Source organism: Bos indicus, chromosome 13 (genome assembly GCF_029378745.1).
Source record: "Bos indicus isolate NIAB-ARS_2022 breed Sahiwal x Tharparkar chromosome 13, NIAB-ARS_B.indTharparkar_mat_pri_1.0, whole genome shotgun sequence".
Taxonomy (NCBI): domain Eukaryota; kingdom Metazoa; phylum Chordata; class Mammalia; order Artiodactyla; family Bovidae; genus Bos; species Bos indicus.
The window spans coordinates 48,820,672-48,892,760 of NC_091772.1; positions in this window are offsets into that span (position 1 = coordinate 48,820,672).

Sequence of the window (72,089 nt, forward strand, 5' to 3'; positions counted from 1 at the left end):
TCAAAAAACAGCTCCTTGTTTCATTGATTTTTTTTCTAGTATTTTATGGATCTTTAATTTATTTTCTCTTTGATCTTTATTTTTTCTTTCCTTCTGCTGACTTTAGGCTTTTTTTTTTTTTGTTGTTGTTTTCTAATTTCCTTAGATGGCAGGTTAGTTTTTTTATTTGATGTTTTTCTTAATTTTTGAGAAAGGCCTGTGTGACTAAAATTACCCCTCTTAGAAACTCTTTTGCTGCATCCCACAGTAAAAGAGTTTGGAAAGCTTTATTTCCATTTCATTTGTCTGAAGATATTTCCTGATTTCTTCGTTGACTCAATGGTTTTTTGAGTAGTGCATTATTTAGTCTCCATGTGTTTGTGGTTTTCCCATTTTCCTCCTTGTAATTGATTACCAGTTTCATACCATTGTCAGAAAAAAATTTCTTGATATAGTTTCTATCCTCTTAAATTTGTCAAACTTTGTCTTTTGGCCTAGCATGTGATCTATCATGGAGAATGCCCATGTGTACCTGAAAAGAATATGAATTTTGCTGTTTTTTGATGAACGCCCTGTCAATCTCTATGAAATCCAACTGATCTAATGTGTCATTTAAGAGCACTGCTTCTTGTTGATTTTGTTGTCTGGATGATTTGTTCATTGATGTAAGTGGAATGTTAAAGTCCTCTACTATTTTTATATTATTGTCAGTTTCTCTCTTTATGCCTGTTAATATTTGTCTTATATATTTATCTACTTCTATATTAGGTACAAATGTGTTAAAGAGTATAATATCTTTTCATATATTCATCTTTTTATCATTATATAATGCCCTTCATTGTCTTTTGTTATATACTTTGTTTTAAAGTGTATTTTGTCTGATATGTGTATTGCTAGCCCCACTTCCTCATCGTTTTTGTTTCCATGAAATATATTTTTTCCATCATGTCTCTTTCAGTCTGTGCATATATTTAGCTCTGAAGTTTTAGTCTCCTATAGGTAGCATATACATGGGCCTTGCTATTTTTTATAACTTTTTTTATTTGTTTGCACTGGGTCTTATTTGCAGGGGACACAGGATCTTTAGTTGTGGCATGTGAACTCTTAGTTTCAGCATATGGGATCCAGTTTCCTGACCAGGGGTCAAACCTGGGCCCAGCATTGGGAACTGAGTGTCTTAGCCATTGGTCTACTAGGAAATTACTGTGTCTTGCTTTTTTATCCAATCAGTCATCCTATGTTTTTTGATTGGGGCATTTAATCAATTGACATCAACTGTGATTATTGAGAGATATGTACTTATTACCATCTTGTTATTTCTTTTCTGGTTGTTTGTGGTTCTCTGTTCTTTGAATCTTCTTTTAGTTTCTTCCCTTTGGTTTGATGTTTTCCTTTAATGATATGCTTCTGTTCTTTTCTCTATACTTCTTGTGTATCTATTGTAGATTTTTGATTTGTGGTTGCCATGGAGTTCATATATGCTGACCTGTAATTATATCTACTTATTTTAAATAAGTAGTCATTTAAGTTCAAACATATTGCAGTTTTAGTTGATTTTATAATTTTTGGTCTTTAAATCTTGGTATTAGCTTATTTAGGACTTTGATACTCAGCTTTTACTATATATTTGCACTTAATGGTGGGATTTTTCCTTTCCTACAGATACTTCCTCTTTGTTATAGCCTTTTTTTTTCCCACTTAGAGAAGACTTTTTAACATTTTGGGGTGTAGATTTAATATTGATGAATGCCCTTAATTTTTGCTCTCTCAGTTGTTCTTCATCTCTACTTCAGTTGTGTATGATAATCTTGCTGGTACAGTATCCTAGGTTGTAGGTTTTTCCTTTTCACAACTTTGAATATATGATGCCACTTCTTTTCGGCCTGTAAAATTGCAGAAAAATCAGGATAGCCTTATGTGGGCTACCTTGTATATGACTTTTTTTGTCTTGCTGCCTTTATCTTTTATCTTTTTTTTTTTTTTTTTTCTGTAGTTGTTTCTTGGGTTATATTTTGGTGTTATGCTTTTTTGAAAAAAGAAAAAAAAAGAATTTTTACTTTGAAATGGGGTAACAGTGCTGTGATAGTCTCAGGTGAACAGTAAGGGGATGCAGCCATACATATACATGTATCCATTCTCCCCCAAACTTCCCTCCCATCCAGTCTGCCACATAACACTGAGCAGAGTTCCATGTGCTATACAGCAGGTCATTGTTGGTTATCCATTTAAAATACAGCAATGTGTACATGTCCATCCCAACCTCCCCAACTATCCCTTCCTCCTATCCTTCCTCCCAGCAACCATAAGTTCATTTTCTAAGTCTGTGAATCTTTGTTTTGTAGGGAAGTTCATTTGTATCATTTCTTTGTAGATTGCACATATAAAGGATGTCATATGATGTTTCTCCTTCTGCTTCTGGCTTAGTATCACAAGCTCTAGGTCCATCCATGTTGCTGCAAATGGCATTATTTTATTTTTTTTTTATATGGCTGGGTAATATGCCATCATATATATGTACAACATCTTCTTTATGCATTACTCTGTCAATGAATATTTAGGTTGCTTCCATGTCTTGGCTATTGTAAACAGTGTTGTAATGAACATAGGGGTACATAATATCTTTTAGATCATGTTTTTCTCTGGATATATGTCCTGAAGTGGGATTGCAGGGTCATATGGTAGCTCTGTTTTCAGAAACTTCATGCTATATTCCACAGTAGCTATGCTATTTTATATTCCCACCAATAGTGTAAAATTTCCTCTTTATCTTTAACTTTTTCCATTTTAATTTTGATATACCTTGGCTTGAATTTCTTTGGGTTCATCTTGTTTGGTACCTTCTGTGCTTCCTGTGCCTAGATATGTCTTTCCTTCTTTAGATTTGGGAAGTTTTCATCCACAATTTCATCAAATACAGTTTTGACTTCTTTCTTTCTCTCTCTCCTTTTTTTGCTAACCTTATAGTGCAAATGTTATTTTGCTAATGTTGCCATAGAAGTCCCCTAAATTGATCTTTTTTTTAAAATTTATTTTTCCTTTCACTGTTCTTATTGGGTGATTTCATTATTCTATTTTCCAGATCACTAATCCATTCTTTTGTATAACCTAATCTGATATTAATTTCTTCTAGTGTATTTTTAAATTTTTATTGTATTCTTCAGTTCTGAGTCATTCTTTTTATTGTTAAAATTCTTACTGTGTTTATCTATTCCTTTCCTTAACTTAGGTAGCATTCTTATTGGTAGTATTTGAATTATTTTTCTGGTAAGTTATTTATTTGTTTCATTAGTTGATTTCTTAGGGGCTTTCTCTCTCTCTCTCTCTTTTTTTTTTTTTTTTGTTTGAAGCAAATTCCTCTGTCATCTAATTTGCTTAACTTTGTCTCTATGAAGTTAGGTGAAACAGCTAGCTAATGCAGTCTCAAAGGGGTGTGCATGTGTGAAAGCATCTTTATTCAGTCTGTGTGTGTCCAGTGACTTTGATGGGAGAGCTGGGTCTGAAGTGAGAATAAGTCAGGTCTTTCCCCAGGTTGTGCTAACAGCTCTCACTTTGGTAGAAGATGGGATTGGAAATGGGCCAGAAGCAAGTGCTAGAAGTAGAGTCAGGTGCAAACCAGGGCTTTCTCCTGTGCTCTGTGGCCAGTGTCAGCCACTGGGGATGAGGATGAGTCCAAGTTGCTGGAGCAGAATTTCTGAGGTCCAGGTCTCAGCTGGTTCCATTCCCTTCAAATATGTGCTGTCCCCCATGCCAGTACGAACATCCTGGACCCAGTGGGAGGCAGTGCGGGGGCAAAAGGGACTGCTGTGGCACTTAGTCTGAGTTTGGGTGTTGGCTGTGGTGGCTCCAGTTGCAGTCAGATTCCAAGACTGTTTCCTGGGTCTGCCTCCATAAGCCCAAGTAATGACTGTTCCCACTTTGCTCAGATGTTACTCTGGTACTGAGCTGCCTTTGTCCCTTTCACATGAGCTTCCCCTTGGAAGTGGCAACCTTTGCCTCAAGGTGGAGCTGTGTCATGAAGCAAGTGGGTCTGGAGTGGGTACTTGATTGAGGCTGGGACCTGTGTCGGAACAGTGGCAGAAAACTAGCTAGCATCCCATACAGTTTCAACCTGCCCTCTCTGCCCTGTTTTGGGAGTAAGCAAACATGTGTACACTCCTCCTGAGTTGAGTCTGGGCTTCCCACAACTCTTCTGTCAGTTCCTTTGGCTGTTGAACCAGCCAAGGGTACTTGTCTTCCTGGTGTTGGACTTCAGGGCTAGGGTGACCATATATGGCTCAAACTCGTCACTCCCCAGTAAGATTTTCACCTATGTGATCTCCCTTCTCTTCTGAGTTCCCTCCCAGAGGCACAGATCCCAACCTGATGATTTCTCTTCCCTTGCAAATGATTTTGTGTGTATCTTTCTTGCAGCCTTGGTCACCAATTATGTTTCAGTGAAAGTTGTTCCACATGTAGATATATTTTTGATGTGTTCATTGGTGGGGGAGTGGGGTGAGTTCCACATCGTCTTACTCCACTATCGTGATCCCTAGTGAAGGTGGGTCATTCTTGCTCTTGGTTCCTAGAACACTTTCTGTAAGTGATCTCTGAATGGGCAATGAGGGCTATATTTACACTAGTGCCTGGTTGGGAACTTTAACTATGAGAAAAAAGCTAGATAGTTTGGGGTCTGAGGAGAGAAGATAAAGAGAAAGCCATTGAGTTTACACCTCAGACTTTATCAGCTATTAAGGGAAAAAGAGCTATCTCAGTTACTGTTGGTTATCACTGGGGAAACCATCCTGTAAAGGAGAGCAAGATGAGGTCAGGAACTTCCCAATAGATTACAAGCATGAAGTACTATTGAAGCCTGGCTTGGAGAATTTTGAGCATTTTTTTACTAGCCTGTGGGATGAATGCAATTGCGCAGTAGTTTGAACATTCTTTGGCATTGCCTTTCTTTGGGACTGGAATGAAAACTGACCTTTTCCAGCCCTGTGGCCACTGCTGAGTTTTCCAAACTTGCTGGCATATTGAAGTGAGTGATCATACCATCATGATTATCTGGGTCTTGCAGATCGTTTCTGTATAGTTCTTCTGTGTATTCTTGACATCTCTTCTTAATATCTTCTGCTTCTGTTAGGTCCATACCATTTCTGTCCTTTATTGTGCCCATTTTTGCATTAAATGTTCTCTAATTTTCTTGAATAGACCTCTAGTCTTTCTTCTATTCTATTGTTTTCCTCTATTTCATTGCACTGATCATTGAGGAAGGCTTTCTTATCTCTCCTTGCTGTTAATTGAAATTCTACACTCAAATGGGTATATCTTTTCTTTTCTCCTTTCCCTTTGACTTCTCTTCTTTTCACAGCTATTTGTAAGGCCTCCTCAGACAACCAATTTGCCTTTTTGCATTTCTTTTTCTTAGGAATGGTCTTGATCCCTGCCTCCTGTTCAGTGTCATGAATCTCTGTCCATAGTTCTTCAGGCACTCTGTCTATCAGATCTAATCCCTTGAATCTATTTGTCACTTCCACTGTATAATCATAAGGGATTCGATTTAGGTCATACCTAAATGGAATCAACATTTCCAGGAGAAATATCAATAAGCTCAGATATGCAGATGACACCACCCTTAGGCAGAAAGTGAAGAAGAACTAAAGAGCCTCTTTATGAAAGTGAAAGAGGAGAGTGAAAAAGTTGGCTTAAAGCTCAACATTCAGAAAACTAAGATCATGGAATCTGGTCCGATTACGTCATGGGAAATAGGTGGGGAAACAGTGACTGACTTTAATTTGGGGGCTCCAAAATCACTGCAGATTGTGACTGCAGCCAAGGAATTAAAAGATGTTTACTCCTTGGAAGGAAAGTTATGACCAACTTAGACAGCTTATTAAAAAGCAGAGACATTACTTTGCCAACAAAGATCCATCTCGTCAAGGCTATGGTTTGTCCAGTGGTCATGTATGGATGTGAGAGTTGGATGGTAAAGAAAGCTGAGCACTGAAGAATTGATGCTTTTGAACTGTGGTGTTGGAGAAGACTCTTGAGAGTCCCTTGGACTGCAAGGAGCTCCAACCAATCCATCCTAAAGGAGATCAGTCCTGAGAGTTCATTGGGAGAACTGATGTTGAAGCTGAAACTCCAATAGTTTGGCCACCTGATGCGAAGAGCTGACTCATTTGAAAAGATACTGATGCTAGGGAAGATAGAGGGCAGGGAGAGAAGGGGACAACAGAGGATGAGATGGTTGGATGGCATCACCTACTCAATGGACATAAGTTTGGTTAAACTCTGGGAGTTGGTGATGGACAGGGAGGCCTGGCATGCTGTGGTCCATGGGGTCACAAAGAGTCGGACATGGCTGAGTGACTGAACTGAACTGAATGGTCTAGTGGTTTTCCCTCCTTTCATCAATTTAAGTCTGATTTTGGCAATAAGGAAATGGAAACCCACTCCAGTATTCTTGACTGCAAAATCCCATGGATGGAGGAGCCTGGTAGGCTACAGTCCATGGGGTCTCAAAGAGTAGGACATGATTGAGCAACTTCACTTTCACTTTGGCAATAAGGAGTTCATGATCTGAGCCACAGTCAGCTCCCGGTCGTTTTTGCTGACTGTATAGAGCTTCTCCATCTTTGGCTGCAAATATAATCCATCTGATTTCAGTGTTGACCATTTGGTGAAGTCTTAGAGTGTTCTCTTGTGTTGTTGGAAGAGGGTGTTTGCTATCACCAGAGTGTTTTCTTGGAAAAACTCTATTAGCCTTTGCCCTGCTTCATTCTGTACTCCAAGGCCAAATTTGCCTTTTACTCCAAGTATTTCTTGACTATATACTTTTGCAGTCCAGTCCTCTATAATGAAAAGGACATTTTTTTTTTTTTTTTTTTTGGTGTTAGTTCTAAAAGGTCTTGTAGGTCTTCATAGAACCATTCAGCATCAGCTTCCTCAGCAATACTGGTTGGGGCATAGACTTGGATTATGGTAATATTGGATAGTTTGCCTTGGAAACGAATGGAGATCATCCTGTCGTTTTTGAGATTGCATCCAAGTACTGCATTTTGGACTCTTTTCTTGACTATGATGGCTACCCCATTTCTTCTAAGGGAGTCTCCATTTCTTCTAAGGGATTCTTGCCTGCAGTAGTAGATATAATGGTCATCTGAGTTAAATTTACCCATTCCAGTCCATTTTAGTTTGCTGATTCATAAAATGTTGATGTTCACTCTTGCCATCTCCTGTTTGACCATTTCCAACTTGACTGGATTCATGGACCTAACACTTGAGGTTCCTATGCAATATTGCTGTTTACAGCATTGGACTTTATTTCCATCACCAGTCATATCCACAACTGGGTATTGTTTTTGCTTTGGCTCTGTCTGTTCATTCTTTCTGGAGTTATTTCTCCACTGATCTCCAGTAGCATATTGGGCACCTACGGACCTGGGGAGTTCGTCTTTCAGTGTCCTATCTTTCTGCCTTTTCATACTGTTCATGGGGTTCTCAAGGCAAGAATACTGAAGTGGTTTTCCACTCTCTTCTCCAGTGGACCACATTTTGTCAGAACTCTCCACCATGATCTGTCTATCCTGGGTGGCCCTAGTTTCATTGAGTTAGACAAAGCCATGTTCCATGTGATCAGATTGGTTAGTTTCCTCTGATTGTGGTTTCAGTCTGTCTGTCCTCAGATGGAGAAGGATAAGAAGCTTATGGAAGCTTCCTGATGGGAGAGACTGACTGAAGGGGAAACTGGTTCTAAGACTATGCATATGCATATTCTTATTATTGGACTGCCTTTACTCTCTGAACTCAAATTCCTCCCACAGGAATCTAATGCTGTGTGAGGCTTTGTGGCATTTGAACACCAGCAAAGTGATGAAAGCATTAGATGAAAACAGGGAACTTCCCAAGCAGTGAGAGGCTGCCTGATTTCCCACATATCCCCTTTGTCACATTTATCTCTGGAAGGCTTTGTAATAACTATTGTCACTTTAACCACAAACATCCTCCAGCCAAGAAGCCCGATTCTTCCCAAAGAAGGTGACGTATTTCACGACCTTGAACATTCTAAACAAAGTTCACAACCTCAGGCTTGCCCATGGTAGGCTAGATTGAAACTGAAAGAACAGAATTGTACTCTATAATAAAGTAAAAGAAAATTTTATGGTTTTCATAGGAAGCCCATGTGGGGACAAGGTTAGTGAAGTGAGGGGAAGATAGGTCTGGGGCCCAAAGAGTGAGAGACGGATAATTCAGGATGTAAGAATTGCTTATGTATTTTTAAGAACACTGCTGGCTTATACTGATTTTAAGATGTTTTCTGTTCTACGTTCCAAGTTTCTTCCTCTCCCACCATTATCCTCACTCTTTACTATAATTCTATTACATAAATCTTGTCTTTTATGAGTGACATATTGAAGAAATTAATTAAGTAGATTTACATTTGGGTCAACATGAGGGAGAAGTGAATATCAGACAGGGACCATGAGATAAGAAAGTTTGAGAATACATCAGAAGAACATCGGGACAAAAGATGACTAGGAGAAAGATACTCTTAACTACCTCCTCCCCATCTCCCATTGCCATGGAGGAATCTTCAAGATATACAAAGATGGGGATAAAGAATTTGAGTTTGGGGCATTCTTTAAAAAGTTCTGGGTTTACACATCCTTTTAAAATATTTTACTACAGAATGACTCTTTGCAGTCTGGCAAAGTTAGTGGGTATCCAAGAGGATAAAGAGGATATCAGCTTAATTTTTGTGTTAAGCAATCATTTTCTTTATTTTTCAAAACGCAGATTTCACACACAGAAAATAAACACAATAGAAAATAAACCCTGTTGGCTATGCTGGCAAGCAAAGACCATCAATAGACCTATTTTTAAGGTAATTCACTTACCTTGTGTATTTCCAGTTCACTTGGATATTCTGTAAAATGTCAATTTAAGTTTGGATCCTGTGGGATTCTGGCTTCTCAATTTTGTATTCACATTTTTTTGTTATTAGAGCAGGAAGCAAACCTAGCAAATTTTACAAACAACCTGCTTCAACTTTGGGTTTTGTGGATGAGTAATAAAAATGCCTGGGCTAGTTGTTTCCAGCCAAAGGACCCCAATTTATGCTCCAAATTGTTTGTGACCCCACAAATCACTCAAAGAAACAATTTGGGGAGGGATGCTAGAGATGCAGAGCTGAAGAACAGAGGGTAGCCAATGTAGTCATTAAGGACATTGGATTTGTAGTCAAGTAGATCATGGTTCAAATCCTGGTTCTTACTAATTGTGCTCATTATGTTTCTTTACCTCTCTGAGTCCCAGCTTCCATCTGCAAGGGGGAGTAATGATCCTAGGTTGGTCTTGAGAGTATAATGAAATGCATTTGGCATAGTTCTTGCCTTATGAAATGCACTCAACTATAGTAGCTGCTCTTTGATTATTGAGAAAATTTAGGTCCATGCTGGCTTGATCAAGGCACATAACTCATTAGTTAGAGTCAGAGCTGGCATTAGATATTCCAACTCTGAATCCAGCTTTCACTCAATTACTTTGTGAAATTTCTCACAGCACTTGCCAAACTGCGATTCAGATCTACCTTGTATGTCTCTGTGCTCACCTGGGAGACAAGATGATGCAGACAGACATGGCTAAATGGGTCTGTGGAGCAGTGGATGAATGGACACATGCTGTGTTGGCAAGCTCACTGGGGAGCCTTTCTTTCTCCCTTCCTGATTCTGCCCTTCCCGTCGAAACCAAACACTCTCACCTGGAAACTATGCATCTTCTTTGAACATGATGCTCTGCCATCTATCCTATTCTCCCTGTTTACATTCCTCAGACCTCTACGTAGTGCTTTGTAATGAAGGAGAACACTGTGATGCAGTGGAAAGAACAGTAAGATGAGTTCTGTTACAGACATTCTGTAATGGTTTATTATTATAAAAAAAAATGAGGGAATTGGATTATGAAATCTCTCATGAATAAGCATCATAAATCTATGAAAAGGAAGAAATGAAGACATGCCAAGCATAAAGATCTATTTAAATTGTTGTTTGATGTTTCCTTGTTTTATTAAAATGGAGAAAAAGGCACTGCAGTGATTTTTCAATGGGGCTGAATTTCAAAATTCTATTAAATAAATGATTTTTGGACAACTTTTAAAAGATAATAGGCACAAATATATCTTTACTGGGTAGATTTTCATGTAGAAATAAATAATTTCCTACATAAAATGCATGTGCTAACCCTCTTCTTTAGGCCAAGATTTCTCAGCTTCAGCATTATTGAAATTTGGGGCCAGAAAGTGCTTTGTTGTGGATGTTGTCATGTGTGTTGTAGAATATTTGCCAGCATCCCTCTTCTCTGCCCACTAGACACCAGTAGCACACCTCCCTCCCCCAATTATGACAACCAAAAATGTGTAAAATATTACAAAATATCCTGTGCAGGAGATACACGTGTCCCCTGGCTGAGAACCACTGCTTAAAGCACATGTATTGGAATTCTCTCTGCTCTAAATCAATTTATTTCAGTTATATTAGTCAGGATAAGCGAGATGGGTTTGCAGTAACAAACTCCGCATGTCAATAACTTAATGGAACAAATTTATTTCTTATTCCAAGACAGCTGAGCTTCATGTAGTGATTGAATGGCCCAGGTTGCTTCCATTTGAGTTCCCTGATCACAACAGGAGGCTGCTATGATTATGGAGACATATTACAAAAACACACAGAGAACTCACACCAGCTCTTATGTGCTTTGGCCCAGAAGTGACACACCTGTCTTACATCCAAAGGTCATGATGAGATCTAGTCCCATGGCTCTTCTGAACTCCAAGGGGCCCATAGAATATCAGGAAGCATATGGAACATTTGGCAAACATTGTTTACCACAACAAACATTCACAACTTGCAGAGTTGGCTGTATACGGAGAAGCCCAGAAGGAATTTTCCATTTATCTGTCATCTTTCACCTTAGACGAGGCCACTCATAACTAGAACAGAACTAGAACTAGCATGTTCTCAAATTCTACACACTACTCTTTTATTATTTATTAGATAAATGTTAATGCTTCATCATGGTGATATTTAGTTGCATTATTCCACCTCTTTTTCTTCAAATGAAAGTCCCCAGAGAATCCTTAAAGATAAAGCAATTAAAAGTTGAGCTGAAGTGGTTGAAGTGGGGATGGTATCTTGTTCTCCTTGGCCTCCAAGTTCATGCATAAAGAGACCATAGAGCACAGTTAGCAAACCAATATTTATAACATTTTAAAACACTTTGAATAAATACAACTCACTGATCTGGTTGTAATAGCTGTTACACTGCTTGGAGAAAGGCAATGGGGAAGGGATATGTGAATATCCTTCCCCATAGGCTAGGAGAGGTTGGATTTCTCCCTGACTCAGCAGTCACTTGCGGCTGACAAGGCTGAGGAGCAGGTTACTGTTGACCCAGATGGCACACTGGTACTCTTGCTGATGTTCCTGCCTCATGTCCCATACCTTACCCCATCCATTGTCATCTTCCTCAGCTATACCTTTCTCCTGTTCTTGGGTACATCCTGCCTCTCAGGATGAGCTGCCCAAATTGGCATCCTGTCTTCTCTAGTTCTCAGCTCGCTCACAGCCTCCCTCAGAAACTCAGATTCCCCTTCCACTTTTGGAGGGATCAAGACAGGTGCTCCAAAGGCTATATGGAAGCTATTTCTCCCCAAATTTTCTCTCACCTTCCTGGTCCAACTTTGTTATCAACCTTTAACCCTCTCCCCTAACTGGATTTTCTGAATACCTCTGTCTTTATCATGCTTTCCTTTTGGGACAGCATTAGCAACAATATCATTTGGTATTTGATTAAAAAATGACAGGCAATTTGTTTGCTATAGTTTCTTTTCACTGATACTGTCAAAACATCTTAGAACTGGAGAAAAAAAATAGTACATCTGTGCTGAGGTAGCATATTATAATGGCTTAAAGCTGGGAGAAATATCAATAACCTCAGATATGCAGATGATACCACCTTTATGGCAGAAAGTGAAGAGGAACTAAAAAGCCTCTTGATGAAAGTGAAAGAGGAGAGTGAAAAAGTTGACTTAAAGCTCAACATTCAGAAAACGAAGATCATGGTACCTGGTCCCATCACTTCATGGCAAATAGATGGGGAAACAGTGGAAACAGTGTCAGACTTTATTTTTTGGGGCTCCAAAATCACTGCAGATGGTGACTGCAGCCATGAAATTAAAAGACGCTTACTCCTTGGAAGGAAAGTTATGACCAACCTAGATAGAGACATTCAAAAGCAGAGACATTACTTAGCCCACAAAGGTCTGTCTAGTCAAGGCTATGGTTTTTCCAGTGGTCATATATGGATGTGAGAGTTGGACTGTGAAGAAAGCTGAACGCTGAAGAATTGATGCTTTTGAACTGTGGTGTTGGAGAAGACTGTTGAGAGTCCCTTGGACTGCAAGGAGATCCAACCAGTCCATTCTTAAGGAGACCAGCCCTGGGTGTTCTTTGGAAGGAATGATGCTAAAGCTGAAACTCCAGTACTTTGGCCACCTCATGCGAAGAGTTGACTCATTGGAAAAGCCTCTGATGCTGGGAGGGATTGGGGGCAGGAGGAAAAGGGGACGACAGAGGATGAGATGGCTGGATGGCATCACTGACTCGATGGACGTGAGTCTGAGTGAACTCCGGGAGTTGGTGATGGACAGGGAGGCCTGGCATGCTGCAATTCATGGGGTCGCAAAGAGTCGGACCCGACTGAGCAACTGAACTGTACTGAACTGAAGGATACACATTTCTGGACTCACACTGTTTTGGAATGATACACTTCAGCATGATCAAAAAATTATGAATTAATGTGGTTTTGAAATTAATTAACTATTTTTTTATTTCTTTAAACAGTGTTCTTGGCTGTACTGGGTCTTCACTGTTGCATGGGCTTTTCTCTAGTTGCAGGGAGTGGGGGCCACTCTCTAGTTGTGTTGCATGGACTTCGTACTGTGGCATGGGCTTAGTTACTCCAAGGCATGTGGGATCTTCCTGGACCAGGGATTGAACCCAAATCTCCTGCAGTGATGAGTGAAAGCTGCTCAATTGTGTCCAACTCTTTGCAACCCCATGGACTATACAGTCCATGGAATTCTCCAGGCCAGAATACTGGAGTGGGTAAGCCTTTCCCTTCTCCAGGGGATCTTCCCAACCCAGGGATCGACCCCAGGTCTCCATCATTGCAGATGGATTTATTACCAGCTGAGCCACAAGGGAAGCCCAAGAATACTGGAGTGGGTAGCCTATCCCTTCTCCAGGGGATCTTCCCGACCCAGGGATCAAACCAGGGTCTCCTGCATTGCAGGCAGATTCTTTACCAACTGAGCTATCAGGGAAGCCCATATTGGTGGGCAGATTCTTTACCATTGAGCCACCAGGGAAGCCCTGATACATTGATTTTTATAAGCTGCTTGAACTTAAACACATTACTCAGGTCCACTGCCTCCATTTCCTTATCTGTAAAATTGTAATAATAATAGTACCTACCTCATAAGGTTATAATAGTGCTTTTTAAATGGTTAATATTTTTAAAACATTTAAACAAGTGCCTAAGCCAGCCTGATTATCTGTGATGACCCAGAGGGGTGAGATGGGATGGGGGTTGGAGGCTCATGAGGGAGGGGATATATATATATATATATATATATATGTATATATAATTATGGCTGATTTGTGTTGTTGTATGGCAGAAATGAACACAACATTGTAAAGCAGTCATCCTCTAGTTAAAAAAAAAAAAAAGAGTTGAACCCAGAAAAGAATAAAGAGTGCTTAGAATTTAGCATATACTACGTAAGTGTTGTTAAATTGTGACAAATAGAAAAATATATCAGTATCTCCATTATAGTGCAAAGGTAATCTGCTATGTCCTAGAGAATTCTCAATAAAGGGCCCCATTATTATTCTAGAAAAATAACAGAGGCCAGCCAGAAAATTCTGGTATAACAGGTTAGCTACTAAAACATGCCAGGTTGTTTGCCATCTCTAACATGTAAAAGTGAGTTTGCTAGTTGACATTCTATTGTAAGGGAGAGCTTTCCTTTCCCTGGAATGAAGGAGTTTGACCATCACAACTTTGTCAGACTCATCAATGAATGCTTTAAAAAATGAAATGTTAATGAGAAAGAGGACATTTATATAGTCTCAATTTAAAGTTATCTCCCTAGATTTTATACATTAATTACAAATGGAAACCTAGTAATTTATCAGTGGACAAAACCTGGTTTACACCATGATAACTTGTAATCAAAGTTCACATCATTAGCAGTGGGACGAACTAATATTAGATATGCTTTAATGGGGTATAGTGAGAACAACACATCATTTGTGTAGTATTCCTGCCAAATTTTCATAAACTGACCTAATCCTAGGAAATTTCAGATCAACTAAGAGACAAGCTATAACATCACAGCCCTCTCTTCATTCAAAGTGTTGTGAATATCATGCTGGCAAAGAAAGACTGAGGAACTCTTCCTAGTGAGTCTCTCAAAGGAAACTAAAATGATATGACCGTTAAATGCCACTGGCGATCCTGGACTTGGACTGAATTTCGTACTTGGTGCAGGGATGAGGAAAATCACTATAAAGGACATATTGGGTAAGTCGGTGAAATTTAAATATGGATTATGGATGAGCTGTAATATGGATTATGGGATACTTTATCAATGTTAAATGTCCTAATTATGATAATTATATAGTGTAAAATTGTGCCCCTATTCTTAGGAGATATACACTGAAGTATTTAGGGGTTAAAATGTATGATGTCTACAACTTATTGTCAAATGGTTCAGAAAAAAAACTGCTCTGTGTGTTTGCATGAATACATTGAGAGAAAATTACAAAGCAAATGCAGTCAGATATTGGTGGTGACTTATCTGGGTAAAACATATCTATATCTAGATATAGAACGTTTTGGTACTACTCTTATAATTTTTCTGTAAATTAATTAAATTTTTAAAAGATTGCTAAATAAAAAATATAGAAAGCTATATACCCCAACCACTCTACTTTCAAAAAAAATAGTGCACTTATTACTCAATTACTAAGGCCAGCATGAACTGGATAATTAACTTGAAAATTTAGTAGATGAGGAACTACCCTGATAATCAAGGACCTATGGAGAATTACTAAATTACTAAAGAAGAAAAATGGCTCTCTGCCTTGTGATATTAATATTTGATGAAAACTTTTCTGATGCACTTTTTTCCTTGCAAAGTTAAAAAATCTTTATGGATTTTCCCATGTATGAGGCTGCAGCCGCTGTGGGGCCCCTCTGGTACTGGCTATAGATGTATGTCATACCAGAGGAAATCATCCTGGGAGAAGCAGCACGGCTGCTGCTGCTGCTGCTGCTAAGTCACTTCAGTCGTGTCCGACTCTGTGCGACCCCGTAGACGGCAGCCCACCAGGCTCCCCCGTCCCTAGGATTCTCCAGGCAAGAACACTGGAGTGGGTTGCCATTTCCTTCTCCAATGCATGAAAGTGAAAAGTGAAAGTGAAGTCGCTCAGTCGTGTCTGACTCTCAGCAACCCCACGGACTGCAGCCCACCATGCTCCTCCGTCCATGGGGTTTTTCAGGCAAGAGTACTGGAGTGGGGTGCCATTGCCTTCTCCGGGGAGAAGCAGCACACCTGGTGTTAATTACAGCTAAGGTGTTATAATGACGTAGACAAGAATTTATTCTAGCTAAGTTCCCACACTCAGAGATTTGTCCCCTCTGGACTGCTTATATGCCTCATGCACTTGCCTTCTTCTTGACTGTGCATGAAATCCAGCTTCTTAGGAGGACACAGAGTGGCCTCACAGACCACACACTGACTCAGCAGATGTCCTCAGCAGGTGTGAAAGTGAGTTGCTCAGTCATGTCTGACTCTTTGTAACCCCATGGACTGTATCCAGCCACTCTCCTCTGTCCATGGGATTCTCCAGACAAAAATAATGGAGTGGGTAGCTATTCCCTTTTCCAAAGAATCTTCTCAATCCAGGGATCAAACTCAGGTCTCCTGCATTACAGGCAGATTCTTTACTATCTGAGCCAACAGGGAAGTCCAGCAGGTATTCAGGTTAATTCCTTGTGCAAAGAGGAGACAAAAATTTTTATTTTTTAAATAATATCTTCTGTATCCTAAGGAATGGGAGTGCATGGAGGGGCTCTGTAGCTGAAGAGACATTTGCTTCCTGAGCCAGGGGTTGATGCCTATATCCAATTTTGAAAATAGAGGCTATTTCCCGGCATAAAAGAAGAAAATCAGCTGACTTGGGGGATAGTGGGAGGAGAGTGTTCCTGGGCAAAGAACTACCAACAGTAAGGCTAGGGGGTCATGGGCACAGGTCACGTGGGCACTACTCCACAACTGAGGCCACATGTATTTTCTCTTCACACAGTGTTTTCTGGTTCTACCTTAGAGCTCAAGTGGCTACTCAGTATTTCTCTACGGAAACTCTATCTATGTGACCCAAATCCATGGCCACTTCCAGAGAAACACACCAAAAGGTTTTGTCTGTAGACAAATGGCACTACCCTAAAATAAATTACTCTTCCCCATATAGCCTTCTGAGAATTTCATTAAGAAATATGTATAGCAAAACCAATACAATATTGTAAAGTAAAAAAAAAAAAAAAAATCTAGCAAATACCCCAGACTTCCAAGGCATTGCTGGATTTTGCTGGATTTAAGAGTCACTATTTTGGTTACTTTGTTCATTTCGATTCCATAAATTCACTTTTAAGCGGAAAAAAAAAAACCCCAAAACGTTATCTTCACATACATGCTGCCTCTGACTGGTTCATTCTCTCCTTTATGATTGTTTTGATCTGTTCAACATTTGTGGTCAACATCCACACTTTCTTTTCAGGTTCTCCAAGTCTCGATGTTACCACTGGAGCACAGGTCAGAGCTCAGCTTTCCAATATGTCTGATTAGCTGCCGTTCAGCTTGTCCCTCACCTGCTGAGGGGATGTATTGTTAGGTTAGCTTAGATATTCAGCCTGGCAGCAATTTTGTGTGGATCTAAGAAAGTTACATTGTCTGTACAGGAAATGATGCTAGCATAGAAGCATTTTATCACTAAGTATACATGGATGTTTGAAAAAATTTCTCATTAACATGCATCCTCCAACTCCTTCCTCCTTTTGAACACCTCTTCCCTGCCTCAAATTGGAAAGGACCTTTTAGCTGGTGAAGGCCGTCTGCAATCTGAAGCAATTTACCATTACTAGATGATGTTAGTGGGCTGATAAATAGGCTGTTATTAGTACTGTGCTGATAGCAGGCTCTAGCTGTGCCTTTTTGGGGACTGTTGATAACTTTGGATGTGAGCAGAGAGTGAGTAAAGTCCTTTACTTTTTTTTTAATCTTTTTTTTTTTTTTTTAATCCCAAGGGGACTATTTTATTATCTTATCTGGTGTTATTCATTCTGTAATTCTAACTGCTTCCTCCTTCCTTTCTCTCTCCCTCTTCATTCTTTCCTTCATCAAAAACATTGTAGAACTCTTAATATGTATCAGATACCATAAGATTTAGAGTTCACTGGTGGATGGAACCTATAGAAATCGGGTAGATTGGAGAAGATACATGTAATTATCAAGGATAAGAGGCTCATAGAAGTTCTACTTGGATCCTCATTCTGTCTTAATCTTCCTGCTTCTATGCTTTTACCTATTAATATATAATTTCCACCAGGTGAGCAATTTCCCATTTATCTTCCATCAATGACTTTCCACATGATCAAGTTTATCTTCTTTCTCCTTGAGGATGACTTTCCAACTTACACTAAATTTTCACTTTTGAATCCTAACACTTTTTGGCCATAATGTACTCTTGTGACAGCTTGCCTTGATATCTTTGTTGGAACTTTAAAATTTTATTTTTAGGTAGAATTAGAATTCTCCAAATAATTTGTTCTTTTTAAATTGAAGTATAGTTGCTATGCAATATTATATAAGTTACAAGTGTATAACAGTGATTCATAATTTTTAAAGACTATACTCAATTTATAGTTATTTTAAAATATTGACTACAACCCCATGTTGGACAATATATCCTTATAGCTTATTTATACCTAATATCTTGTACTTCTTACTCCCCTACTCTTATATTTTTTTCTACTCCCTTCCTTCTCCCCACTGGTAACCACTAGTTTCTTCTCTATATCTGTGGGTCTGTTTCTTTTTGTTATATTTACTAGTTTGGTTTATTTTTTTAGATTCCACATATGAGCAATGCTTATATTTGTCTTTGATTTATTGCATTCAGCATAATGCCCCTCCCATCAAGGCCATTCACAATGCTTTATTTAAATGACAAAATTTTGTTCTTTTTTATGGCTGAGTAATATTTCATTGTACATATATGTATATATGCCACATTTTATTCATCCATTCATTAGCTGACGGACACTTAGGTTGCTTCCATGTCTTTGTAATTGTAAATGATGCTTCTATGAACATTGCGGTGTATGTATCTTGTTGAATTAGTGGATCCTTATTTTGAGATATATACCGAGGAGTAGAATTGTTTGTTACTGGAATTTGAATTTGTATATTACCTATCATTTCATGGTTTTGCATTCTGTTTTCTCATTTAGACTGTAAGTTCCTTAAAGGCAAAGATTTATATTTGACTTTCCAAAACTTTATCACAAAGAAGTTCTGTTCTAGATTTCAGAAGTTCTAGTCTCAATTCCACAACTAACTAGCTTTGTGACTACAAGCCAGAAATCTAGTGTCTTGAATTTTGAAGTCTCTAATATAAAAAAAAGTATGATGTTTAGATTTGATAATTTTCATAGTCCCTTTAGGGTTTTCCAGGTGGTGCTAGTGGTAAAAAATTTCACTTGCAATGCAGGAGGCAGAAGTAGGAAATGTGAGTTCAATCCCTGGGTTTTGGAGAAGGAAATGGCAACCCACTCCAGTATTCTTGCCTGGAGAATCCCATGGACAGGGGAGCCTGGAGGACTACAGTCCTTGGGGTCGCACAGAGTCAGATATGACTAAGCGACTTAGCACACACACATAGGCCCTTAAAGTCTGGACAGTGTCCTGCACAGCACCCAATGTAGGGCCTAGAACAGTGCCTTAAATGTAGTGGGGATTCAATAAACATTTGAAAATTTTTTTGAAATATTGTTTGTTATTGCCAAGGGGAGTCAAATATGGATAGGCCACTTTGGAGAGCCCACCATTTTTCCAAAGGAATCCTAAATTGTTAGGAATGAACTTCATACCAAGGTCTTTATTGACAAGAATCAATAGTTCTTCTGATGGTGAGGATAACTATGGAATCAAATCCCGAGCCTTTATTATTAATTAGTTGCATGGCCCTGGACAAATCGTTTAATATCTCTGACCCTCAGTTGCTTCATATATATTAATAAAGTTATGAATAATCTTGCCTCATAGAGTTGTTTGTTGTGAAGTAAAGACAAATCTTAAGCTGCTATCTTCAACTAAAGTGGAAATTAGATATATGTATTATAAATTACTTGTGTTTTTAATTTTTTTGTATTTTAACTTGAAGATTGGAAGAATTTACCCACAAGTTTTAAGGAAACTGTGATAAAGGTTATAGAGTAAATGCAAAACTTTCCAGATGATTTTATTTCAAGGTCCCATAGATTCATTAAGGCAAGATGGCTGCCTTGACTTTCTTTGGGTGGGCTTGTCACACTTTAGTAGGTCATTACTTTGTAAAGTAGGTTGACAAACAGAAAGGCAGTGGTCTCATCAGTCAGTGTTTTTCCTTAGCAAGAACTTTTCATGGTAAGTTGATGGGCAAAAACACTGGAAATATCACACAAGGATTGAAATATCTGGGAATGTAACCTACTGCATTTGTGCTCGCCTAAGAGCATAGTTAGTGGATTGAGATCTGGTTTCATGCCTTAGAATCCTCCTGAGATCTTTTACTTTCTATCCCTCTATGGCCCCTTTCCCAAGCAATCTTAATCAGGCCAATTTACTTGAAATAAGCATGTGACTTGTTTCAAAACTAAACATAAATGGTTATTGCATTGTCAGTCTCTTCCATTTGTGTGGCTGCAATTTTCACTGTTAAAGGTCCACTATTAAAATAGCTTCTGTCCAGTTATATTAGAATGCAAAGTTCATGTTTAATAGTCTTGAGGGAGAATGCCTGGCACTTACTGAATTACCCAGTAGAACCATTCTGGGGACTTGGTGTCCTGGAGTCATCAAACTGCTTTCTTGGGAAACAGCCAACCATTCCCCAAATAATAGAGAAACCAGATTCCAGGGCTAATAGTAATAAATGTTTAAAAGAATGAAACACATTATATTTAAGGGGAAATCTACCCTTAGAGGTTTTTCCCTGGAAACTTAAGAAGTAATGACCAAATTAAAGCAACAATCTTACAAACAAACAAGTCCACCTCTGGCGATGTCATTTTAATCACAGCATACTGAAGATAACTTGTAGACGTTAGCCAATTTCATGATTTCTCCTCAAGTAGGCTTGTTCCTTCTGTTTGATAGCAATAGCTAACACACAACCCCTGAAATCAGGAGTTTTGTTTTACTGAGGAATGTTTGAAATTAAACGAGTGCTTATTTCCTTAAACTACCATCAGGTGATCTTCAAAAGACAAGAGGACTCATTTGAACTAGTGTGCAAAGCTAAACCATTTATGTAACTCCATTCTAGTCTTGCGTCTATGTGCTGCTCCTGTCTCATAGCCTCTCTGCAATGCTTTCCCCTTCACACCTTCTGGCTAGCTTCGTTTCTAAACTTTCTTAATTCAATTCATCAAATGTCTACTGGAACAATAGTGGTTCAGGTTACAGAGGAAGTCAACTAACAATAAATTGATCATTGGCTCTATCTTCAAGATTCTCACTCCTCTGGACTGTGAAAAGAAGCATTAGCCCATAAGTCACAAAATAGTGACACTTGTTTAATTGGTCCATCAGCAATGTATCTCCTTGGCCTCTTTTATGAATTTTCTTTGGAAATAACTTTTATAACACTGTGAAAGGACTCTGAATATATCAGTTATAGTTTTCATACTTTCACTGAGAGATGAGCAGTGGAATGAAGAGAATGTGAACATGAACATAAGTGAGCAGACATCATTGGGAACCACAGGTGGCTCCAACACAATCAGCTCACCAGATGTCCTTTTAGTATGCGTCTGTGTGACTGATCCATTGATATAATTCCGAATGATAGTTGAAAAGGGAGCATCCAGAGCTTGCTGCATCTAGTTACAGGCAGATCTTACTGGTTTGGTGGAAGGGTGTAAGTCCTCAGAGGGACCTTGATAACTCAAGTCTTGTTAATTTAATTTAGTTGGCTTAGTTCTCTTCCCTAAGAGTATAGTTTCTGTTTTTACTAATAGTAAGAAAGAATGTCTCATGGAAGCAATTTCATGATTGCTTTTCATGCCAATATTAGAACAAAAAACCTGGGCCAGCAATCTCTGGTCCACACTTAGTAATCTGTTGCATATCTACTATCTACAAATTAATTGCTTCTTGATCTCTGACTCAATTCATGCTGTTATCAATGAAGTAATCTTGTTAAATTGTCTATTTATTTATTTATTTCTGATATAAATTTATTTATTTTAATTGGAGGCTAATTACTTTACAATATTTATGGTTTTGCCATACATCAACATGAATCCGCCACAGGTGTACACATGTTCCCCATCCAGAACCCCCCTCCCACCTCCCTCCCCATACCATCCCTCTGGGTCATCCCAGTGCACCAGCCCCGAGCACCCTGTATCATGCATCGAACCTGGATAATAAACTTGATATGCTTGTTAATCACAGAGACTTTTTTTCTCTATTACTCTGAAATATTTTCAATGTTAATGGTAAAATGTGTTCCTGCTAGCCAAACACATTATGCTTTTAAAGTCTTTGGTATATTCCTTTACAGTTTATGTCTTTTTCAGACTTAACAATACTATTTCTTAGTCTGTTCTCATAAAGAAACTCCTTGTCCATTTTAACAGCTCTTCTCTAGTTGTTCTCAGTTTTTTTTTAGCTACAGTGACCAAATGATACCTATGACCCCAAATGTGGGTAAAACATTTTTCCACAGATGAGACAGATAACATTTTCTGCTCTGTTTCCCATACTTTTCCTAATGATGCTCAGGATTCTGTAACCTTCTCAGCCACATGAACATTTTCTTGAAGTCTGTAGTATGACTCTTTTCTGAGTCATAATTGTTCAGATTATTTTGAGAGTAAGGTACATTTCTATCCTTTGTTTATCTAACTTCTGTTGCTACTGAAACATTTGGAAATACTGTGGAAAAACCTCAACCAACTGATCCCAGATTTATTTTCTCTTGCATAATGTTCTTATTTTAATCGATCATTTTTTCCATTGCTAGCATTTGGTCTCCTAAAGAAGTGAGGTTTCATGCTGGGAAATGCTTTATGGATGGCCTAGAAGTCAAAACTTTTTCAAAGTTAGCATATTAAATGCACTTTTACCTCATTAATATTTTGTTCATAATGTTTCCAATAAACATATAAATAAATAAATTTTGCATGTTTGATGTTCCAATGAAGAAGACAGAAATGAGAGGCAGAAAACATGGGATGTGGTTCAGATAAAGTATAATCAGGCACTATGATGTTTTTTCTTTCTGAAAGCCTCAGCATCACTATTTACAAATCAAAGAAAGTAACTCTTTATTGACATTGTGAAATTAATAGCATGATGCTTGTGGGAGTATATTTGATAAGAATGAACTATTTAGATTAAATTGATGACAGTATCAAAGGAATGGGTCTAAAGAAGCTTGCATATTGGTTAAGGCAGTGTCACATACTAGTTAACAAAAGGGATCCCTGGACTCAGAATAGTTAGACTCTGTCTTCACAATGTATTGGCTCAGTGACCTTCTTGGGTATGCCGAACTTTTAAAATCTGCCATCCCATCTGTATCTTGGAGAAAGTAATATTTATCTCACAGGACATCATGAAGATTTAAAAAGAGAATATTTGCAAAATACTTAGCATAATATCCGGCATATGTGCTCTGTGATGTTCTCAGTCACTTCAGTCTTGTCTGACTCTGCAATCCCATGGACCATAGCCAGCCAGTCTCCTCTCCATGGCATTTTCCCAGCAAGAATACTGGTGTGGGTTGCCATGCTCTCCTCTAGGGGCTCTTCCTGACCCAGGGATTGAACCCATGTCTCCTAGGTCTCCTATGTTGCAGGTGAATTCTTTACCTGCTGAACCATCAGGAAAGCCTCATCTGGCATATAATAACTGCTAAATATAGTAGCTATAATAATAATAATCACTGCTATTACTATTATTGATATAGAATCTCAAGGTTTTTCAGTAGAACTATTTAAATTTATTGACTATGATAGAAGCAAATTGAATTAAAGTTTGAATGCTTTTAAATTAATCCAAGGAAAAATGTTTGCTAATTGCTATTTTATATATTAAGGTAAAGACTTCCCAAGCGGCTCAGTCGTAAAGAATCCACCTGCCAATGCAAGAGACACAGGTTCTATCCCTGGGTCAGGAAGATTCCCTGGAAAAGGGAATGGCAACCCACTCCAGTATTCTTGCCTGGGAAATCTCACGGATGGAGGAGCCTGGTGAACTACAGTCCATGAGGTTGAAAAGAGTCAGACATGACTGAGCTACTGAGCACACACACACATATCAAAGTAATTATATCCAGTAGAGGAAGACAAACACATGAAAGATTACAATGTAATAAGATATGGACTATTTGGATACCCAGTGATTATTATGGATATCCATCATTCTCAAGATGTATTTTAAATAGTGCCCGTATGTCCTTCTGAGGATCTTGACCTGATCCTTGACTCCAAAGTTGGGTGCTTAACTCTGATCTGGCCAATGAGAGCACTTAACTCTGATCTGGTCAATGAGAGAACTGTACAAATGTATGAAAAGGTGTTTGAGCATATCACGGTCAAAGCTTTTAAACCTCTGAGAGACTAGCCAGGATGTCACCGTATGGTTTAAAGAAAATGGGCGTGAGAGAATGTTTAAATCCAGAATATGTTAATAATTAAGTGGATGACCCTAGGGAGTTACTTAGATTCATTTAACTCACTTTTCCTTTCTTTGCTGAGTATAAAAATACCTATGCTTTACAGAATTTTTGAAGATTAAATTAAAATTAAATATGGAGAGCTCCTAAAATAACTCTTGTGTTCCCCAAGGGACAGTTGCTCCATGAATATATGACTTATACTGACTTCTAATCCTTGCTACTAGAAGAATGACATCTTCTGATTAAATTAATGTTAAACAAAAAGTTCTTGGTGCTATGACATTTTTGCTGGAAACCTTTATACCTTCTAGTCCACCTTTTAGTCTTACAGTTGAGTATGTTAAACACTAACAAGTATCTCTTTGATGAGTAAGGATCTCTAGCTGTGCTTTGGCATGACTGCTTTGAGAAGCAGATCCTTATAGTGTTTTAGATGTGGATTATTGGGCAAAAATCTCTCATGACTCCTGTATTCCAAATAAGGTTGGCTTAGTTGCTAAGTCATGTCCAACTCTTTGCAACCCAATGGACTGTAGCCTGTCAGGCTCCTCTGTCCATGAGATTTTCCAGGCAAGAATACTGGAGTGGGTTGCCATTTCCCTCTCCAGGGGATCTTCCCCACCCAGGGATCAAACCTGGGTTTCCTGCATTCCAGGCAGATTCTTTACCAACTAAGCTACCAGGGAGGTCATACATATATATATATATACATGTTCTTTTTCATATTATTTTCCATTATGGTTTATGATTTATTTGAACATCAGTAGGAGCTTGTTGTTTATTAATTTTATATATATTAGTTTGTATCTGTTAATCCCAGTATTATAATTTATACCTTCCCTCACTCTTTGGTAATCACTAGTTTGTTTTCTATGTCTTTGAGTCTGATAATGTTCTTTATAAAACATCTCTAATCATTTCTGGTCTTTTCTTCTTTTGATTCAAAACTTAAGCTAAGATAAGGTCCAGGCACTCTAAAATCAAGAAACGTAACTCTAATTAAATACCATAAAGCAGACATAAATACTTGTCAAAGTCATCAATGAGATACCTAGGAATCAAAGCCATTTTGTTGATAACTTTTAAATAACCCTTATTATGTCAAACTCATATGATATTATGTTTACCATAATGTAGTATCATGTCTCTTCACAATTTTGTACTTTTTATAGCACAAGCCTCACATGTTCTTGTATTAGGATATTCCAAAACCATGGACTATTTCTAAATTAAAATTTCAATAGAACTTTTTATTATTGTGTCTTGCCTGCTCCTGATGAAAGCAAATAATAAAGTAGAATTCTGGTAGAGGGCTCAGAACAAATTGGGTACTATTTAATCCAGGTTTTACTATTATTTGTTCATTATCTTTTCATCTAAGACCAGGGATATCCAGAAAATATTTTATGTAAGTAAAACACTAAACTTAAGAGTCAAGAATTTTCCCCAAATCTATACTTGAGTAGATTTGCAACTTTTATTCAACTGCAAATTCTTTAACATTTATTGAGCACATAGTATCTACAGGCCATGTTATGGACAATGTCAGAAGTGGGGTGCATGTTTACTGGAGGAATCTCTTATCAGTTGAAGATGTGGGGAAATGTATCAGTCATCATAGTATTGTAATAAAGTGTAGAAAAAAAAATTATTTTGATCAATGATTTTCAAAATTTCTGTAATTGTAATCTAGAATTAAAATGCTTTATATATTTATATGTATATATGTATTGTGCATTATGTAATACATTATGTGTGTGTATATGTGTGGTATGCGTGTGTGTGTGTGTATAAGCTGAAACAAAAGTTTCTTGAGTTATGCTCATCTTGCTCCTTGAATACAATCTGATGTTTTCAATACTATTTCATTTTTATTTTTTAATTAATTTATTTTTATGTCTGCACTGGATCTTTGTTGCTGTGCCCAGGCTTCCTTTACTCACACAAGTAGGGGCTACTTTTTGTTGTCATGCTTGAGCTTCTCATTGCCATGGCTTCTCTTGTGGAACATAGGCTCTAGAGCGTGGGCTCAGTAGTTGTGGCAGACAGGGCTAGTTGATCTCTGGGGTGTGTGGAATTTCTTGGACCCATGTCCCCTGCATTGGCAGGTGGATTCTTAACCCCTGCACCATGAGGAAAGTTCAGCTATTTTAAAAGTGTAAATGCTGGTCAGCAACCCTTTAAATTTCTTAAAAACTCATGAATAAGTGGCAATATGATGTAAACAAGCTAAGAATCATCATTCAGGTAATAATTATGTAGAGAGCTATAGCTTTTTGATTGACTTTTTAAAATTAATAATTTTTTAACTGAAGGATAACTGCTTTACAGAATTGTGTTGGTTTCTGCCAAACATCAGCATGAATCAGCCTTAGGTACATATATGTCCCCTCCCTCTTGAAGCTCCATCCCACTTCCCTCCCCACCCCACCCCTCTTGGTTGTTACAGAGCCCTGGTTTATTACACTCAGCTAGAAATGACCTTCCTTGGAGAAGAAATTGACTTAACAGATATAGATCACCTCGGGTTGACTAAGGGGACTATTTGGACCCAGTCTGACAAACTACATGTCAAGTGAAAGCAAAGATAAATTAACATAGCTGGATTAGTTAGTTAACCACAGGAACCAAGATTCTAATGCATTGATAGCTCCAGGCCCCTTATCACTAATTAGGTGAATGTGGGCACTGAAGGCATAAAAAGAAAAAAAAATCATCAAATCTACATATAGTACTGGTCAAAAAGGTAAAAAGAAGATAAAAATATGTGATAATTGAGAAAATATTGGGGCATGAATCTTACAGTAAAGAGAAAGAGCTCACTGGTTTGTTGTGTTAATATACAAAGCTTGATGCTTTTGTTGCAGTATGCTAACAACCCAGAAATTTGATGTTTAGCTAGATTATCAAATGTCCACAGAAAGAGTCCTGTGTAATATTTTTCTTCTCAGCCTTCTCTCCTATGCAGGTGCTCAAGTACCCTTTGCAGCCCCACAGACAGCCCCCATCTTTGTTGCTCTGATGAACTGGCTCTGAAGATAAAGCACATTGTACTTGGGATCTTTTCTTTTGCACGTGAAAAGCCAAGCAAATTCCCAGAGTGTACTGAAATTCTAATAGTGTGAGGACTATTAGATGCCTGACATCCAGAGGGGCTCCTTGTGCCACTTGCTTCTGATCTGTTAGAACTGACTGCCTTAGCTAACAGTGGGATAATGAACCAGGAGGTAAACAATTGTAATCCACAGAATGCCTAATGCCTAGTTAACATTTTCCTGATTTTTAACAGTCATAGGATATACAACTCTCTCAATACATTTTTCAGGTGACTGCTTTTAAGAAAAATTATATTTATATTCCCAAAGCTCTATATAACATTAACAATATATTTAACAAGATAAGTTTTCAATTATATTCCAGATGCAATTGGTAGAATGGCAGAAGCATATGTGGGCATTTTAGAAACTGTAGCACATATCCACAAGGTGGATGGAGGTTCTGGAGCCAGGAGAGGCTGGACCACTTCGTGCACAGAAACTGCTTGTTAGCAATTATGAATTGCTTTGTGATTGGAAGCCAGTTTTAAAGTATTTCCATCTTAACATGATAGTTTGTTACGTACATATAGGCATTTTACTATTTTAATATGCTTGAGGATTTCAGATTGATATGAACATATATTTTTACCATTTTAATATTTGATGACTCAGACAGTAAAGAATCTGCCTGCAATGCAGGAGACCAGATTTGATCTCTGGGTTGGGAAGATACCCTGGAGAAGGAAATGGCAACCTACTCCAGTATTCTTGCTTGGAGAATCCCATGGACATGAGAGGTTGGTGGGCTACAGTCCATGGGTCACAAAGAGTTGGACACAACTGAACAACAAACATTTGCATAGAATATGTGATTTGGGGGAAAACATAGCTGATATTAAGCAACAGATGCCTACAATTATAAGAGTAAATTAATAAAAAGTTATAGGAACTAAAATTTAGTTTTGAGTTTTGTGATAAAGTGTTAAATCTAGAGTTCTCATTGTGTGAAGTCTGTGACCTTGTGAATGACTCTGAAATTTACTTTGATATGTAATATAAAGTTATATTTGTTTGCTTGAAATGGTTAAACTCTAACTGTCCCTAATATCTTTTGTTGAAGTGAACATTTATTTCTGTCATAGATTTGTGCTGTTTCTTGGCCATATTTTCAGTTAATGAGCATTTTCTCAACATTGGCAATATTGACATTTTGTCTTGGATCATACTTTGTGGTGCATTGTAGGCTGTTTGGCAGGTTCCACAGGTTCTACCCACTGGAAGCCAATGATATTATCCAAGTTGTGATAATCATCGATGTCTCCACACATTGCCCAATGTGCTTTGAGGTCTCAGTTAAGAACCCCTGAGTCACTGCATCAGATAGGGTCCTGACAAGAAGCTGGTGGTGTACTTAAATGTGGTCAGTGAAGAGAGTGTAATAAGGGAACTGTCAATAAAGGTATAGATAGGCACAATGAAACTCGATGTGATGGAGCACCTCAGGGCTGGTAAAAGTAGGGAAGGACTTAAGGGCAAGGGATGGGAGTAACTATAGAATACAGAAAGTATAAAGGACAGGACAGCATAACAGAAGCTGAATCTTCCATAAAGGGTCAGACCAACTGGCCACTAACAGTCTGACAGGTAGATAGCGGGGAGAATAAATGCCCTAACCTGGACTTTCAGTGGTGCCTGTCATTGCTTGAACTTGACCAGAAACAGGAGGGAAAGGGAGATATTGATGCTTAAATGTCAGACTCTTGAGGGCCCTAGCAAGTTGAAGAATGGTGAAAAGTAGGTCTGGGAGGGCAAAGGGAGAATATTCAACATATTTTCATATTAATACTATGCTGATTATTGCCTCTACTGTAAACTATTGCCATTATTTAAGTTTTATAGTGCATGTAAATATAGACAAAGTTCTCCTCTTCCTCCTCTCCCTCCTCCTCCTTATTCAAATGCTGCTTCCTACTTATGAAAAATTATATTCATTTTCATAGTATATTTTGCAGTCTTTTCTTCTGGATTCATTTTCTATCTTCCTAAGATAGAGGATCTGCCAGTAGTAAATTTTCTAGTATCAGTTAAAATAGGTTAGGCATACCACAGTCAGAAAAACTCTGCAAATTTCAATTTTTTAACACAAAGAAAGCTTATTCTTTGTTTTGCCAAGTCCAGCGTGAATCAGACTTCCTGGCTGGTGCTTCATGTGGAGGCATTTTTGAAAAAAAGATTTATTTGAAAGCAATTCTAGGTTGGCAGATACTTTGTCTCAGCAGTTTGAAGATAAAAGTCTTTCTGCTTTGCCTTTCTGTTGCACTGTTGAGAAACCAGGTGGGAGAGTAATTGTCATTTCTTTGTAGATGAACTTTCTTTCCCATCCACAGTACACCCCATCCACCCCCAGTTGCTTTAGTCTTTAATTTCAGTGACCTGCAATTTAACTATGATAGATCTGGACGTGTATTTCATTTAATTATCCTTCTTGGGATACTCTCAGCTTCATGGTACTGAGGAAATGTGTCTCTCATTTATTTTGGACATGTACAAGATTTTATTTCTTGAATATTACTTCTTTCTCACTCTTCCTAATATATCCTTCTGGGGCTTGTATCAAATGCATGTTAGACTTTTCATTCTAGTTTATACACACACACACACACACACACATACACACACACATACATATTCTTTCTTGATAACTCCAACATCTTTCATCTTTATAGGTCAGATTCTGTGTGTATGTAAGTGTGTGTGTTTTCCTTGCTAACTCTCTGCTTGTGGTGGTTTATTTCTTTACGTGTTTTGTGATTTTTGATTGTGATCTCATAATACTTGAAACTCTATGGAAATTCTTGGAGCCTTTTGGAATATCAGCTCCCTTCAGAGGTCTCCATTTGACTTACCACACTAAGGAGGCCATTGATTTTACCTTCTTTCTCAAAGCTTACAAAATCAGAGAATAGGAGACTCTCAAGGACTGAAAGATGCCCTCAGAAAAGTCATCAGCATATGTCTGGGTTCATGCCTTCATATACTATTCTTTCAGTTTTTCTGTAGATTAGACAATTTTCAAATAAAATTTGAGAAAAATGCAATTAAATTAATTTAAAAATTAAATTGACTTTAGGCATCACTTAATTTTAAAAAATGGAGATGAATGGAATAGGATAGAATAGGAATAATCTGCTTTCTTTTTCAAATAAGTTTTTGTAGTTATTAACTCTGTTTCTCTTTAATTTTTTGACTTCTGCTTCATCTTTACTTTTTTCCTCTTGTTCTTTTGGTGTTTGCTGCTGCTGCTTCTAAGTCGCTTCAGTAGTGTCTGACTCTGTGCGACCCCGTAGACAGCAGCCAACCAGGCTCCCCGGTCCCTGGGATTCTCCAGGCAAGAACACTGGAGTGTGTTGCCATTTCCTTCTCCAATGCATGAAAGTGAAAAGTGAAAGTGAAGTCACTCAGTTGTGTCTGACTCTTAGCGACCCCATGGACTGCAGCCCACCAGGCCCCTCCATCCATGGGATTTTCCAGGCAAGAGTACTGGAGTGGGGTGCCATTGCCTTCTCCACTTTTGGTGTTTAGGTAGGGCTTATTCTTTTTAAGTAATTGCTTTGAGTTCATATTTCACTGATTTTCATTTTGAAATTTATTTTTAAAAATAATTAATATTACACAATTTTCTCCAAGTCAAACTTTGACTGCTTCTTGAAGTTTTGATAGTATTGTAATGATTTTCATCTTTTCTAAACAGTATCTTCTTTGTAAATTTTTAAGTGATAAAATCATAGTAAAGTATATACATTAGGAAATTTGGTATATATAGATATATATATATAAATAAAATGCACACACATATGATAATATTTTGTATATATGTGTTAGTCAGGTCTGACTCTTTGTGACCACATAGACTGTAGCGGGCCAGGTTCCTCTGTCCATGGAACTCTTTTTCACTTTCTCCAAAGTGAAAAGTGAAAGTAAAGTCACTCAGTCGTGTCTGACTCTTAGCGACCCCATGGACTGCAGCCCACCAGACCCCTCCATCCATGGGATTTTCCAGGCAAGAATAGTGGAGTGGGTTGCCATTTCCTTCTCCAGGGAATCTTCCTGACCCAGGGATTGAACTCAAGTCTCTTATGCCTCTTGCACTGACAGGCAGGTTCTTTACCATCTGAGCCACCAGGGAAGTCCTGGTGTATATAGATAAAGATAAAATATACAAAAATATGAAACTAAACATTAATTATTATTCCAACCCTTTCTCCATTTTGAGATGCTAATGTATGTCTTTCTAGTGTTTATCCAAAGATATCTGATGTATATCTTTCTAGTCTTTTTATTTACAAAATGCAAACTTTTATGTTTATTTTATACAAAATTGAGATCTTGTTAAGGGTTTGTATTCTAACTTACATCTTGAGTATTTTTGTTACATTATCATATATTCTATAAAATGGTATTAATAACTATATTGATTATATGCATGTCTTTTATTAAATCAATGAAAATTAAATCAATCCCCTCTTTTAAGTTATCTAGATTGATTTAATTTTTTTGCTATAATAAATTACATTATAATATATAGCTTTTTACATAAATCTTAGTATAGACCTAGTATTATTTTCTTAAAAATGAACTTTTAGACACAAATTGTAAACATGTTTAAGGCTTTTGATTTACATCATTAAATTGTCCTGTAGAAAAATTGTGCAAATCATGCAACCACTAACTGTCCATGTTAGAATGTGCATTTCCTATCCAGGTGAACAGTTTAAAGAAAATCTTTGCCAGCTTGGTTTGTGGTATGTAGTACCATCTTTTCTTTATTTGAATTTGATTTCTAGAACTAGTGATTTTTCTTAATGTTTCTTGATTATTGATGTTTCTCTTTATATCTGTACCAGTTTTTATGTGCTTTCCTTTGGGGCATTCATGTTTTTTTGGCTAGTTTGTATGACATTTTATATATTTTAGGATGTTAACACTGTCATTATTTTTACTAATATATTAAATAAAATTAAAAAATTTTAAATATAAAGAAACAAAAAATTTATAAATAAAAATAATCCATTTTAAAATGGTTTCTTCCTTTTACTTTCTTACTTGGAAAAATCTCCTCCAGTTTGTGATGAATTAAATATTCACTACTATCTTCCTTTGTTTCTTTCACATCAATTCTGCATTTGAAGTTTTAATCATTCCAAAATAATTTTTAGTATATATTATAAGGTAATAATACAGATTTATATGTTTCCATACAGTGCGTTTACTGATACTAATTTCCCACTAATCTAAAGTCCTACTGTTTTCATATTCCAAATTGCAGTTTTTATCTCATTCATTGACCAGGTTTAATTTTGAAAGTGCTTTTGATTTCTGTTGTTGTTCAGTCACTAAATCATCTCTGATTCTCTGCTACCCCATGGACAGCAGCATACCAGGCCTCCCTGTCCTTCACTAACTCCTGGAGTTTGTTCAAATTCATGTCCATTGAATTAGTGATGCCACCCAACCATCTTATCCTCTGTCACCCACTTCTCCTTATGCCCTCAATCTTTCCCAGAATCAGGATTTTTTTTTTGGATGAGTTGACTCTTTGCATTAGGAGGCCAAAGTATTGGAGCTTCAGCTTCAGCATCAGTCCTTCCAATGAATATTCAGGGTTGATTTCATTTAGGATTGACTAGGTTAATCTCCTAGCAGTCCAAGCAACTCTCAAGAGTCTTTTCCAACACCACCATTCCAAAGCATCAGTTCTTCTGCACTCAGCCTTCCTTATGGTTCAACTCTCACATCTGTATATGATTTGATTAAATGGACCTTTGTCAGCAAAGTTATGTCTCTATTTTTTAATACATTGTCTAGTATTGTCACATCTCTTCTTCCAAAGAGCATGCATCTTTTAATTTCATGATTGCAGTCACCATCCGCAGTGATTTTGAAAATAAAATCTGTCATTTTGTGGAAAAACTGTTTCCATTGTTTCCCCATCTATTTGCTATGAAGTTATGGAATCAGATGCCATGATCTTAGTTTTTCAAATGGTGAGTTTTAAGCCAGCTTTTTCCACTCTCCTATTTCACTTTCGTCAAGAGGCTCTTTAGTTCCTCTTTGCTGTCTGCCTTTAGGGTGTTATTATCTGCATATCTGAGTTTGTTGATACCTCCCCCATCAATCTTGATTCCAGCTTGCGATTCATTCAACCCAGCATTTCACATGATGAACTCTGCATAGAATTTAAATAAACAGAGTGTCAATATACAGCCTGGGAGGAGGAGTTAAGATGGCGGAGGAGTAGGAAGGGGAGAACACTTTCTCCCCCACAAATTCATCAAAAGAACATTTAACCGCCGAGTAAATTCCACAAAACAACTTCTGAATGCCGGCAGAGGACATCAGGCACCCAGAAAAGCAACCCAAGTCTTCGAAAGGAGGTAGGGAAAAATATAAAAGACAAAAAAGGGACAAAAGAGGGAGGGACGGAGTTCCGTCCCGGGAAGGGAGTCTTAAAAAGAGAGAAGTTTCCAAACACCAGGAAACCTTCTCACTGCCGAATCTGTGCCGAGCTTTGGAAGCACAGAGGGCAACATAACAGGGAGGAAAAATAAATAATTAAAACCCACACATTGCGAGCCCTACGGTAACTCCCCCAGCGGAGAAGCAGCGCAGACGCCTGCATACGCCATTAGCAAGCGGGGGCTGGGCAGGGAGGCGCGGCGCGAGCTGCATCGCAAGGATCTGGCCTGAATACCCCGAGCACTATCTGAGCGAAATAATTTGGGCTAGCAAACCAGACTGTGGGATATCTACCATGCGAAAAGCCAGCCCTAACCTATGACACTGCCAGGCCTGCGCCCGGAACAAAGAACTGAACAGAGATAGCCAGCGGCAGACCATCCCCCTCCGGTGATAGGCAGCCAGAGCCGGAAAGGGACAATAGCAGCCCCAGAGAGACATTATCTATGAAACTGTAAGCAGGCTTCTTTGCTAACTAAAACTTCTTGGGGGTCTGGACGGTCAACATCTGCCTGAGAAGGTGTGCTGGTACACAACTAGATAACCGAGCAGCGGGGAGGCGATAAGTCGCAGCAATAGCGCGCGCAAAACACCTCATCACCTGAGCTGCTCGGATCTGGGAAGGGCACAAAACGCAGGCCCAACCAGGAGTCTGCGCCTCTGAGGATTACCCGAGTGCCTGAACCTGAGCGGCTTGGACCTGGGAAGTACAGGCAGCCCAGGGCCGGCCGCGGATGGTTCACGGCGGAGCAACCTAGAGCCTGAGCAGCGTGGGCAGAGAGGTTACACGCGCCGTGAACAGGGGGCAGACCCAGTGTGGCTGAGGCACTGTGAGCACACGCCAGTGTTATTTGTTTGCAGCATCCCTCCCTACCTCCCCTCAATGCGACTGAACAAGTGAGCCTATTAAAAAAAAAAAAAATTAAGTCCTCTATTATTCCTTTAATTTCCACTTTTATAACCGATTACTTTGCAAAAAAAAAAGAAGACCCTATTTTTTTTTAGAGCAAACTTCATATATATATAATTTTTTAAATAATTTTTTGACCTTTTTTTTCTTTTTCCTTCTTTAACATTGTATTTTTGAAATTCCAAACTCTACTCTAGATTTTTAATTTTAGCTTTTTAGTATTTGTTATCAATTTTGTACCTATAGTTTTTTTTTGTTTTTGTTTTTATATAATTTCTGTGACCCTTTTTTATTTTTTTCTTTTTCTTTTTCTCTGTTTCTTTCTCTTCTTCTTTTAAATAACATTGTATATCTGAAATTCCAAACTCTATTCTAGATTTTTAATTTATGCTTTTTGGTATTTGTTATCAATTTTGTACCTGTATTCTTTTTTTTTTTATAATTTATATGACCTTGTTTGTTCTTGTTTGTTTGTTTTTTTTCTCTCTCTTTCTTTTTCTTCTTCTTCTTTTTTTTTTTTAACATTGTATTTTTGAAATTCCAAACTCTACTCTAGATTTTTAACTTTTGCTTTTTGGTATTAGTTATCAATTTTGTACCTATATTTTTATAATTTTTGCAACCTTGTTTGTTTTTGTTTGTTTGTTTTTTCTCTCTTTCTTTTCCTTCTTCTTTTCTTTAACATTGTATTTTTGAAATTCCAAATTCTACTCTAGATTTTAAATTTTTGTTTTTATGTATTTGTTACCAATTTTGTACCTTTAAGAACCCAATCTTCAGTACCCATTTTTCACTAGGGAGCGAGATTACTGGCTTGACTGCTCTCTCTCTCCCTTTGGACTCTCCTTTTTCTCCACCAGGTCACCTGTGTCTCCTCCCTAACCCCTCTCTACTCTACCCAACTCTGTGAATTTCTGTGTGTTCCAGACGGTGGAGAACACTTAGGGAACTGATTACTGGCTAGATCTGTCTCCCTCCTTTTCATTCCCCCCATTTATCCTCCTGGCCACCTCTGCCACCTTCTTCCTTCTTCTCTTCTCTGTATAACTCTGTGAACAACTCTGAGCGGTCCAGTTGTGGAGTGCACATAAGGAAGAGATTACTGAATAGCCCACTCTCTCCTCTATTGATTCCACCTCATCTCATCGGGTCACCTCTAACTCTCTCCTCACTCTTCTCTTCTCCATATAACGCTGTAAACCTCTCTGGGCAAAACAAGTTTCAGGGCAAGACATACCAAGCAAATTCTCCAGCAGCAAGGAACACAGCCCTGAGCTCCAAGATACAGGCAGCCCAAAGTCACCCCAAAACCATAGACATCCCATAACTCATTACTGGACATTTTATTGCACTCCAGAGAGAAGAAATACAGCTCCACTCACCATAACACTGACACAAGCTTCCCTAACCAAGAAACCTTGACAAGCCACCTGTACAAACCCACACAGAACGAGGAAATGTCACAATAAATAGAACTCCACAAACTGCCAGAATACAGAAAGGACACCCCAAACTCAGTAATTTAAACAAGATGAAGAGACAGAGGAATACCCAGCAGATAAAGAAACAGGATAAATGCCCACCAAACCAAACAAAAGAGGAAGAGATAGGGAATCTACCTGATAAAGAATTCCGAATAATGATAGTGAAATTGATCCAAAATCTTGAAATCAAAATGGAATCACAGATAAATAGCTTGGAGACAAAGATTGAGAAGATGCAAGAAAGGTTTAACAAGGACCTAGAAGAAATAAAAGAGAGTCAATATAAAATGAATAATGCAATAAATGAAATTAAAAACACTCTGGAGGCAACAAATAGTAGAATAACAGAGGAAGAAGATAGGATTAGTGAATTAGAAGATAGAATGGTAGAAATAAATGAATCAGAGAGGATAAAAGAAAAACGAATTAAAAGAAATGAGGACAATCTCAGAGACCTCCAGGACAATATTAAACACTACAACATTTGAATCATAGGGGTCCCAGAAGAAGAAGACAAAAAGAAAGACCATGAGAAAATACTTGAGGAGATAATAGTGGAAAACTTCCCTAAAATGGGGAAGGAAATAATCACCCAAGTCCAAGAAACCCAGAGAGTCCCAAACGGGATAAACCCAAGGCAAAACACCCCAAGACACATATTAATCAAATTAACAAAGATCAAACACAAAGAACAAATATTAAAAGCAGCAAGGGAAAAACAACAAATAACACACAAGGGAATTCCCATAAGGATAACAGCTGATCTTTCAATAGAAACTCTTCAAGCCAGGAGGGAATGGCAAGACATACTTAAAGTGATGAAAGAAAATAACCTACAGCCCAGATTATTGTACCCAGCAAGGATCTCATTCAAATATGAAGGAGAAATCAAAAGCTTCTCAGACAAGCAAAAGCTGAGAGAATTCAGCACCACCAAACCAGCTCTCCAACAAATACTAAAGGATTTTCTCTAGACAGGAAACACAAAAACAGTGTATAAACTCGAACTCAAAACAATAAAGTAAATGGCAACGGGATCATACTTATCAGTAATTACCTTAAATGTAAATGGGTTGAATGCCCCAACCAAAAGACAAAGACTGGCTGAATGGATACAAAAACAAGACCCCTACATATGTTGTCTACAAGAGACCCACCTCAAAACAGGGGACACATACAGACTGAAAGTGAAGGCCTGGAAAAAGATTTTTCATGCAAATAGGGACCAAAAGAAAGCAGGAGTAGCAATACTTATATCAGATAAAATAGACTTTAAAACAAAGGCTGTGAAAAGAGACAAAGATGGTCACTACATAATGATCAAAGGATCAATCCAAGAAGAAGATATAACAATTATAAATATATATGCACCCAACACGGGAGCGCCGCAATATGTAAGACAAATGCTAACAAGTATGAAAGGAGAAATTAACAATAACACAATAATAGTGGGAGACTTTAATACCCCACTCACACCTATGGATAGATCATCTAAACAGAAAATTAACAAGGAAACAAAAACGTTAAATGATACAATAGACCAGTTAGACCTAATTGATATCTATAGGACATTTCATCCCAAAACAATGAATTTCAACTTTTTCTCAAGCGCACATGGAACCTTCTCCAGGATAGACCACATCCTGGGCCATAAATCTAGCCTTGGTAAATTAAAAAAAATAGAAATCATTCCAAGCATCTTTTCTGACCACAATGCAGTAAGATTAGATCTCAATTACAGGAGAAAAACTATTAAAAATTCCAACATATGGAGGATGAACAACACCCTGCTGAATAACCAACAAATCACAGAAGAAATCAAAAAAGAAATCAAAATTTGCATAGAAACTAATGAAAATGAAAACACAACAACTCAAAACCTGTGGGACACTTTAAAACAGTCCTATGGGGAAAGTTCATAGCAATACAGGCATACCTAAAGAAACAAGAAAAAAGTCAAATAAATAACCTAACCCTACACCTAAAGCAACTAGAAAAGGAAGAAATGAAGAACCCCAGGGTTAGTAGAAGGAAAGAAATCTTAAAAATTAGGGCAGAAATAAATGCAAAAGAAACAAAAGAGACCATAGCAAAAAAAAGTTGGTTCTTTGAAAGGATAAATAAAATTGACAAACCATTAGCCAGACTCATCAAGAAACAAAGGGAGAAAAATCAAATCAATAAAATTAGAAATGAAAATGGAGAGATCACAACAGACAACACAGAAATACAAAGGATCATAAGAGACCACTATCAACAATTATATGCCAATAAAATGGACAACGTGGAAGAAATGGACAAATTCTTAGAAAAGTACAACTTTCCAAAACTGGACCAGGAAGAAATAGAAAATCTTAACAGACCCATCACAAGCACGGAAATTGAAACTGTAATCAAAAATCTTCCAGCAAACAAAAGCCCAGGTCCAGACGGCTTCACAGCTGAATTCTACCAAAAATTTAGAGAAGAGCTAACACCTATCCTGCTCAAACTCTTCCAGAAAATTGCAGAGGAAGGTAAACTTCCAAACTCATTCTATGAGGCCACCATCACCCTAATACCAAAACCTGACAAAGATCCCACAAAAAAAGAAAACTACAGGCCAATATCACTGATGAACATAGATGCAAAAATCCTTAACAAAATTCTAGCTTCAAAATCCAACAACACATTAAAAAGATCATACACCATAACCAAGTGGGCTTTATCCCAGGGATGCAAGGATTCTTCAATATCCGCAAATCAATCAATGTTATACACCACATTAACAAATTGAAAAACAAAAACCATGTGATTATCTTAATAGATGCAGAGAAAGCCTTTGACAAAATTCAACACCCATTTATGATAAGAACTCTGCAGAAAGCAGGAATAGAAGGAACATACCTCAACATAATAAAAGCTATATATGACCAACCCACAGCAAACATTATCCTCAATGGTGAAAAATTGAAAGCATTTCCTCTAAAGTCAGGAACAAGACAAGGGTGCCCACTTTCACCATTACTATTCAACATAGTTTTGGAAGTTTTGGCCACAGCAATCAGAGCAGAAAAAGAAATAAAAGGAATCCAAATTGGAAAAGAAGAAGTAAAACTCTCACTGTTTGCAGATGACATGATCCTTTACATAGAAAACCCTAAAGACTCCACCAGAAAATTACTAGAACTAATCAATGATTATAGTAAAGTTGCAGGATATAAAATCAACACACAGAAATCCCTTGCATTCCTATACACTAATAATGAGAAAACTGAAAGAGAAATTAAGGAAACAATTCCATTCACCATTGCAACAGAAAGAATAAAATACTTAGGAATATATCTACCTAAAGAAACCAAAGACCTGTATATAGAAAACTATAAAACACTGGTGAAAGAAATCAAAGAGGACACTAATAGATGGAGAAATATACCATGTTCATGGATTGGAAGAATCAATATAGTGAAAATGAGTATACTACCCAAAGCAATTTATAGATTCAATGCAATCCCTATCAAGCTACCAACAGTATTCTTCAGAGAGCTAGAACAAATAATTTCACAATTTGTATGGAAATACAAAAAACCTCGAATAGCCAAAGCTATCTTGAGAAAGAAGAATGGAACTGGAGGAATCAACCTGCCTGACTTCAGGCTCTATTACAAAGCCACAGTTATCAAGACAGTATGGTACTGGCACAAAGACAGAAATATTGATCAATGGAACAAAATAGAAAGCCCAGAGATAAGTCCACGCACATATGGACACCTTATCTTTGACAAAGGAGGCAAGAATATACAATGGATTAAAGACAACCTTTTTAACAAGTGGTGCTGGGAAAACTGGTCAACCACTTGTAAAAGAATGAAACTAGAACACTTTCTAACACCATACACAAAAATAAACTCAAAATGGATTAAAGATCTTAACGTAAGACCAGAAACTATAAGACTCCTAGAGGAGAACATAGGCAAAACACTCTCCGACATACATCACAGCAGGATCCTCTATGACCCACCTCCCAGAATATTGGAAATAAAAGCAAAAATAAACAAATGGGACGTAATTAAACTTAAAAGCTTCTGCACAACAAAGGAAACTATTAGCAAGGTGAAAAGGCAGCCTTCAGAATGGGAGAAAATAATAGCAAATGAAGCAACTGACAAACAACTAATCTCAAAAATATACAAGCAACTCCTGCAGCTCAACTCCAGAAAAATAAATGACCCAATCAAAAAATGGGCCAAAGAACTAAATAGGCATTTCTCCAAAGAAGACATACAGATGGCTAACAAACACATGAAAAGATGCTCAACATCACTCATTATCAGAGAAATGCAAATCAAAACCACTATGAGGTACCGTTTCATGCCAGTCAGAATGGCTGCGATCCAAAAGTCTACAAGCAATAAATGCTGGAGAGGGTGTGGAGAAAAGGGTTAGGGAATGCAAACTAGTACAGCCGCTATGGAGAACAGTGTGGAGATTCCTTAAAAAACTGGAAACAGAACTGCCTTATGATCCAGCAATCCCACTGCTGGGCATACACACTGAGGAAACCAGAAGGGAAAGAGACACGTGTACCCCAATGTTCATCGCAGCACTGTTTATAATAGCCAGGACATGGAAGCAACCTAGATGTCCATCAGCAGATGAATGGATAAGAAAGCTGTGGTACATATACACAATGGAGTATTACTCAGCCATTAAAAAGAATACATTTGAATCAGTTCTAATGAGATGGATGAAACTGGAGCCTATTATACAGAGTGAAGTAAGCCAGAAAGAAAAACACCAATACAGTATACTAACGCATATATATGGAATTTAGAAAGATGGAAACAATAACCCTGTGTACGAGACAGCAAAAGAGACACCGATGTATAGATCAGTCTTATGGACTCTGTGGGAGAGGGAGAGGGTAGGGAGATTTGGGAAAATAGCATTGAAACATGTATAATATCATGTATGAAACGAGTCGCCAGTCCAGGTTCGATGCACGGTACTGGAGGCTTGGGGCTGGTGCACTGGGACGACCCAGAGGGAGGGGAGGGGAGGGTAGGGAGAAGGGTGGAGGGTTCAGGATGGGGAACACGGGTATACCTGTGGCAGATTCATTTAGATATTTGGCAAAACTAATACAATATTGTAAAGTTTAAAAATAAAATAAAATTAAAAATATATATATATACAGCCTGGATGTACTCCTTTCCCAATTTTGAACAAGTCCATTGTTCCATGTCTGGCTCTAACTGTTACTTCTTGACCTGCATATAGGTTTCTCAGGAGACAGGGAAGGTGGTCTGGTATTCCCATCTCTTTAAGAGTTTTCCACAGTTTGTTATGATCCACTTTGGAGACCTGAGGGAAGAGCAGATTCATTGGAAAAGACCCTGATGGTGGGAAAGACAGAAGGCAGGAAGAGAAGGGTTTGATAGAGGAGGAGATGGTTGGCTTTGCATAGTCAATCAAGCAGAAGTAGGTGTTTTTCTGAAATTCCCATGCTTATTCTATGATCCAATGGATGTTGGTAATTTGATCTCTGGTTCCTCTCTGTGTCTTTTCTAAATCCAGCTTCTACATCTGAAAGTTTTGGGGTCATGTATTATTGAAGCCTAGCTTGAAGGATTTTGAGCATTATCCTGCTAGATGTGAAATGAGTACAATTGTACAGTAGTTTGAACATTCTTTGGCATTGCCCTTCTTTGGGATTGGAATGAAAACTGACTTTTTCCAGTCCTGTGGTCAATGTGGAGTTTCTAGTATTGCTGGGATATTGAGTACAGCATTTAACAGCATCATCTTTTAGGATTTGAAGTAGCTCAGCTGAAATTCTATCCCTCCACTAGCTTTGTTCCTAGTAATGCTTCCTAAGACCCATTTGACTTCACCTTCCAGGGTGTCTGTCTCTAGGTGAATGACCACACCATTGTGGTTATCTGGGTTATTAAGACCTTTTTGTACAGTTCTTCTGTGTATTCTTGCCACCTCTTCTTAATCCTTTCTGCTTCTGTTAGGTCCTTGCTGTTTCTGTCCTTTATTGTGCCCATCATAGCATGAAATGTTCCTTTGGCATTTCTAATGGTCTTGAAGAGATCGATAGTCTTTCCCATTCTATTGTTTTCCTCCATTTCTATGCATTGTCTCACTTAAGAAGTCTTTCTTATCTGTCCTTGCTATTCTTTGGAACTCTGCATTCACGGGTATATCTTTCTCTTTCTCCTTTGCCTTTCACTTTTCTTCTTTTCTCAGTCATTTGTAAGGCCTCCTGAGACAACCATTTTACCTTCTTGCATTTCTTTTTCTTTGGGATAGTTTTGATCACTGCCTCCTGTACAATGTTATGAACCTCCATCCATAGTTATTCAGGCACTCTATCAGATCTAGTTCCTTAAATATATTTATCACTCCTACTGTATAATTATAAGGGATTTGATTTAAGTTGTACCTGAATGGCCTATTGGTTTTCCCTACTTTCTTAAATTTAATTGTAAACTTTCATAAAAAAGCTTGTTGTGTCCAGAGACTATGGCCTCTGCAATTTCTACATTTTATCATTTGTTAACTGTTTCTATTATAATTCTATATTAAAGTTTAGTCAATGTTCAATACATTCTTTTGGGGGGGATATAGTTGGTTTACAATATCGTATTAGTTTCTGTTATATGACAAAGTGAATCAGCTATATGTATACATATATCCTGTCCCTCTTGGATCTCCCTCCCACTTCCCACTACATCCCACTATATTCTAGTTCACTACAGAGTACTGAGCTGAGTTCCCAGCCTTATTCAGAAGATTCCCACTGGTTACCTATTTTACACATGGCAGTGCACACTTATCAGTTCCAGCCTCCCAATTTATCCCACCCACTCCTCCTTCTTGGTGTCTATGTGTCCAAAACCTATGTCTGCATCTCCATTCCTGCCCTACAAATAGGTTCTTCTGAATCATTTTTCTAGATTCATGCATGAGCTATATATGATATTTGTTTAATATATTCTTACTGAAGCTATATACTATACCTACATAGTTTAAAGATATATAGCTATTCTTTCAACTCAATGTATTTTTTTGCTTAACTTGTCTCTAACAATAATTTCAATCCTTTCCTATTAAAGGAATTTTAATGATTAAGTTTAATAAGCTTTTAAAAATTACTTGGTAAGATTTTTATTTGGGGATAGTATTCCAGGTTCTTTCTTAGTGTCATGCACCTTATTAGCACTTGGCTAGTGTTAATGGTGTCCACTAATCAGGTTGTAGTGAAATGTATACAGTTCTTGCCTCACAGTGACTTCTCTGGGGGCAAAATTCACACCTTCTTTGACCTTATCCTAGTACAATTATTAGCAGACAATAAACACTTTTAAATGTAGTTGAATTTTACCCAAGTTAAACTCAGTGCAAGTCTGCAAGAGGAAATTCCTAAAGAAAGTGAAACCCATAAATAGCAAAGAAAATCATTGTGTCCTTGATGCTAGATTTATGTTCATCCTGTAGAAAGTGACAGGCTTTCAGAGATGGTTCTGGGCACAGTTTCTTTTCCCAAACACACACAGAGTTTCTGTCTGTATTCCAAAGGTTGTCTTGTGAAGAACTCAATTTTGCCAGTGGGGTGAATTTTTTGGGCCTATGATATGGAAATTCTATTCCTAGGAAAATAGATGTTCATCAAATCAAATATAGTACTATTGATACTATTGAAGTAACCTTCCCAGGAAACTGTATATTAATCGAGAAGTAGAACTAAGAGACTTCTCGTCTCCAGACCATAAGGATCACTGCTGATGTCCTTATCTGGCCAAGACCTCATGGGTCTTGAAAGACACACTTTGCTCCTTTTGTAATACATTTAATCATAGAATTCTTTTTTTTTTTTTCTTTTTGGCCATGCTGTGTGGCTTACAGGATAGTCCCCCAACCACAGATTAGACCCAGTCCCCTGTATTAAAATGGTTGAATCCTAACCACTGGACTGGCAGGGAATTCTTTAAACATAGAATTCTTTACCCACATTAGTAACCCCAATATCCAGCTTCAGTCCTTCTAAATAAGCAACCATTCTCCTCTAAGGTCTTCTCATGATGGTCTCAGCATGTGGTTGTCATGGATCACTCCTGCTGCCCACCAACTAGCTCCCTTTGCCAGTCTGGGGAAGGGGGCTCCACTCCTTTGGCCTCTCCCTTATTTAGGAACTCTCTCTTCTCTCATTTTCTCTGTGTAATGAACATCTAGTATTATTCAATTCAGTTCAGTTCAATCGCTCAGTCATGTCCAACTCTTTGTGATCCCATGAATTGCCAGGCCTCCCTGTCCATCATCAACTCCCGGAGTTCACTCAAACTCATGTCCATCGAGTTGGTGATGCCATCCAGCCATCTCATCCTCTGTCATCCCCTTATCCTCCTGCCCCCAATCCCTCCCAGCATCAGAGTCTTTGCCAATGAGTCAACTCTTCGCATGAGGTGGCCAAAGTATTGGAGTTTCAGCTTTAGCATCATTCCTTCCAAAGAACACCCAGGACTGACCATTAGAATGGACTAGTTGGATCTCCTTGCAGTCCAAGGGACTCTCAAGAGTCTTTTCCAACACCACAGTTCAAAAGCATCAATTCTTCAGTGCTCAGATGTCTTCACAGTCCAACTCTCACATCCATACATGACCACAGGAAAAACCATAGCCTTGACTAGATGCACCTTTGTTGGCAAAGTAATGTCTCTGCTTTTGAATATGCTAGCTAGGTGGGTCAGAATCTTCTTTCTAAGGAGTAAGTGTCTTTTAATTTCATGGCTGCAATCACCATCTGCAGTGATTTTGGAGCCCCAAAAAATAAAGTCTGACACTGTTTGCACTGTTTCCCCATCTATTTGCCATGAAGTGATGGGACCAGGTACCATGATCTTCGTTTTCTGAATGTTGAGCTTTAAGCCAACTTTTTCACTCTCCTCTCTCACTTTCATCAAGAGGCTTTTAGTTCCTCTTCACTTTCTGCCACAAGGGTGGTGTCATCTGCATAGCTGAGGCTATTGATATTTCTCCCTGCAATCTTGATTCCAGCCTGTGCTTCTTCCAGCCCAGCGTTTCTCATGATTTACTCTGCATATAAGTTAAATAAGCAGGGTGACAATATACAGCCTTGATGTACTCATTTTCCTATTTGGAACCAGTCTGTTGTTCCATGTCCAGTTCTAACTGTTGCTTCCTGACCTGCATACAGGTTTCTCAGGAGGCAGGACAGGTTGTCTGGTACACCCATCTCAGAATTTTCCAGTCTGTTGCGATCCACACAGTCAAAGGCTTTGGCATAGTCAATAAAGCAGAAATAGATGTTTTTCTGGAACTCTTTTGCTTTTTCCATGATCCAGCGGATGTTGGCAATTTGATCTCTGGTTCCTCTGCCTTTTCTAAAACAAGCTTGAACATCTGGAAGTTCACATTTCACATATTACTGAAGCCTGGCTTGGAGAATTTTGAGCATTACTTTACTAGCGTGTGAGATGAGTGCAATTGTGCAGTAGTTTGAGCATTCTTTGGCATTGCCTTTCTTTGGGCTTGGAATGAAAACTGACCTTTTTCCAGTCCTGTGGCACTGCTGAGTTTTCCAAATTGCTGACATATTGAGTGCTGCACTTTCACAGCATCATCTTTCAGGATTTGAAATAGCTCAACTGGAATTCCATCACCTTCACTAGCTTTGTTCATAGTGATGCTTTCTAAGGCCCACTTGACTTCACATTCCAGGATGTCTGGGCTATAGGTGAACGTGAGTGATCACACCATCATGATTATCTGGGTCATGAAGATCTTTTTTGTACAGTTCTTCTGTGTATTCTTGCCACCTCTTCTTAATATCTTCTGCTTCTGTTAGGTCCATACCATTTCTGTCCTTTATCGAGCCCATCTTTCCATGAAATGTTCCCTTGGTGTCTCTAATTTTCTTGAAGATATCTCTAGTTTTTCCCATTCTGTTGTTTTCCTCTATTTCTTTGCATTGATCACTGAAGAAGGCTTTCTTATCTCTTCTTGCTATTCTTTGGAACTCTGCATTCAGATGCTTATATCTTTCCTTTTCTCCTTTGCTTTTCACTTCTCTTCTTTTCACAGCTATTTGTAAGACCTCCCCAGATAGCCATTGTGCTTTTTGGCATTTCTTTTCCATGGGGATGGTCTTGATCCCTGTCTCTTGTACAATGTCACGAACCTCAGTCCATAGTTCATCAGGCACTCTATCTGTTAGATCTAGTCCCTTAAATCTATTTCTCACTTCCACTGTATAATCATAAGGGATTTGATTTAGGTCATACCTGAATGGTCTAGTGGTTTTCCCTACTTTCTTCAATTTCAGTCTGAATTTGGCAATAAGGAGTTCATGATCTGAGCCACAGTCAGCTCAAGAGTTTAGGTTTTATAAGGATAATTAGAGAGATGATCTGGAAGAACTTCCTTTTAAGCCACCATGTAAACCTAAACATCCCTGAAGGCAAGAGAGCAGAAAGAGCCTGGCCAACTAGATGTTGTTGTTGTTGTTGTTGTTGTTTGTGTGTGTGTGTGTGTGTGTGTGCTTGCACACCAGGACACTGAGAGAGAGAGAGAGAGAGAATGAGAAACACAAATGAGTATCTCAGTGAGTTATCCTGTTATGTGCTAGATTCACAAAATCTTCTGAATTAACTCTTTCTGGACCCACGAGTACTGCAGATGCAGTGAATTCACTCTCTCACATCCCAGACATCAGCTTTCAGGGCAGAACCAGAGAAACCTGACTGAGGTTGTGGAAGGTGGAGAAATATGTTGGGCTGCTGACCAGATTCAGATTGTCACTCTCTCTGCTATACTGGAAATCTGATTCCCTCTCCCAGACCTTCCATCTTCATTCCTTGCCTAGGTTAGTTTGCCCCTTTTTTGTTTTCTTTAATCGTAACTTAACTATCTTTAATCTATTTTTGCCCCTCTGTCCCAGAACCCCAAAAGAAATAAAATGGTGTCCAGTGTGTGAATTCAACCTGCTGACCTATTTGTTTGGTTTGTGCTATGGGGAAGCCTTTACAATTTTCATTTAATTAATTAGTGGAAAACACTGGGAAAAATCATGCTAGTATCTCAGATTTCCAAATTCTCTCAAAACTTGGAAGATCTAGCCACATTGGGATCGTATATGAGGCAAAAATTGACTAGAGTACTTGAAAATGTGCTAAACAAAGGAAACCAGCCACAGAAGACAACATATATGATCCCATTGAAATGAAATGCCCAGAATAGACAAATCTATAGACACAGAATACAGCTTAATGGTTATCCAGGGCTAGGGCATTTGGGGGAAATGAGGAATGATTTTAAAGGGTATGGGTTTTTTTGGGGGGGGGGATGCAAATGTTATGAAAGCTATTGAGGTGATGTTTGTATGAATTTGTTTGTTATGTTTATGTGTTTATGTTAAATATCATTGAGTTGTATATTTTAAATGTATGAATTATATATTAATAGTATATGAATTAAAGCTCAAAACAGGTGTCATTTCATTCCAATCCCAAAGAAGGGCAATGGCAAAAAATGTTCAAACTACTGCACAATTGCATTCATCTCACACACTAGCAAAATAATGCTCAAAATTCTCAAATCCAGGCTTCAACAGTATGTGAACTGTGAAATTTCAGATGTTCAAGCTGGATTTACGAAAGGCAGAGGAACCAGAGATCAAATTGCCAACATCCGTTGGATCAACAAAAAAGCAAGAGAGTTACAGAAGAACATCTGCTTTATTGATTATGCCAAAGCCTTTGAATGTGTAGATCACAACAAACTGTGCAAAACTCTTAAAGAGATGGGAATACCAGACCACCTTACCTGCCTCCTGAGAAATTTGTATTCATGTCAAGAAGCAACACTTCTAACAGTTAGAACTGGACATGGAAGAATAGACTGGTTCCAAATTGGGAAAGGAGTACGTCAAGGCTGTATTATAGTCACCCTGCTTATTTAACTTATATGCAGAGTACATCATGGGAAAAGCTGGGCTGGATGAAGCATAAGCTGGAATCAAGATTGCCAGGAGAAATATCAATAACCTCAAATATGCAAATGACACCACCCTTATGGAAGAAAGTAAAGAGGAACTGAACAACTTTTTGATGAAGGTAAAAGAGGAGAGTGAAAAAGTTGGCTTAAAGCTCAACATTCAGAAAACTAAGATTATGTCATCTGGTCCCATCATTTCATGGCAAATAGATGGGGAAACAATGGAAACAGTGACAGAATTTGTTTTCCTGGGTTCAAAAATCATTGCAGGTGGTGACTGTAGCCATGAAATTAAAAGATGCTTGCTCTTTGGAAGAAAAGCTATGACCAACCTAGACAGTGTATTAAAAAGCCGAGACATTACTATGCTAACAAAGGCCCATCTAGTCAAAGCTATGGTTTTTCCAGTAGTCATATATGGATGTGAGAGTTGGACTATAAAGAAAGCTGAGCACTGAAGAATTGATAATGTGGTATTAGAGAAGACCATTGAGAGTCCCTTAGGCTGCAAGGAGTCCATCCTAAAGGAAACCAGTCCTGAATGTTTGTTGGAAGGACTGATGCTGAAGCTAAAACTCCAGTACTTGACCACCTGATGTGAAGAACTGACTCATTGGAAAAGACTCTGATGATGGGAAAGATTGAGGGCAGGAGGAGAAGGGGATGACAGAGGATGAGATGGTTGGATGGCATCACTGACTCCATGGATATGAGTTTGAGCAAGGTCTGGGAGTTGGTGATGGACAGGGAAGCCTGGTCTGCTGCAGTCCATGGGGTTGCAAAGAGTCAGACATGACTGAGCACCTGAACTGAACTGAACTGAACAGATGTTATTTTTCAAAATGCATTAGAACTGGGCAGCATAGATCTTCTTTAAATGGAGTATATGAACTCCTGTTTGCCTGAATATTCTGTGCTTATTCCATCACTCTAGAGCCCAGCTGGCTTCTCTCATTAAGGTTATTTCACTGGTCTCCTGGCATTTGACTTTCAGTCTCAATTTAACCTCATGGGCATTTTTCTTTTTCAATATCTTTCTAATAATTTCCCTTCTGTCATTCTATTTCTCATGAAAATCACCATCACCTGTCCATCTCAGAGCACATCCTTTATGGTAATGAAAACCATAGAAGAATAAAGGAATGCATTTCCATACTGGTAGTGATATTGCTGTAATATTAAACCCTATCAAACCAAGCTTAAAATAATACAATCTGGATTCTGGATTTATTAAACAAATACTGTGTACTGTGCCAACAGAAGAATAACAGGAAATGGTTGATAGTGCCAAATCATCTAAGTATTCTCCCTGAATAGCTCTGCAGTATGAGCAGTGCAAGAGATGCTGCAAGACTGAAGCAGAAATAGCTGGCATTTTTAAACGGCTTGTTGATGGACTGGCTTGTGAGAAAACCAACATTACATTGAAACTCTTAGGGATACTTTAAATTGGTGGATTATATGGTCGCTTGATTAAGTTTGGGTTATGTAAACAGTGGAGTGTTTAGATTTAGGCTTGGCTGTTGGAGTCCAGGCAGCTGTTTGTACTTAAGTCCAGCAAGAAGTCTTGTTAATCAAAGGACTGACTGAATTTCTTTCTTTCTCCCACCCCGCCCGCTGCTTTTTTTTTTTCTTTGTACCTCTGTTGTTTTTCCTCCTGTCCAAACCCTTTGGGCTCAGGACTGTTGGGAGGCAAGGCAGAGTGTTTTGAATTCTCCTCTGAGGATCAGGACCTTATTTTTTTGATTACATGGATGTGCCCCACAGATTTCTCTCACTGTGAGGTAATCACTTCATTTACCCAAGTTCTACAAAGCCTTTATTATTCCTGTTACTTCATATTTTTGAAGCTAAGTCATCAGTTTGATGTGTTTGTTGTAAAATGTGGTTTAACAGCTTGTTAGCACATTTATTTTTTTAATGGAACCCAAAGATATTTCATGCTTGAGCAGCAGTGAATTTAAGAGCCGATGAAAAGCTCATGAGCTGTATGCATTCAGCACAAAACAATGGTGGGAGGACATGGTGGAGTGAAGCACTGGGCTGGGAGCAGAGGGGGTCCGGGCTCCTTCAGGATCTCTAGGTGGCTGTTTTCCTGACAGTGTCTTATAAATAACCAGTGCCGCATGGTGCTTGTTGGTTTCAGGTCATCTGGGATGCACTGGATCATTTGGGCAGTCTGAGTTCATGTGGTTTTTCTACCCTCTGTGATGATTCTATTTTATTTTGTCCGAAGAGCAAAGAGGAAGCTGGACTGTTGTTTTCTGTCTTCAGCATGCGGCTTTGTAAAGTTGTCTCAGAATTAATGGGTTGGAAATGAGAGCTATTGTGGAGTGGGGTGTCAGAGCCTTTGAAAAGTGAAAGTGGGGGAGGCACAAGCTCTTTCCAGGGCTTCATCACAAATACAAATTAGGTCATTTCCCCAAGAGGCAGCAAAAATGAACATTCGATGTTTGACGAAAGCCAACATTTTGGTTGAGAGTTTGATAATCTGGGCATGAAATAGAGGCATATGATCTTCTTTGCCTAAATCTAGAACTCTCTTTGTACCAGGATAGGTGTTGTTGGAGAAATCTCATATATGTATAAGAGAGAGAGACAGAGACATAGATAGAGAGACAGAGAGATGATTATTTGAAGCACTTGTATAAGTGAAGAAGAGGAAACCATATGAGAAAAATTACCAACTACTCTGCCTAGTGATTACCTAATAACGGATGAGATTCATCTTTCCAATCTGCTCACACCTCCAGCATTTATTTGAGGCTGAGAACATGAAAGGGAACTTCTTTGTGAAGCAATCTTACTTTCTTAAAAGAAAGAAAAAAAGAAACTGTTGTTAATGACAATCCTGCTAACTCATACAATGATGACAAGTGCTAGACCTGGAAGGGACATTTTGTACAAACTACTCCAAAAATCTGATTTTGCAGAAAAGAAAAATAGACAACAGAAAGTTGTCTAGGCTTCTGTAACTTTCCTTCTGACCTCAATGGATAATCTTTTCTGGCTACTTCATAGGAATGGAATCATACAATTGGCCTTTTGTATCTGGCTTCTTTCGGTTAGCATGTTTTCATCCATGTTGTAGTATATATCTGTATTCATTCCCTTTTATGCTGGAGAATATTCTATTATATGGGTATTTGCTTATTCATTCACTGAGTGATGGACATTTATGTTGTTCTCACCTTTTGACTATTGTGGATAGTGTGGTTGCTAACATTAAAATACACGTTTTTGTTTGAACATCTGTTTTCAATTCTTTTTAAAGTAAAATGCCTGAGTCATATGATAATTGTATGTTAAACTTATTGATGAACCACCAAACTATTTCCACAGAAGGCACATTATTTTACATTCCCACTGGCAAATGTATGAGGGTTCCAATTCCCCCACCTTCTCACCAACGCTTGCTATTGGCTGCCATTATTTTGCAGCTATTCTAATGTATTGGAAATGGTATTTCAGTGTGGGTTTAATTTGTGTTTTCTTCATGACTAATAATATTGAACATCTTTTCATATGTTATTAACCATTTGTACATATTCTCTGATGAAATGTCTAAAGTCATTTGCCCAATTTAAAATTAGGTTTTTTGGCCTTGTTTTGTAATTGTTAAGTTGTAAGAGTTCTTATATGCAGAGTACATCATGAGAAATGCTGGGCTGGATGAAGCACAAGCTGGAATCAAGATTGCTAGGAGAAATATCAATGACCTCAGATATGCAGATGATACCACCCTTATTGCAGAAAGTGAAGAGGAACTAAAGAACCTCTCAGTTGGCTTAAAACTCAACATTCAGAAAACTAAGATTATGGCATCTGGTCCCATTACTTCAAGGCAAATAGAAGGGGAAACAGTGGAAACAGTGACAGACTTTATTTTGGAGGGCTCCAAAATCACTGCAGATGGTGACTGCAGCCATGAAATTAAAAGATGCTTGCTGCTTAGAAGAAAAGTTAAGACCAATCTAGACAGCTTATTAAAAAGCAGAGACATTACTTTGCCAACAAAGGTCCATCTAGTCAAAGCTATGGTTTTTCCAGTAGTTATGTATGGATGTGAGAGTTTGACTATAAAGAAAGCTGAGCACCGAAGAATTGATGCTTTTGAACTGTGGTGTTGGAGAAGACTCTTGAGAGTCCCGTGGACAGCAAGGAGATCCAACCAGTACATCCTACAGGAAATCAGTTCTGAATATTCATTGGAAGGACTGATGTTGAAGCTGAAACTCCAATACTTTGGCCACCTGATGTGAAGAACTTATCATTTGAAAAGACCCTGATGTTGGGAAAGACTGAAGGTGGGAAGAGAAGGGGATGACAGAGGATGAGATGGTTTGATGGCATCACTGATTCAATGGACATGAGTCTGCATAAACTCCGGGAGCTGGTGATGGACAGGGAGGCCTGGCTTGCTGCATTCCATGGGGTCACAAAGAATCGGATATGACTGTGCAACTGAACTGAACTGAAGAGTTCTTTATATTCTCTGAATACTAGAATCTTATCACATATGTTGTTTAAAATGTTTTCTCTAATTCCATGCTTTTTCCTGATAATATTGTTTGATGCACAAACAATTAATTTTGATGAAGTTCATTAATTTTTTATTTTTTTTGCATGTGTTTTTGATATCATATGTAAGAAACCATTGCCAAATCCAAAGTCTTGAAGACTAACCATATGTTTCCTTCTAAGGGTTTTATAATTTTGGTTTTTATATATAGGACTTTGATCCATTTTAATTTTTTTTTTTATATACCGTGAGATAAGAAATTTTTTTCTTTTGAATTTGGATATCTAGTTGTCCCAGAACTATTTGTTGAAGAGTATTCCTTCCTCTTTGAATGACCTTGGCACCTGTGTACAAAGTCAGCTGACCATAGATACATGGGTTTATTTCTTAAATATAAATTTTATTCTATTAATCATTGTCTATCTTTTCACCAGTGGGCTTTCCAGGTGGCTCAGTGGTAAAAGAATCCACCTGCAAATGTAGATGTGGGTTTGATTGCTAGGTAGGGAAGATCCCCTGGAGGAGGAAATGCCAAGTTACTCCAGTATTCTTGCCTGGGAAATCCTATGGACAGAGTAGTCTGGTGGGGTCCTATATTACAGTCCATGGGGTCATAAAGAGTCAGACACGACTGAGTGACTGAGCATGCATGCACATACTTTACTGCCTAGAAACCTAGTTATGAGTTCCTTTTTATTCTAATTTATTTAGAAATTATTTTTAAAATTTAAATAGATGTGTTTTATGAGTAATACCTTTATGTTTAAGCTATATTTTTCTTCATTGGGTTTATAGAATGTGGATGCCTATTCTATCATTTCATTTTCCTTGAAGTTATTAACTATTCCAGTTATGACTACTGAAGCTTGTATTTTCCTGGAAGATGGCATGTCTTTTTGAACAGAAAATTCATGTCTACTTTATTTCAGGAAAGTATTCTTATATCTCTGCTTATTTTTACTTGAGTTTTTCCTATTATCTTCTTCAGAGAATTCAGTTACACATATGCAATAGACCTCTTGCCTTTCTTTTAGTTCTATTAATTTTTAATCTTTGTTCTTTTCCTCTTCATTTAGTGGGATTTCATCAGGCAGTCCTGTACATCCAGGTGCTTGTACTTAGTTGCTCAGTCATGTCTGATTCTTTATGACCCTATGGACTATAGCCTGCCAGGCTTCTCCATCCATGGGATTCTCCAGGCAAGAATACCAGAGTGGGTTGCCATTTCTTCCTCCAGGGGATCCTCCTGACCCAGATATTGAACCCACATCTCATGCATTGGCGGCCGGATTCTTTACCCACCAAGCTGAGAGAGTTGCAAATGCTAACACTGACATTTATTCAACAATAACAAATGATAGATAGATAGATAGATCGATCTTTTCCTGTGTGCCAGACAACATCATAGGTGCTGTAGTTTCATCACTAAACAAAACAGAAGAAAATTCCTTCTTCTAATAGAGTTTGCATTCCAGAAAATGAAATAATCCAATATAGCTATAGTTTAAAGAATAAAGGATAAAGTGGTACAAAATAGTGCAAGATGTGACTGTGTTGGTAGACAGAGGTAGACCACTAGATGCCTGACAAGAATTTGAAGACTTTTATACTGAAGGTGTCATCAAATTTTTTAAAAAACAGTAACTCTAGCTGCTATGTACATGTCCTGTCTCTCCTACTACATTGTAAGCTTTTAGAAGACTGCTCCCTAAGAAGCACGTAAAGCCCCTTTGTAAATAATGAGCATCCAATAAATAATAACAATGGCTAGCACTTGAGTACTTTCTGTGTACAGAAGACTGGTCTAAGCACAACGCCCGTATTATATCATTAATCTTCACAATCCACCACCTCAGTTGACTGGCTGAATAAGAGGAGGTATGCTCACTCCTTTGCAGTGCCGGAAACCTGGATACAGTTGAAAATCTATAGATATCACTCTATGTGCAAGGTAAGGGGAGAGGGAAGTTGCAGAGGAAAAAAAATAGTCATAAGTACAACTTCATATGCCTTTTTAAGATTATGATTTTTTGGTATTTTTTTCTTGTGTCAGGTGTGGTTTTCAACATTGTAATGCATATATTAAAATCTATATCATGCATTAATATATTATATACATTTAAATTATGTACATTTATTATATACTTTTCATAAATATGCTTAAAATAAGCATATTTATGAAAACTTTGGAAGTTTTTGTTAAGTCAGATATCTGGACCCTTTTAACATGTAGCTTCTGTTGCCTGTTCCTCCCCTTTTTTGGGGGGGGGGTCCTTACAAAGAAACTTTCCTGTTTTCTATGCATGTTTCATAATTTTTTGTTAAAAATCAGGCATTTTAGATAACATATTTTAGCAACTCTGAATATTGATTCTCCTCCAGAGTTGTTGTTTGAGTGTTTCTTTATTTAGTGACTTGGCTGGTCTGTTTTGGTGGAGTCTATTCCCCCTACCCCCAATGTGAAGCCTTGCTTTTGTTACTCAGTTACCAAGTCACATCCCACTCTTTGTGACCCCATGGACTGCAGCATGCCAGGTATTCCTGTCCATCACCATCTCCCAGGAGTTTGCCCAAGTTCATGTCCATTGAATTGGTGATGCCATCCAACCATCTCATCCTCTGTTGCCCTTTTCTCCATCTGCCCTCAATCTTTCTCAGCATCATGGTCTTTTCCAATGAATTGGCTGTTTCCATCAGATGGCCAAAGTATTGGAGCTTCAGGTTAACATCAGTACTTCCAATGAATATTCATGATTGATTTTCTTTAGGATTGACTGGTTTGATCCTCTTGATGACCAAGGGACCTGAAGCATCTTCTCCAGCACCACAGTGCTCAGTCTTCCTTATGGTCCAACTCTCACATGCATTCATGACAACTGGAAAGATGCATAGCCTTGACAATATGGACCTTTGTTAGCAAAGTGATGTCTTTGTTTTTTCATACGCTGTCTTGGTTTGTCATAACTTTTCTTCCAAGAAGCAGTCATCTTCTAATTTCATGACTGTAATCATAATCCAAAATAATTTTAGAGTCCAAGAAGAGGAAATCTCTCACAGCATCCATGTTTTTCACTTCTTTTTGCCATGAAGTGATGGGAGCAGATGCCACAATCTTAGTTTTTTAATATTGAATTTTAAATTTGCTCTTTCATGATCCTTTTTCAGCCTCATCAAGAGGCTCTTCAGTTCTTCTTATCTTTCTTCCATTAGAGTGTTATTATCTACATATCTGAGGTTGTTGGTAGTTCTCCTGGCAGCTTGGATTCCAGCTTGTAACTCATCCAGCCCAGCGTTTTGCATTATGTGCTCTGCATAGAAGTTAAATAAGCAGGGTGACAATATATCATTGTCATACTCTTCTCAATGTGGAACCAGTCTATTCTTCCATGTCTGGTTCTAACTATTACTTCTTGACCTGCATACAGGTTCCTCAGGAGACAAATAAGATGGTCTAGTATTCCCATCTCTTTGACAGTTTTCCACAGTTTGTTATGATCCACACAGTCAAAGGCTTTAGCATCGTCAATGAATAGAAGTAGATGTTTTTCCGAAATTCCCTTGCTTTCTCTATGATCCAGCAAATGTTGGAAATTTGATCTCTGGTTGCTCTGTGTTTTCTGAACCCAACTTGTACATCTGGAAGGTCTTGGTTCACATACTGTTGAAGCCTAGCTTGAAGGATTTTGAGCATTATCTTACTAGCATGGGAAATGAGTGCAATTGTCCGGTAGTTTGAACATTCTTTTGTTGTTGTTCAGTCGCTCAGTAGTATCTGACTATTTGCAACCCCATGGACTGCAGCATGCCAGGCTTCCCTGTCCTCCACTATCTCCTGGAGTTTGCTCAAAGTCATGAACTTTAAATCAGTGATACCATCCAGCAATCTCATCCTCTCTTGTCCTCTTCTCCTCCTGCCTTTAATCTTTCCGAGGATCAGGATCTTTTCCAGTGAGTCAGTTCTTCGCATCAGGTGGCCAAATATTGGAGGTTCAGCTTCAGCATTAGTCCTTCCAAGGGATGTTAAGGGTAGTTTACTTTAGAATTGACCACTTTGATGTCTTTGCTGTTCAGGGGACTCTCAGAGTCTTCTCCAGTACCACAGTTCAAAAGCCATCAGTTCTTCATCCCTCAGTCTTCTTTGTGGTCCAGTTTTCATATCTGTACATGACTACTGGATAAATCATAGGTTTGTCTACACAGATGTTTGTCAGCAAGGTGATATCTCTATTTTTAAATATGCTATCTATGTTTGTCATAATTTTCCTTCCAGAAGCATACATCTTTTAATTTCATGGCTGTAGTCTCCATCTGAAATGATTTTGGAGCCCAAGAAAATCAAGTCTGTCATGGTTTCAATTTTTTCCTCATCACTTTGCCATGAAGTGATGGGACTGGATGCCATAATCTTAGTTTTTTTAATGTTGAGTGTTAAGCCAGCTTTTTCATTCACCTCTTTAACCTTCATCAATAAGCTCTTTAGTTTCCCTTTGCTTTCTGCCATTAGAGTGGAGTCCTCTGCCTATCTGAGTTTACTGATATTTTTCCTGGCAATCTTGATTCCAGCCTGACCTTTGCATTTCGCATGATGTACTCTGCATATAAGTTAATAAACAGAGTGACAATATATAGCCTTGATGTACACCTTTTCCAATTTTGAACCAGTCCACTGTTCCATATCCATTGCTTCTTGACCTCCAAAAGGTTTCTCAGGAGGTAGGTAAGATGGTCTGGTATTTCCATCTCTTCAAGAATTTTCCACAGTTCTTTGTGATCTACTTTGGCCACCTGATGTGAAGAGTATATTTATTGGGAAAGACCCTGTTGCTCTGAAAGATAGAAGGCAGGAAGAGAAAGGGATGACAGAGGATGATATGGTTGGATGGCATCACCAACTCAATAGACATGAGTTTTTTAGCAAGCTCTGGGAGATGCTAAAGGACAGCAAAGTCTGGCATGCTGCAGTCCATAGGGTTTCAAAGGTTTGGACATGACTGAGTTACTGAACAGCAACAACAATATAGTCAAAGGCTTTAGCATAGTCAATGAAGCAGAAGTAGATGTTTTTCTGGAATTCCCTTGCTTTATGATCCAAAGGATGTCAACTTGATCTCTGGTTCCTCTGCCTTTTCTAAATCCAGTTTGTACACCTGGAAATTCTTGGTTCACATACTGTTAAAGCCTAGCTTGAAGGAGTTTGAATATTATCTTGCAGGCATAAGAAATGAGTACAATTATGCGGTAATTTGAACATTCTTTGGCATTGCCCTTCTTTGGGATTGGAATGAAAACTGTTTCCAGTCCTGAGGCCACTGCTGGGTTTTCCAAATTTGCTGACAATTGAATGCAGCACTTTAATAGCTTCAATTTTTTGGATTTTAAATAGCTCTTATGGAATTCTGTCACATCCTCTAGCTTTATTGGTAGCAGTGTTTCCTCTGCTGTTCTGTGCTTAGTCACTGTCATGTCTGACTCCTCAAGACCCCATGGACTGTAGCCCACCAGGCTCCTCTGTCCATGGGGACTCTCCAGGCAAGAATACTGGAGTCGGTTGCCATGCCCTCCTCCAGGGGATCCTCCCAATCCAAGGATCGAACTCAGGTCTTCTGCTTTGCAGGCAGATTCTTTACTGTCTGAGCCACCAGGAAAGCCCAGGAATACTGGAGTGGATAACGTGTCCCTTCTCCAGGGGATCTTCCTGACCCAAGAATTGAACTGGGGTCTCCTGTATTGCAGGCAGATTCTTTACCAGATGAGCTATCACAGGGAAGTCCACAGTGCTTCCTAAGGCCCACCTGATTTCACACTGCAGAATGTCTGACTCTGGGTTACTGATGATACCATTATGGTTATCCAGGTCATTAAGATCCTTTTTGTATAGCTCTTCTGTGTATTCTTGCCATCATTTCTCAATCTCTTCTGCTTGTATTAGGTCTTTACCATTTCTATCCTTTATTGTGCTCATATTTGCATGAAATGTTCAATATCTCCAATTTTCTTGAAAAGATCTCTAGTCTTTCCCCTTATCTTAGTTTCCTTTATTTCTTTGAATGGTTCTTTGAAGAAGGCCTTCTTGTCTTTCTTTGCTATTCTCTGGAACTCTGCATTCGATTGGGAATACCTTTCCCTTTCTCCCTTGCTTTTTGCTTCTCTTCTTTCCTAAGCTATTTGTAAAGCCTCCTCAGACAACCAGTTTGTCTTCTTGCATTTCTTTTTCTTTGGGATGGTTTTGGTCAGTGCCTCCTGTACAATATTATGAACCTCTGTCCATAGATCTTCAGGCATTCTGTTTACCAGATCTCATCCTTTGAATTTATTTGTCACCTCCACTGTATAGATCTTCTCCATCTTCGGCTGCAAAAAATATAATCAATCTGATTTCAGTATTGACCATCTGGTGATGTCCATGTGTAAAGTCATCTCTTGTGTTGTGGAAAAATGTCTCTTGTGTTTTCGCCATGACAAGGCAGTGATCCATGAAGTGACAGCTTTTATTCTCCTCTAATTGTTGACAAATTGCTATATTGTTTTTGATAATGCCCTGGACCATAAATCGCATACAGTCTCATTCAATTAATTTTGTACTCCTTTTCAGGAGTAGATTTTAGGCTTGTTTCTGAGGTTGTTCTTACTGCAGGAGGGCTCTTAGCTTCTCTTTCTTTGGTTATCTCTGGTGATCTAGCTGACCTACAATTTGACTTGTTGCTCTCATGAAACTGTGAACTTCCTCCCAATTTAATATCTCCAGTGTTTTTGATAGTGCCCTCAGCCTGGGATTTCTTTGGAAGGAATGATGCTGAAGCTGAAACTCCAGTACTTTGGCCACCTCATGCGAAGAGTTGACTCATTGGAAAAGACTCTGATGCTGGGAGGGATTGGGGGCAAGAGGAGAAGGGGACGACAGAAGAGGACGACATCTGGCTGGATGTCATCACTGACTCGATGGATGTGAGTCTCAGTGAACTCCGGGAGTTGGTGATGGACAGGGAGGCCTGGCATGCTGCGATTCATGGGGTCGCAAAGAGTCGGACACGACTGAGTGACTGATCTGATCTGATCAGGCATGAACTTTCCCGTACTGCTTCAAGAATCTCTCTATTCTTATGGCGTACCGCTCCCCTGGGGAAAATCTCTGAGTCACTGCTCTGGGACAAGTGATGGTTACAATGTCTTTCTTTGTTTAGAGTAACACTCCTGATTTATCAGTGGGAGACTAGGAAGGAATGTTAGACTCTGGTCCTTTCAGCTTGCTTCTTCTGATATGGAACCCCTACTCTATAAGTAAACTTGGTTGAGAGTGATCAGGGCCCCAGTACTCTCAGTCTGCTATGCCTGGTGTAGAGCCTATGTCCTATGATTGGTGTCGAGTACTCTACTCAGGAAGGAGTCAACCCCTTAATTCTTTGGCCGAAATCACTTGCAATTTATTGGGAGGGGATGAAAAATACTGATGGGCTGGTCCTAGTGGAGAGATACTGTAGCCCTTAACTGTGAGCTGGAGTCACACTGAACTCCAGGTAGGCATGAAGGTAGCAGGCTATAGCACAAGTACCACAAATTCTGACTATTCTTACCAGTATTTAGAATTTCTTTGAATAAATATTTTGCCATTTTCTTATGCATGTAGGATAATTTCCAAAGTTTAATTAAAATAATTTTTCATTGTTTTATTATAGAGAGGTGAATTCATTTTTTTCTCTCTTTAAAATTTTTTTCTTAATTTTTATCTTCATTTGGGGGAGCTTTCTTCTTTCTTCCTCCTGTTATTTGAGTACCTGTATGTATAATTGGTGTCCTTCTTAACTTTTGAAATTATGTTCACAATATTCTTGAATATGGAGATCTATTTGTCTGATTTTTTAAGTAATTTCTCTTGGGCTGTGTGTATGTCATCTGTCTTTTACTTATTTGCCTTTCCTTTCTTTGCTTTACAGTTTCTATTCACAAGTCCATAGCTGGTTCTTCTCTTTACTACTTCTCTTTGAAAGAGTGAGGCTATTTTCAAGTGTGTTTTGAGAGTGGGAAGAAAAGTAGAAGAGCTTTAAATTTCTATTTGGATTTATTTTCTTGAACATCTCTTCACTGGGCCTCTTTAAAAAAAAAAAAATCTTTTGCTGGGGAGCATAGCTCTCTCAGAGTCTGTGTGGCTCTGAGCAGTGCTCACCCAGTCACACTCCCTGTCTGTAAACTGGGGATGATTCTCTCTTCTCCTTCTTGGCTCTGCCTTGCCTCCAAAGTTTCCCCAGACCCCCAGGATAGGTCACACACAACTAGAAATGGCATATCTATTTCTCCTTCAACTTCACTTCTCCTGCTGCTCTTTGGTTTCAGGTTGATTCTCTCAAGGGACATTTTCTGCCATTTCCCATACCTAGTCCACAGACTTCGATTTCATTACTAACAAAGAATCATGGGACAAGCCTTTCAATACGGTGCTATACCAGGCTAGAAACCTGATCCTGATCAATGTCTGAGGGATTCTCTGTCCCCCTCAACTATGTTCTGCCTTAAAATCCAAATATCACTGTTTGGGGGATATCTGCTTTTAGTTTTCATTTCTGATAGTGTCATTTCTCTTATTATATTGAAGATAAAGTAGTTTTTAAAAGCATTTTTATTGTTCTTTGTTTTTTAGCATGTATCAATAAGTAAAATTGCCTTTCATCCTTCACATTTTACCAGATATCAATAGATGTCACATTATATTTTATAACTGATTTATTTGATCATTTGCCTAACATCTTGTTTGCAATTTTAAATTTTGATCTCTTTTCTTGATATTTCCTTATTTCTTTTCATATACTATCTTTAACAGCTGATTCAGTATTTTGGTTTGTTTGAGATTTATCTTTCTGTTTCTTTTGTCTTAGACATTTCTCTCAAAATGCTTAACACTTTCTCTATTGATCTTAGCATTAATCAGTGTAAATCACATCTCTGAAGAGACAAGGCCTCTAGCAATCTTCCATTATTAGCCCCTTCCCACTTAAGATCTTGCCATGCCATCCATATTTAATTGAAATCATCTTGTGGTTAATATGTAGATTTTTCTTGGAGCAAACCTCACAGACAGCTGTTCTGAAACTGGATTCTACTGTATCTAATATTCTTCTTAAATTAATAATCCCCATCAATTGTACCAGGCTAAATATTCATGACTCTGTTTCTTGAGTTAAAAATTGGAATGCCTCCAAAGAAAGTTGTGTTCCTGAAATCTGAATCCTTGGATGCTTCTCTTTATAAATGAGCAACAAAGTCAATCTCTATTCATTCAGTGTATATCTAGAAACTTCAGAGACATGCTGCTTTATTTATATCTTGCTGCTTCTTTGCAAGGATTCACATTACTGGCAATATGTGTTGAATTAAAATACTAAGTGAAAGCCTGAATGTTTTAAGTCAACAAGAATTAAGTGCTCACTTCTTGCATTTCTCCATGCCATTTGTTGTTGTTCAGTCACTAAGTCATGTCCCACTCTTTGTGACCCTGTAGACTACAGCACCCCAGGCTTCCCTGTCCTTCACCATCTCCTGGAATATGCTCAAGCACATGTACATTGTATTAGTGATGCCATCCAACCATCTCATCCTCTGTTGCCCCCTTCTCCTCCTGCCTTCAATTTTTTCCAGCATCAGGGTCTTTTCCAATGAGTCATCTCTTTGCATCAGGTGGCCTAAGGATTGGAGCTTCAGCTTCAGCATAGTCCTTCCAATGAGTATTCAGGGTTGATTTCCTTTAGAATTGACTGTTTTGATCTCCTTGCTGCCCAAAGGACTCTCAAGAGTTCTCTCTAGCACCATAATTCAAAAGCTGCTAAGTCGCTTCAGTCGTGGCCGACTCTGTGTGACCCCATGGACTGCAGCCTTCCAGGCTCCTCCGTCCATGGGATTTTCCAGGCAAGAGTGCTGGAGTGGGTTGCCATTGCCTTCTCCAATGCATGAAAGTGAAAAGTGAAAGTGAGGTCGCTCAGTCGCGTCCAACTCTTAGTGACCCCATGGACTGCAGTCCACCAGGCTCTGCCGTCCCTGGGATTCTCCAGGCAAGTGTACTGGAGTGGGGTGCCATTGCCTTCACCTAATTCAAAAGCAAGGACATAACTGTAAATTCATACTTATGTTTGAATATTGTTCTTCACTTTGATACATGGGCTTTCTTGTTTTTCTTAATATTGGTAAAATCAATAAACACTTTCTGTTTTGGCTAATGGGCTTGAGCAATCTAAGACAGGTGGACAAGATGGCAGTTGTACATAAATGTATATAATCACACTTGCAAGACTGATCCTGAGAGGGCAATTTAACCTGTTAGAGGAGAGGTTACTGGAGGGGGTGATAGCATGGAAATAGCCCTCGAATCAGAATCAAGTGATCTGCATTGGGATCCTAAATATATTGTTTCCCAGCCTTATAGCCTGAGACAAGTTCTTTTATCATGCTAAACCTCCATGTTTAAATTTTAAATTGATATTAATAATATCTAGTTCATAGAATAATTTTAATATAATAAATATGTGAGATAATGTCTGTAAAAACCACTGAACCAGAGACATGTTACTAAATGGTATTTGATTCTGAACCTTAAGGTATATATATTGACACATGATTTTCAAAAACTATAAAGTAACACAATACATCTACATCTGTAGTTAATTTTGTAGTATATAGTATATAATAGTATGTAGATTGGTAGAATTCTCACTGCCTAAATGTACTAATATTCCCTCTCCTTTTGACCAATAGAATCTTTGTATTATTGATGATGGCAATGTAGCTAGAAAAGTCTCTGTTTCACAGCTTTCAGGTCAGGTCAGATCAGATCAGTTGCTCAGTTGTGTCCGACTCTTTGCGACCCCATGAATCGCAGCACACCAGGCCTCCCTGTCCATCACCAACTCCCAGAGTTCACTCAGACTCACGTCCATCGAGTCAATGATGCCATCCAGCCATCTCATCCTCTGTCGTCCCCTTCTCCTCTTGCCCCCAATCCCTCCCAGCATCAGAGTCTTTTCCAATGAGTCAACCCTTCGCATGAGGTGGCCAAAGTACTGGAGTTTCAGCTTTAGCATCATTCCTTCCAAAGAAATCCCAGGGCTGATCTCTTTCAGAATGGACTGATTGGATCTCCTTGCAGTCCAAGGGACTCTCAAGAGTCTTCTCCAACACCACAGTTCAAAAGCTTACAGACAAGTGGCAGATAAAGTAAAAAATGGTAACTGGTGGTGGGGATTCTGAAAAAATAGTTGAGTGAGAGAGCTGACACAGGAGGAAGCAGAAACAATATATCATATACCTAAAGGGAGAGCTTTTACTTCATTGCTTCTCTAACGAATTTTATTTACTTAATTGTAGTGTTAAGGAATCCAGTAAAATTTTAAATAGAAAAGCAAATACCAAGCATTCTTGCCTTATTCCCAGTCTTAAGCGGAAAGAGTTTAGTCTTTTAGTATTAACTACAATTTTAGCTATAACTTTTACAAAGATGTTCATCATAAGATTAGTGAGATTCCCTGCTTAGTTTGCTGAGAGTTTTTTAATTAAAATTGATGTTGTGAGAATTTTTATCTGCATTTATTAAAGATATCATAAAGCATTATATTTTTATGATCATATATGTTTAAACACATGGGCTGATTTCGACTTGTCATTACTGAGACAATCTCTACTTTAACAAGGCTTCTTTTCATTTATTTTTGACTTTCATTTGCTAATGTTTTGTTAAGGGTTTTAAATTTATGTTCATGAAGGATATGGTTTGTAATTTTCTATTTTTGTAATTTTGTCAATGAAAGTGAAAGTCACTCAGTCATGTCTGACTCTGTAACCCCATGGACTCTGCAGTCCATGGAATTCTCCAGGCCAGAATACTGGACTGGGTGGCCTTTCCCTTTTCCAGGAGATCTTCCCAACCCAGGGATCGAACTGAGGTCTCCTGCATTGCAGGAGGATTCTTTAACAACTGAGCTACCAGGGAAGCCCAATTTTGTCAGAATTCAGGGTTATGCTGGCCTCATGAATGATTGGTACAGTGTTTCTCCTCTGTTTTCTGAAAAAGTCTGCATAAATTTGGCATTAATTTATCCTTGATGTTTGAATAAACACATGTGTGAAACTAAATAAATAAATAAATGAAACACACAAGAATTGGAAGAGAAATTTTTAAATGTCCTGAAAGATCAAAGTAATGGATTTTTTGGATATAGACTGCTATAACCAAATGATAATTGAAGTGTAAGAGCAAGTACAATTCCACCATGTTTAAGATCTCAGAATGTATTGGGTTACTTTAAGGAATATATTTTCAAGATAAAATATATTTTAATTAATTAAAATCACCCATGTAAAGTTTTCTTATTGTGATAATTATTTTATTGTTGTGTTCTGTTTTTCCTGTAGTTTGTAAATTCCTTTATGATTTTTTGAGAGGAATGTGTCTTTAAAATATTTCAAGTTAATATAAACTACTAAACATACAGGATATCTGAATATTAGATTTTCTTCTGTCTTTCTTTCCTCCTTCTCTTTTTAAATTGCCTTTTTCTTTCTCTCTCTCTCTTTTTAAAGTTTATTTCTAGATCTGCCCAGAGATTTCATTATTTTACCTTTCTTCTTCTCTCCAGTATTATCCTATAAGTTCTTGGATTGCATACTCTCTTTCTAGTTTTCCTGTCCCTTAGGTAACTCCCTAATAAAGGATCATTTGCTTCCTGAGTATTTACATGTTCAAAATGTCCTTGTTCTTATCTCAAACACAATTGAGAACAAGGTGGGCTATAGAATTACAGATCAAAAGTCTTTTTACTTAGGGCTTGAAGGCATTGCCCTAATTTTTATTATTACTCAGGACGTTTATTTCGGTTGTGAGTGATTCAGACTTTTTTTCCTTATTGTTGTTGAGTTGCTCAGTTGTGTCCAACTCTTTGCTACCTCATGGAGTACAGCTTGCTAGGCTTCCCTGTCCTTCACCACCCCTGGAACTTGCTCAAACTCATGTCCATTGAGTCGGTGACACCATCCAACCATCTCATCTTCTGTTGTCCCCTTCTCCTCCTGTCTTCAATCTTTCCCAGCATAAAGGTCTTTTCCAATGAGCCGGCTCTTTGCATTAAGTGGTTAAAGGATTGGAACTTCAGCTTCAGCATCAGTCCCTCCAATGAACAGTCAGGATTGATTTTCTTTAGGATTGACTGGTTTGATATCTTTGCAGTTCAAGGGACTTTCAAGACTATTCCTCAACAGCACAATTCAAAAGCATCAATTCTTCAGCACTCAGCTTTTTTATGGTCCAACTTTCACATCAATACATAAGTTCAGTTCAGTTCAGTCGCTCAGTCATGTTCAACTCTTTGCGACCCTATGCAGTACACCAGGCCTTCCTGTCCATCATCAACTCCTGGAGTTCACTCAAACTCATGTTCATTGAGTCGGTGATGCCATCCAGGTATCTCATCCTCCGTCGTCCCCTTCTCCTCCTGCCCCCAATCCCTCCCAGCATCAGAGTCTTCCAGTGAATCAACTCTTTGCATGAGGTGGCCAAAGTATTGGAGCTTCAGCTTTAGCATCAGTCGTTCCAATGAACACCCAGGACTGATATCCTTTAGAATGGACTGGCTGGATCTCCTTACAGTCCAAGGGACTCTCAACAGTCTTCTCCAACACCACAGTTCAAAAGCATCAATGCTTCAGCGCTTAGCTGTCTTCATAGTCCAACTCTCACATCCATACATGACCACTAGAAAAACCACAGCCTTGACTAGAGAGACCTTTGTTGGCAAAGTAATGTCTCTGCTTTTGAATATGCTATCTAGGTTGGTCATAACTTTCCTTCCAAGGAGTAAGTGTCTTTTAATTTCATGGCTGCAATCACCATCTGCAGTGATTTTGGAGCCCCAAAAAATAAAGTCAGCCACTGTTTCCACTGTTTCCCCATCTATTTGCCATGAAGTGATGGGGCCAGATGCCATGATCTTTGTTTTCTGAATGTTGAGCTTTAAGCAAACTTTTTCACTCTCCTCTTTTACTTTCATCAAGAGACTCTTTTGTTCCTCTTCACTTTCTGCCATAAGGGTAGTGTCATCTGCATATCTGAGATTATTGATAGTTCTCCTGGCAATCTTGATTCTAGCTTGTGCTTCCTCCAGCCCAGCATTTCTCATGATGTACTCTGCATATAAGTTAAATAAGCAGGGTGACAATATACAACCTTGACGTACTCCGTTTCCTATTTGGAACCAGTCTGATGTTCCATGTCCAGTTCTAACTGTTGCTTCCTGACTTACATACAGGTTTCTCAAGAGGCAGGTCAGGTGGTCTGGTATTCCCATCTCTTTCAGAATTTTTCACAGTTTATTGTGATCCACATAGTCAAAGGCTTTGGCATAGTCAATAAAGCAGAAATAGATGTTTTTCTGGAACTCTCTTGCTTTTTTCATGATCCAGCAGATGTTGGCAATTTGATCTCTCGTTCCTCTGCCTTTTCTAAATCCAGCTTGAACATCTGGAAGTTCACAGTTCACATATTGCTGAAGCCTGGCTTGGAGAATTTTGAGCATTACTTTACTAGCCTGTGAGATGAATGCAACTGTGTGGTAGTTTGAGCATTCTTTGGCATTGCCTTTCTTTGGGATTGGAATGAAAACTGACCTTTTCCAGTTCTGTGGCCACTGCTGAGTTTTTCGACTTTACTGGCATATAGAGTATAACATTTACAGCATCATCTTTTAGGATTTGAAATAGCTCAGCTGAAATTCCATCCCTCCACCAGCTTTGTTCATAGTGATGCTTCTTAAGGCCCACTTGACTTCACACTCCAGGATGTCTGGCTGTAGGTGAGTGATCACACCATCATGGTTATCTGGGTTATTAATAGCTCTTTTGTATAGTTCTTCTGTATATTCTTGCCACCTCTTCTTAGTATCTTCTACTTCTGTTAGGTCCATACCATTTCTGTCCTTTATTGTGCTCATCTTTGCATGAAATATTCCCTTGGTATCTCCCATTTTCTTGAAGTGATCTTTTATCTTTCCCATGCTAATTGTTTTCCTCTATTTCTTTGCATTATTTACTTTAAAAAGCTTTCTTATCTCTCCTTGCTATTCTTTGGACTTCTGCATTGAGAAGGATATATCTTTCCTTTTCTCCTTTGCCTTTCACTTCTCTTCTTTACTCAGCTATTTATAAGTCCTCCTCAAACAACCATTTTGCAATTTTGCATTTCTTTTTCTTGGGGATGGTTTTGTTCACTGGCTCCTGTACAATGTTACAAACCTCCAGCCACAGTTCTTCAGGCAATGTGTCTATCATATCTAAACCATTGAATCAGTTTGTCACTTCTACTGTATAATCGTAAGAGACTTGATTTAGTTCATACCTGAATGATCTAGTGGTTTTCCTTACTTTCTTCAATTTAAGTCTGAATTTTGCAATAAGGAGTTCATGATCTGAGCCATAGTCAGCTCCAGGTCTTGTTTTTGTTGACTGTATAGTGCTTCTCCATCTTTGGCTGCAAAGAATATAATTAATCTGCTTTGGGTACTTTTTCCTACCTGGATGCCTTAAGGATTTTCTTTTGTTTTTTCATTGATATGCAGAAATTTCTTGGAAATATGTCTTGGTCAGGGCTTGTTGGGGTGTTGTTTCTGTTGTTCAGTCATTCTTGTCCATCTGTTTGTGACCCCATGGGCTGCAGCATGCCAGTCTTCCCTGTCCATCACCATCTCTCAGAGCTTGCTCAAACTCATGTCCATTGAATCAATGATGCCATCCAACCATCTCATCCTCTGTCATCCCCTTCTCCTCCTGCCTTCAATCTTTCCCAACATTAGGGTCTTTTCCAATAAGTTTGCTCTTCACATCAGGTGGCCAAAGTATCGGAGCTTCAGCTTCAGCATTAGTCCTTCCAATGAATATTCACAGTTGATTTCCTTTAGCATTGACTGATTCCATCTTTTTGTCATCCAAGGACTCTCAAGAGACTTCTCCAGCACCATAGTTTGACAGCATCAGTTCTCTGGTACTCAGCCCTTTTTATTGTCCAGCTCTCAAATCTGTACATGACTACTGGAAAAACCATACCTTTGTCTACATGGACCTTTCTTGGCAAAGTAATGTCTCTGCTTTTTATGTGATGTCTAGGTTTCTGATAGCTTTTCTCCCAAGGAGCATCTTTTAATTTAATGGCTTCAGTCACCATCTGCAGTGATTTTGGAGCCCAAAGAAATGAAGTCTATCACTGTTTCCATTGTTTCCCTATCTATTTGTCATGAAGTGATGGGACCAGATGGCATGTCTTAGTTTTTGGAATGTAGCGTATTAAGCCAGCTTTTTCACGCTCCTCTTTCACTTCTATCAAGAGGCTCTTTAGTTGCTATTCACCCTGTTCCATAAGGATTGTGTCATCTGCATATCTAAGATTCTTGATATTTCTCTTGGCAGTCTTGATTCCAGCTTGTGCTTCCTCCAGCCTGGCATTTTGCATGACGTATTCTGCATATAAGTTAATTAAACAGGGTGACAGTATACAGCTTTGACATACTCCTTTCCCAATATTGAAGCAGTCCGTTGTTCCATGTCTGGTTCTGACTGTTGCTTCTTGATCTGCATACAGGTTTCTCAGGAAGCGGGTAAGGTGGTCTGGTATTCCCATCTCTTTAAGAATTTCCCACAGTTTGCTGTGATTCACACAGTCAAAGGGCTTAGCATAGTCAATGAAGGAGAGATAGTTGTTTTTCTGGAATTCTCTTGCTTTTTCTGTGCTCCAATGGAGTGTTGCCAATGTGACCTCTGGTTCCTCTGTCTTTTCTAAATCTAGCTTGAACATCTTGAAGTTCACAGTTCACATATTCCTGAAGTCTATTTGAAGCCTAGCTTGAAGAATTTTGATCATTACTTTGCTAGCATGTGAAATGAGTGAAATTATGCAGTAGTTTGAACATTCTTTGACATTGCCCTTTTTTGGGACTGGAATGAAAATTGACCTTTCCCAGTCCTGTGGCCACTGCTGAGTTTTCCAAATTTGCTGACACATTGAACGCAGCACTTTAACAGCATCATCTTTTACAATTTGAAATAGCTCAGCTGGAATTCCATCACCTCCACTAGCTTTGTTTGTAGTGATGCTTCCTAAGGCCCACTTGACTTCATACTCTAGTATGTCTGGCTCTAGATGAATGATCATATCATCATGGTAATTCGGGTCATTAAGACCTTTTTTGTATAGTTTTTCTGTGTATTTTTGCCACCTCTTCTTAATATCTTCTGATTCTGTTAGGTCCATGTATTTTCTGTCCTTTATTGTGCCCATCTTTACATGAAATGTTCCCTTGTTATATCTCTAATTTTCTTGAAGAGCTCTCTAGTCTTTCCCATTCTGTTGTTCCTCTATTTCTTTTCATTCACTTAAAAATGCTGTATCTGTCCTTTCTATTCTTTGAAATTCTGCATTCAGATGGGTATATATTTCCTTTCCTCTTTTGCCTTTTGCTTCTCTTTTTTTCTCAGCTATCTTTAAGGCCTCCTCAGACAACCATCTTGCCTTTTTGCATTTCTTGCATTGTTGTGTGAGGTTTTGGTTATTTATTTTTCTGGCATCTTCTTGGAATGTCTTATTCTCCTTTTTTTCAACCCAGGTGATTTTCTGATTTTTTATTTTAAAATTTCCTTCTCATTTTCTTTGTTTTATCTCTATGGGACTCATTTGTTTGCTGCTGAACCTCTATACATCATTTCTTTTCACTTATAACTTTGACTTTTGTTCTTCATTCTTTGAAATTTTCTCAACCTTATCTTCAACTTTTCTGTTGTTTGTATTTTTTCTTAAATTATATACATTTTATTGAAGTACAGTTGACTTACAATGTTTTAGGCTTACATCAAATTGATTCAGTTATACATACACACATATATTATTTTTTAGATTATTTTCCATTATAGGTTATTTCAAGATATATGCTATAGTTCCCTGTCTTATACAGTAAACCTTTGTTGCTTTTTGCACATCTATTTTTTAAATTGAAAATCTAGCATTCTATTCATATTAAGTCAAATAAATGGAATTAAAATGTCATAAATATTTTAGTTAAGCAAATATTCATAAGTTTTATAAAATATATATATTATACAAACTATTTATATATGTGTATGCGAAAGCTTTTCTATTACACTTGATAAAGTGAAAGTGTTGAAAGTGTTAGTAGCTCAGTCATGATTCTTTGCCACCCCATCAGACTCCTCTGCCCATGGAATTCTTCAGACAATACTGGAGTGGATTGCCATTTTCTTCTCCAGGGGAATCTTCCCAACCCAGGACTGAACCTTGGTATCCTGCATTGCAGGCAGATTCTATACCATCTGAGCCACCAGGGAAGCCCACTGCACTTGATAAAGGCTTGAGAAAGAGCATAAAAAAAAAAAAAAAAAAAAAAAAAAAACCGATGGAGAAATTTTAAATTTGAAGACATAAATGAAATGGAAGCACTGACAATGAAATAGAAAAAGTGAAGGTAGATGAAAGTAAAAGATCATAATAATCCAGTTGTTTTTAAACATGACTTCTCATTAGAAACATATCTGGAGCTTTGGAGAAAAAAAAATGCCTGGGCATTTGTATTTTTCAAAAAATTCCAAGATAATTCTGATATGCATCTGGATTTAAAGCAACAAGGGAGAAATGACAAATAACATACATTAAAACTCCCATTAGGTTATCAGCTGACTTTTCAACGGAAACTATAAAAACCAGAAGAGAATGGCACAATATATTTCAAGTGATGAAAGGGGAAAACCTACAACCAAGAATACTCTGCCCAGCAAGAAGCTCACTCACATTTGATGGAGAAATCAAAAGTTCTCCAGACAAGCAAAAGTTAAGAGAATTCAGCACCACCAAACCAGCTTTACAACAAATGCTAAAGGAACTTCTCTAGGCAGGAAACACAAGAGAAGGAAAAGACATACAGAAAATAAAGCCAAAACAATTAAGAAAATGGTAATAGGATCATGAAAAGTGAAGTCGCTCAGTTGTGTCTGACTCTTTGAGGCCCCATGGACTGTAGCCTACCAGGCTCCTCCCTCCATGGGATTCTCTAGGCAAGAGTACTGGACTGGGTTGCCATTTGCCTTCTTCAGGGGATCTTCCTGACCCAGGGATTGAACCCTGGTCTCCCGCATTCCAGGCAGACACTTTAACCTCTGAGCCACCAGGGAAGCCCAATAGGATCATACATATAGATAATTAATTACCTGAAATGTAAATGGATTAAATGCACCAACCAGAAGACATGGACTGACTGGGTGGATGAAAACACGTGTGTAAATGTGCTTTCACTTACCACATCACTCTACTTGACCACCCAAATTGTATGTAATTATTTTATATTGTTAGGTTAATCATGTTACCATTATGGCTTGCAATTGTAATTATCTTTTATTTTTTGTCTGGCTATTGATTGTGAAAACTGATAAACATCCTTTACTATTGTGATTATGTAATTATTACTCACTTAATACCATTGTATCATGATTGGTCAACAGAAGAATAATAAAATTCTATATCACCAAAACTACCATTCAATAGGAAAATTTATAGTCACTTGT